This window comes from Erpetoichthys calabaricus, chromosome 1 (genome assembly GCF_900747795.2).
Source record: "Erpetoichthys calabaricus chromosome 1, fErpCal1.3, whole genome shotgun sequence".
Taxonomy (NCBI): Eukaryota; Metazoa; Chordata; class Cladistia; order Polypteriformes; family Polypteridae; genus Erpetoichthys; species Erpetoichthys calabaricus.
This window is the reverse complement of record NC_041394.2, coordinates 336662990-336728134: the sequence shown is the minus strand read 5'-3', so window position 1 is coordinate 336728134 and position 65145 is coordinate 336662990. Positions and strand designations below refer to the sequence as shown.

The 65145-nt window shown below is 41.1% G+C and overlaps 2 protein-coding genes and 2 long non-coding RNA genes across 4 annotated transcripts in view; 3 read left to right on the top strand and 1 right to left on the bottom strand.

Annotated features, from left to right (window-relative positions):
- Positions 1-4476: 4476 nt before the first annotated feature.
- Positions 4477-32084, top strand: LOC114666573 (zinc finger protein 883-like). Its single transcript, XM_028821519.2, has 3 exons — positions 4477-4587; positions 22609-23071; positions 30311-32084. Exons 1-3 carry the CDS (start codon positions 4492-4494, stop codon positions 31801-31803), a joined length of 2052 nt encoding a protein of 683 aa, XP_028677352.2. The 5' UTR covers positions 4477-4491; the 3' UTR covers positions 31804-32084.
- Positions 32085-39935: 7851 nt separating this feature from the next.
- LOC127527892 (uncharacterized) lies at positions 39936-41670 on the top strand. The gene is made up of 3 exons (XR_007935067.1): positions 39936-40338; positions 41008-41096; positions 41177-41670. It is a non-coding gene; the product is annotated as an uncharacterized LOC127527892 (long non-coding RNA).
- A 4630-nt stretch (positions 41671-46300) lies between these two features.
- Positions 46301-47874, bottom strand: LOC114668180 (uncharacterized). The gene is made up of 3 exons (XR_003718836.2): positions 47296-47874; positions 46538-46626; positions 46301-46456 (listed from the first exon to the last, which is right to left on the bottom strand). It is a non-coding gene; the product is annotated as an uncharacterized LOC114668180 (long non-coding RNA).
- Positions 47875-60536: 12662 nt separating this feature from the next.
- LOC127527232 (oocyte zinc finger protein XlCOF6-like) overlaps positions 60537-65145 on the top strand; it is an 8760-nt gene continuing 4151 nt past the window's right edge. The window contains exon 1 of the mRNA XM_051925320.1: positions 60537-61503. Coding sequence (XP_051781280.1) covers positions 61008-61503 — 496 coding nt within the window. The 5' untranslated portion in view covers positions 60537-61007. The remainder of the gene's footprint in view (positions 61504-65145) is intronic.

Genomic DNA, 65145 nt, shown 5'->3' with positions numbered 1-65145 from the left:
GGGACAGCAAGAGCCTATCCTGGCAAGCAACAATGTTCTAATTGAACCCTAATTGCAAAATAAACACACACATCACCAATTCACCTAAACCACATTTTTTGGGATTGTTGGAGGAAATCCACGCTGAACCACATGCAAACTCCATGCAGGGAGCACTGGGGACTCGACTCTCGGAGGTTTTACTACGAGGCAGCGGCTCTACCACTGCGTCAACGTGTACCTGATTTGTTGATTAACATATTTACTGTACATTAATGGCGGCCTTAAAAAAAATAAAGAAAAAAAGTTTTTCTTCTGAGACTTATTTTAGTAACGTGGTGCATACTTTAGAGCAGGGGCGTCCAATTCTGGTCTTAGAAAAACAGAAAATCAACAGTTTTGTAAATGTCTGCTGTTGCAGAATGAGAGCAGCAGCAAGCCATGGAATTAAATAACGGGCTTAATTAACAGCAAGAATCAGCTTCTCATTAAGAAACTGGTTGGAGTGAAACTGGCTGGAGTTTGACGTTACAGTTTAGCTGGTCATCTTTTGGCTTGTTTCACATCTCATTTCTGTTTGGCTGCCATTTAATGAAGAAACAAATCTATTCATAGGTCTGAATCCTTAAAAACAGGGCTATTAAAATGAAAGGAAAAGAAGTTAATTATCAGTGAAACCAGGTAAGTGATTAGGAAAAGAGTTAGAATGAAAACCTGCAGCCACTGCGGCCCTCCAGGATCAGAGTTGGACATTGATGCTTTAGGGGGAGCAGCAGGCTCACCCTAACACTCTTTAAACACGGCCAAACATCAGTAATAACTGTATATTGTAATTAGGTTATGAATATTCAACAGGGCCATTTTCTCAGCCATAGATGATAACAGGTGGGAGGCTGCAGGGAGTGGCTAAAAGGGTGTGCGTGAGAGCACAGTCTTAAGTTCATTTGTAGTTTATAACAGAAGTTGGTGTGGGACCTGGCGTAGGTAAGGTTTTATCATTAATTCATTTAGTTATTTATTTTTATGTACACCATTTGTGCCTTTTTAGCAGGCATATTTTAATATGGAATCAAAACAAGGTTTTATATACAAGGGCACAGGTCACGTCACTTGTAGAAATTCTCAGATAATTCTGCACTTATAGAGTGTATTGATAAATGGGACAAGACAGAGGAGAGGAGTCAGGGGACAAGTTTCTTGGTGCAAATAAACAAAACAAACAAACCAAAAGAATGCAACTTAAAATCAGCAAAACCAAGGAACTAGCTATTGACTTTAGAAACCTCTGTTTCCAGTCACTAATCAGGGAGAGGGTGTAGAAGTGGTCCGCATTAATGGCAGGTAGGACTGGTCTCAGAACACAGGGGAACTATAGAAGAAAGGGCAGAGCAGGCTCTTCTTTCTTAGGAGACTGTGTGATCATGCACCTTTAATGTGGTAAGTGACGTCCTTTACATATTTTACCATTCTGTGAAAGCCAGGACAATTTTCTATGTGGTGGTGTGCTGGGCTGGCAACATCACTTCAAGAGGGGCCCACTGCATCAACAGGCTAATTAAAAGGGCACGCTCAGTTATAGGACACACTGTGGACCCCCTGGAGGTCGTAGCAAAGGACAGAATAAAAACAAAACTGAGTGCCATTATGAAGAATGCTACACATCCTCTCTCTGACACACTGAGGACTTTCAGCCAATGAATCACTCAGCAGAAGTGCGTCAAGAAACACGGGGCCATCTTAAACAACATCATAGAATCCCGGGCAAAGTAGCACACTGAGGCCCCTGTTCTAATAGCAAAACATTGCAACTGGGGGAGCCAAATCAGAAGTTTTCTTTCTTTTTAGTCATTCTGGTGTGTGTGTGTGTGTGCGTGACAGTTGTCACATATGTGGAGATTTCAAGGGTCATATCTAAACATATCAAAGAACAAGGACGTAACAGAGAAAGTTTTTATTTAGGCTGGTTGTGCTCTGCGCTAAACACCTCATATGTCTTTTAACCATCAGAGTATGACATGTAAGCATTAATCAGCACTGTCGTGTACAGTAAAGTCATTTGTCGATAAGTACGAACTTCTGCTTGTATTCTATTATCATTCTGTAACAGACTGCTGTGAGAGACGCTCCCTCTTCTGCTGCAAGAGAATAAATGGCACAAAAAACAGCTTTTCTCCTGCCTGATTACGGACTCAAAAGTTATCAGACTTGTCTTCTTTGAGTATAAGGTATATTCTGTCCCCGAACGCCGTATTAGCGGGGCTTCTCTCCCAAGACCAAATCTGTACGGAGTGTGCGACGCCCCACTGGTTGTAATGAACGTGGACAGATAGTTTACTCACCAACAAGTCAAGGCTGAGAATCCGTATACTTTAATGTAGATTTCTTGCCAGAAGTAATACAAGTATTAGGACGTAAAACCATTGATAACTTGAAGGTAAAAGGACGATAATTTCCTTAACCTAAATACAATATGGTGGGAACTAAAGTAAAAACAAAAGCAGCGCCAATAGCAAAAAGGGAGCTAGGGACATACCAAATGTATTAATTAAATGGGTGGTGGAGGTAGGAATGTACCAAAAAGTTTAATAACAATATTAACACGGGCTGCTGTAGCAATACAAGGTAATTTCTTTAATTAAGAAGTTGATTTCAAAGACATTTTACTGATTTGCTCTTGCACTGATCCCCTTGCAGCCCTTCGAGAAACAAACCAAAGAGCTCTGTGAGAAAAACACCAGCAAACCTCCCTGCAGCTCACTCTCGGGAAACCAGGCCTTCTTAATCTAATGAAATGTGGGTCGGGACAGTCATGGGGTGCTGATGTAAATATTCTAGTCATAAAGTACGTGTCTGCGGTAAAGTGAAGTCTGCAGTTGATTGTCATTTTAAATAAATAATCGCGTGTTCGTGGGGGTAGCGTGGCGACAGCGGTTCCCGTGCGCGATGCTGGCGCAAACGGCTCTGCACTTAGTGCACAGGAGTAGAATCGCCCGCGACCCTAATTGACACCAGGAGCTGCTGATTGCCACAGCTATGTCACGTCCCATTTTAAAAGCGAACCGCGTAAGAAAAAGAATTGAAAGACAAGAAAAGAGCACCGAGGTTAAAGGAAGGAAGGAAGGAAGGAAGGAAGGAAGGAAGGAAGGCAGGCAGGCAGGCAGGCAGGCAGGCTTGGATATTTCCGCAAACTAATGCGTGTTTTGTGCGTGCGTTCGTTCAAATCATACGTGGTCCCCAAGATGGTACCTCAACTCTTTCAATTTGTTCGGCATTCTTTTTACAGGATCTTCTATATTCAAGCTATAGTCACTCTGCTAGATTAACGTATTGTAGATGATACTCCATTGCTGTTCTTTGACAAAATAAATAGCAATACAAACATGCAGTGGACCCTGCCTGAGGTTTATATGTTTTTCAAGTTTGTTTCCTTCCACAGGCTAAAGACTTGCAGGTTAGGTGGACTGATGACGCTACATTGACCAGTGTGTGTCCAGGGATTGTTCTTGTCTTGCGCCCTATGCATGCTGGGATACGCTCCAGCTCCCCCGCGACTCTGCTCAGAGTGAAGCAGGTTTAGAGAATGCATGGATATGCAATGGAGGACTAGTCTTGAAGCAAGTGGGTTGGATGTATTCACAGATGGCCCAAAAGACAAAATCTTAGGAAAAACGACAGCAGCTTTTTATATTATGGACTTTGGCGTAGGGAAAGGGGAAAGACTGCTAAATGATTTAACAAGCTACACAGCGGAATTAATGGCGTTCATTTTAGCGTTAGACCCAAAAGGGTATTTATCTGCTCGGATTCCCATTCGACATTGTTGTCGTTTAAAGCAGATGAATGTTTGACTAGGCAAGATATGCTTCTGGAAATATTGCATTTATATAACCGTGTAATTAAGATGTTTTTTTAAATTTGTTTGTGTTCCAACGCACATTGGGGTACATAGCTGTTAAGTTAGAGAAAAAGTACAGAACGGATGTTGAAGTGGGAAAGGGGTATAAAGAAATTAAAAACAGTATTAATAAAGATGGTGTGGAAATAATGGCAGAATAAACAGGAAAGAGCAACTAACGATAGATACTTATGAAACATAACTGTTACACCTTTTAAATAAAAACAGAAGAAGTTATTAAGTGGGTTAAGGCTAGGACCCTGTGATCGCAATCAAGGCTTGTATCTAATAGATCGCAATCGAGATGCAAAGTGTGGATCAATGGAAACAATCGAATATGTGTCGCTCTGTTGTATCCCGTACCACAATCGAAGACGATCACTAATCGAATGCCTACTAAAAAATAAAGTAGCTGCAATAACATTAAAGAATCTTCTGGGGGAGAATGGTCAGTAGCGCCGACATGTACAAACAACTGACGACTATTGTTAAAAACACTGGATTAGGGAAAATAATACAAAAGACTATGGAATAGGAAATTTAGCCTCCATACAGCAGATGGCGGTAATAAATCAAGAGAACATTAACTGCCGTTTACTGAACGAAGAAAGGCACGCATGCGCAGTGCAAAGCAGGCGGAGACGCGCAGCACGTTGTATCTTGTGGTGAGTTTTTCCAGTGAAGCGGACTCAAGGTTTCAAAAAAGACGACGGGTACGTACTTGTAAATGTATATACAAGAGACTTTTCAAAATATTTTTTACCAGGCAGCTTGCGGAGGCCTCAATCGGCAGAGGCGGAGCGGTTCGAAACTCACTGGACTGCCACGGTCGGCTCAAATCTTTGGATCCCCATTTCTACTTTAAAGAGTCTGCACATTTTACCGCACCCACTAGGAATTAATTTTGCTGTGTGTGTTCTCTAGCTGTCCATCTGATGGCTATGCATTCGGAGCTCGGTACGACGGCGGCTTTCCTAAGCAGGAACGTTCCGTGGAGTTCTGAGTTCCCTTCTCTCGGTAAATTCAGACGCAGAATGCGAGGCCGCTCGCGTGTTAAAGTTGTGCGTATCGATAACCGAGATGCCCATTGCGGACGCGCATGCTCGCGCTCGCTCTGCTTTTTATAACGTCGTTCAGTTCACGCTGCCGATTGTTTGCTTGTTCCTGATTCTCACGGTTTATGCAATTCACCAACTTAACCTACATTAAAAACGAGGCAAAATGTACTTTTTTAATTATTTGAAAAAAAAAAAAAAAAAAAGTCCACTCTGTGGACCTGTACAAGTACAAGCGACTTAAATCACTTTGTTACGAAACACATGCTTTGTTATATTGCAGCTGAGTTTCGCCTGGCCCAGTGCAGGTACACGGGTCAAATGTAAAGATGTTCTCAAACACAAATTTGGATGTGGTATGTGCGGTGTTGTGGGGGGAAAAAAGAGTTTAACCCTTTTCAATTACACATTTTTGTCAATCAATGCATAACTGATAGTCATGCATGCGTGAGTTTAGCTGCTTATCAGTATAGGAAGGATTTACAAGCACCATTCTTCAATGAGAAGAAATACTTAGAGGGGAAATATTCAAGACAGGTGTATGCCCCAGCAAATTCACTAAAATCTCAACCATTATGATGCTCTGAGGTATTGTAAAGCCTAAAAGCATGCCCAGCGCCCATTATTTAACACAGTTCTGTGCCAGGTTTACCAGTGAATTTGCATTGGGCTGTGCAAAATTCTATGGCAATTTACCAAAACTGTGAAAATTAAGGTGGCCCTTTGGAATGCCCATTAATCTTCACCGCTAATCCCATTTATTAGATTTGGGAGTGTGCCGTTTATTATTTCAAATAATGGATTGTTGAATGTATTATAAAATATCTAGTCTTGTTGTTAGCAAAGAATAAGTATCTGTTTTGTATTTGCTGTTTAACATTTACATAGTTTCAATGTTATAAACCTTAAATTATTATTGTTAAATTTTTAATTGATGTACTTGTTCTAGATGCCTGTGCACTGTAATTTGTGAAACAGCACCACTTCCACACTTAAAGATGTGCAGTAGAGGTCGACTTCTCGTTGGTTACACGAGTGGCTGAAACCAGCTGAATAAAACTGTTCAGACTCACTTTATGCCTGTAGTCTTCTATCGTATCTTCTTCTCATGTACTCCTTCATCCTGGAGGCAAACACTAGATGAGTCCGTTTAGAACGTAGAGCTGATGGCCCATAGCAGGCTCATGTACCCCCGTACCCCACGTCCCGTTACAGCTGGGGCTAAGTGACGGCATTCCGTTTCCCTTGTATGATGCATGCTGTGCGATTATTTATTTATTTTTTTTGATGATGATGATAAATAATAATAAGACATCCACCCAGGGATGCCGAAATAATGTCGAAATTGAAAAAGAAATTTCAACTCGGTTAATTATCAGTTTTGCTTTTGGTAATACCAGTCATTCATCTAATAATTCATTAAGGCTCCTCTTAAGTTTCTCTGTTATGGGAGGTGATGGTCTCTGGCCTTTAGACTTGTATCAAGGTAAGTGAAGCACACTTGTTTTAAGGAACAGAAATATACAATTTATTGATAAACACATGGATTATAGAAATATAACTGCATATATGTGTTAACATACAGGACTGGATGCAGACACACTACAGTATATAACAGAGAGAGGCTGGCTGTTTACTGGTGTTTAGAGTTCTACTTTATCTTGACATAGATAAATAGTTTTACATCACCAGGGGCCTCATGTATAACGCATTGAGTAGAAGTCACACTATAACATGGCGTAAGCACAAAAGCGGGAATGTGCGTACGCACAAAAAAATCCAGATGTGTCATAAACTTCATCTTAAAATCGTTTAATTTACTAGTTTCTCAAATCCCATTGTAACTAAAGTAGCACGTTAAATACTTTGTTTTGTATTTGATCTTCTATATGCTCTATGTCTGTGAAACACTACGTGCTTCCGGGCTTTCTCTTCCTCTGACAGGACAAAGAATCCATTACATTTGTGATATTACAGCACACTGAATACTTAAAATACTGAGATGTATATGTGATATAATTTTCATGATGATAGGAATGAAAGCATTAAACATAGGAACATGGTGGCGCAGTGATTGTTCATCTCTCACGCAAGATGCTTGCTGCGCCATGCGCGACCTTCGATGAAATAATTTATTGCAGCATTACTGTGTCTTTCACATGTGCTAACCTCCAATTCCTGTCTTTACTTTTCTTTCTCCAAATACCCAATCTCCACACAATCAGCTCTGTAATAGACGTTAAGCCATCTGTAAGCTTAGAACGCCGATTCTTCAAAACATTTATGAACATTGAAATATCTTCGCAGTACGTGTTTAATTATTCTATCCATCTATCCTTCCAGTGTCGCGCCAGCCCAGCAAGAATACAGCGGAAGGCAGGAGCTATCCGTGAACTAGCTAGCGCTGCAGCACCGTGTCCTCACATGTTTGATTATTAACAATACAGATTATTTAAATGAAGTTAGTTTTATCTGTATAATATAATCAACATATTCTGCTGCATTTCACCTTAAAAATGATCTCGTCATCATATGTAAATACGCACTGTATAAAGTGGCGCAGGTTGTGCAATATTATAACTGTAGTGCAAGTTTACAGTGGGGTAATTGTACTTATAAGTACAAACAGTTCTACAAGGAACACTTGATGGACTGATTGAGTGCATTTAAAGTTATTGGGATGAAACTGTTTCTGAACCGAGAGGTCCGTACAGGAAAATCTCTGAAGCGTTTTGCTGTGGCTGAGGCAGCGTGTGCTTGAAACTGTACACCGATAATTCTCTTTCCGATCAGCTGCTACTGTGATTCCCCACTCAGATACAGTGATATAAATACTCCGAGTGGTGCAGTGAGAGTAATGTGGAAAAAGATGATCTGCTGTGGCAACCCTTAACGGAAGCAGCTGAAAGAAGAAGATGCAGTGAGAGTAACAACACTAAAGCAGTTATGGTATTTAGAACAGTTTGACCATTCTGTGGACCATTATATTGTTACAGGTTAATTACAACCAGATGCATTAAACTAATAAACAATATGCGGTTAATTTTAGTATATTTATAAAGCCGCGTCAGGAATGTGGGTCTAAGAAAGAAAGGGTGACCACACAGGAACAGTAGCACTGCTTTGACGCTGGGTGCCGCCAGTCTGCAAAACCGAGCAGAGAACTTGTGTACGCCAGGGTATGAGGTACCGTGGAAATGTGCGTGGCTTTACGCCAAGTTTAGGTTTTATACATTGCGATTCGAGCGTGGAAAAGTTCGTGCGCAAAATTTCTGTGCGTATGCACCATTTATACGTGATCCCCAGGTCTTTATAGGTGATGTCTAATGTTGTGTGGAGTTTGTTGCTTTGTTGTTTCTCTAGAAGATTCTTTATATGTTAGATTGCACTCTTTCTCTTTGTTGCAGGATCCTTGTCAGTACTGTGCTGTTGCCTCGTCAGTTTGCTTTCTACTGTCTTTTGCCACTTCATACAGAGAAGCCATTGCTCATTATGGCCATAGAGTTTAGATGATGAAGTTCCCTTCTTGAAGTCATGGCTTCCCAGCCTTGTCAGACTACTGGCTTTACAGACTGGGCCTCGGCTTCAGGTTCAAAGTGAAGAGTTTATCAGCTTTGGTTGTCCAAAGGAAAGCGGCTCATAACATTTTAAGTTTCAGAAGGATTTTTTTTTTTGCCTATTTTCCCCATCCCTGAACTTGTCTTAACTTTCCATTCTCTCCTCTCTTTACGTCTTCTCGCCTCTTTCCATTACTTTGAGAGTTGGGGTGCATGTGGTTTTTAAAGGAAGGTTGAACCTTCTCCTGATTGGAAAAACCAGTGTCTTTTACTAGGCGAGTTCTTCTGTCCATCTTAGTTGTCATCCCTTGAAATATAAGTCTTTGCCCTTGCATGAGTCCATTTTGTGCCTTCTGGCTCAAGAGGTCTGTTAGAGGGGTCTCTGGAGAGATGTCACTGCCACTCTGATTGACACTTTTATTATCAGATGACGTTTAAGCAGATCCTGGTACAAGCTGGAGTTCAGTCACTTAATCTGGAATGCAAGGGGGGGGGGGGGGGGGGTCCTGCCTGCATCCAAGTTCATTACAGGACTGGTGTGCCACTGAAGCCAAGCAGAATGGGCAGTGCCCACTTTGTCCTACAATGCAAAGTACACTTGCACAGTTGAAGATGTCTGATTACAAACATCCAAAACAGATTCAAAATGTCTTGAAGGCAGTGTTCTGTACTTTCGTCTTGCCATTATGCCTTGTATCTTCATGCAGGAGTGGGAATTTGATTAGACAGCTAGGGATGTTATGGAAATCCATTCCCTTAGGGTGCTGCTTGAAGAATGAAAGGCAAACACATACAATTGTCCAAAATGTATTTTCAAAGCCTGGAGACAGTGTGACGTGGTGCTATCTGTGTCCGAGGCCTTTTGTACTGGAGGGGACGCTCATTTACACAACAGGGGGTACATTGTGAAAATCTGTAAGTCCTCCCTGTGTTACGTACAGTGCATTCGGAAAGTATTCACAGCGCATCACTTTTTCCACATTTTGTTATGTTACAGCCTTATTCCAAAATGGATTAAATTCATTTTTTTCCTCAGATTTCTACACACAACACCCCATAATGACAATGTGAAAAAAGTTTACTTGAGATTTTTGCAAATTTATTAAAAATAAATAAAATGAGAAATCCCATGTACATAAGTATTCACAGCCTTTGCTCAATACTTTGTCTCTGCACCTTTGGCAGCAATTACAGCCTCAGGTCATTTTGAATATGATGCCACAAGCTTGGCACACCTATCCTTGGCCAGTTTCGCCCATTCCTCTTTGCAGCACCTCTCAAGCTCCATCAGGTTGGATGGGAAGCGTCGGTGCACAGCCATTTTAAGATCTCTCCAGAGATGTTCAATCGGATTCAAGTCTGTGCTCTGGCTGGGCCACTCAAGGACATTCACAGAGTTGTCCTGAAGCCACTCCTTTGATATCTTGGCTGTGTGCTTAGGGTCGTTGTCCTGCTGAAAGATGAACTGTCGCCCCAGTCTGAGGTCAGGAGTGCTCTGGAGAAGGTTTTCATCCAGGATGTCTCTGTACATTGCTGCAGTCATCTTTCCCTTTATCCTGACTAGTCTCTCAGTCCCTGCCGCTGAAAAACATCCCCACAGCATGATGCTGCCACCACCATGCTTCACTGTAGGGATGGCATTGGCCTGGTGATGAGCGGTGCCTGGTTTCCTCCAAACGGGACGCCTGGCATTCACACCAAAGAGTTCAATCTTCGTCCCATCAGACCAGAGAATTTTCTTTCTCATGGTCTGAGAGTCCTTCAGGTGCCTTTTGGCAAACTCCAGGTGGGCTGCCATGTGCCTTTTACTAAGGAGTGGCTTCCGTCTGGCCACTCTATCATACAGGCCTGATTGGTGGATTGCTGCAGAGATGGTTGTCCTTCTGGAAGGTTCTCCTCTCTCCACAGAGGACCTCTGGAGCTCTGACAGAGTGACCATTGGGTTCTTGGTCACCTCCCTGACTAAGGCCCTTCTCCCCCGATTGCTCAGTTTAGATGGCCGGCCAGTTCTAGGAAGAGTCCTGGTGGTTTTGAACTTCTTCCACTTACGGACGATGGAGGCCACTGTGCTCATTGGGACCTTCAAAGCAGCAGAAATTTTTCTGTAACCTTCCCCAGATTTGTGCCTCGAGACAATCCTGTCTCGGAGGTCTACAGACAATTCCTTTGACTTCATGCTTGGTTTGTGCTCTGACATGAACTGTCAACTGTGGGACCTTATATAGACAGGTGTGTGCCTTTCCAAATCATGTCCAGTCAACTGAATTTACCACAGGTGGACTCCAATTAAGCCTCAGAAACATCTCAAGGATGATCAGGGGAAACAGGATGCACCTGAGCTCAATTTCGAGCTTCATGGCAAAGGCTGTGAATACTTATGTACATGTGCTTTCTCAATTTTTTTATTTTTAATAAATATGCAAAAATCTCAAGTAAAGTTTTTTCATGTTGTCATTATGGGGTGTTGTGTGTGGAATTCTGAGGAAAAAAATGAATTTAATCCATTTTGGAATAAGGCTGTAACATAACAAAATGTGGAAAAAGTGATGCGCTGTGAATACTTTCCGGATGCACTGTACGATGGGATGAATAACACCATTGTATTCAACATTTCATTTTGCAAGGGGCAGTAAGAGTGGTGAAGCGGAGGGTGTTGCTCCTTGACAAGACCAATGTGCAGGGCAGGGTGTGAATACCAAGCCAGGTGAACGTGTGGGTTTTGTCATGCATGTTTTTGAAAATAAAACTAGCACAAAAAAGAATGTAAATAGAAATATGCTTTATTATTATAACAAAACCAGTGTGTTAGTGAGCAAGCTTTAAGCGTAGGAGAGGGCAGACTTGCGGTTTGCTGTAGTTGCTGTGTTGTGTCGGTGAGAACATAGGAACTGGTCCAGCCATTGCAGAAATGTTAATGTTGAAATGCCAGAAGAGCACACGAGGTAGAACTGTACAGGGGCTGTTTCTAACAAAGCAAAACAACAAAAATAGAACATTTAGTACATAAGAAAACATTATTCTGCAATACTACTTTTAATGTTGTCTTACTATGCAACACAGAAAACTTCCAATTGATGGCACTGCAGCTACACACTATCATCATAAGGTATTTGTAAATACAATCTCAATGCAGCATATAACAGGTTTACATCCTGTGACGCCCCTGCTGCATATGTTCCGGGGGAGCAGCCATGTGCTCCTCAGTACCTTCCCCGGGACGCTTGGTGGCAGCCTCCCTGGCTGATGATGGTGCCTCAGTTTCCCGCAGGGTTCCATGGGAGATGGAGTTCTCCACAACCCTGTGGGGATCTGGGGTGGCTGCCAGGGGGTGCTGCATGGATCCCGGAGCCAACCTGGACACCTGTACAGCCCGCCCGGAAGTGCAATTAGCAACAGGTGATCAAACACCTGGAACACTTCTGGGTGGGCTATACAAAGGGCCAGCATCCACCACTCGGGAGCCAGGATCGGGAGGAAGAGGATGAGGTTGCCTGGGAGGAGTGGTGGTGCCAGAAGAAGGAATGGATTGTGTTGTTTTGTTGGTTTTAAATGCTTTGGGACTGTGTTGTGGCTGGGGGGTTCACAGGGAAGATGTGCCCTTCAGCTGTAGAAAAATAAAAGTCCTCTTGCATTTTACACATGCCTCAGTCTGAGTCTGTGCCGGGTTAGGCGCTATATAGCGTCCCTTTAACAATCCATATTCATACACCACATCTCTTAAAGATTTAATGCAATATGATACTAACTAGTACAGGCAGGTTCTTTATTAGAGTATAACAGTCTCTATTTCATGTAATTAGTGCCATAATAAACACTAAGCGATGTAAACCTCCCTAGCGTTAGTGACCTGAGCGTCACTCGGGCTAAGAAAACTGTGCTAAATGGATTAGTCTCGAGTGTCATTTGGACAACTGTATTGACGCGTCTCGCATAAAAACCATGGACTACTCGGGCCGTAAAAGTGCCAACAGCGTTAGTCTCGAGTGTCACTTGAGCAACTGTATAGACGCGCCTCACGTAAGCGTTAGACCAGACGATCACTCGGGCTGTAAAAGTGGCAGCCAGTGTTAGTCCTGAGCGTTCCTCATCTTCTTCTGGCCTCGTAATGGCATCTCGTAAGAAATGTTTTTCAGCAGCCCAGGCGTTACGCACTCTTGACAGAGTTACGAGCAGTGATGTCAAGGAGCTTCTCCTCAGCAGTTATGACGACGTGAATCGGTCTTCAGGCAGTGAAAACGAAAGGGATGCTCGCGTTTGGGTTTCTGGTGACTCTGCTTCACATAAACCAGCGTCGCCTCATTTTCATTTTGAATAAAGGTGAACGTTGACGGGCAAGGTGAAGTTATTTGTTGATGACGACGAGATTGAAAGAATTGATGTTGGGATGAACTGTAATGCTGAACAGTGTCAGGTAAATGGCAGTACGCCTAAGCAGTTATTCTTCTGTTCAAATATATACCACACAAAAGACATATTTTGACAGTATAAACCATATTATTGTTTTTATTATTATTAATATTATTATTTATTATTTGAGATCCAAAGAACTGAAATACAATAAAAACATTCACCACTGTTTCTTTCATTATTATACTTTTACACTTCTCACTTTGTACTTTTAGTGTGTTGCGCGTTTTACAGTAGAAAGATGAGATTTTAATAAAAATGTCATTTATTGAACCAAAATAATGCAATGCTAAATGGGTTAATATGATGATTAGTCCAGAACAGTTTTCTCTCTAACGTTTAACCCTTCACTTGTGAACTTTTTCATAAGAACTTTCATTTGGTCAACAAAGGCACAAACCTTCTTTAGCATCTCCAGTACTTAGTCTTTCCAGCCGAACGCCTCTCAAATGGACAGCCGCACTGCACACTCGGCCAGCGTTCATGTGACTGGGCTTCAGCGCCTTAAAGACACGTGAGCCACTTTTACATGGTGAGTCAAAACTCCAGTAAATCGCTCGTTTCTTTGCTCACTAAGAGGTAAAACTGTACGGGGGGTGTTTCTAACAAAGCAAAACAACAATAGAACATTTAGTAAATATGTAAATGTTATTCTGCAATACTACGCGTAATGTTGTTTCACTATGTAATGCAGAAAACTTCCAATGGATGGCACTATAACTGCATAACTATCAACATGTGTTTGTAAATACAATCGCTACAATCCCTAATTGTTGCTTTTGAGAGATTTTTCTCTCATCTGTGTGGAGGGTCTTTTATTTGCTGCTATCACTTTAACCCTTGGAAGTCATTCTCTTCTACTCTGTCAATAATTCACCACGTCCACAGGAGTAGAAAAACTCTTGTTTTAGGGGCTGTGTAGATACACAGCAGGAAATCTGGGGCCCTGATTCATTCAAATTTCCGTGATGTCATTCTGCCCTGTAGTTCTGATTGTTGATACTAATTACTTCAGTGTCCCCTCCTGTTTTTCTTCATGCCATTATCTTACCCCCTTGTGCCTTTGCTGTTGTGATTTGATATTCCGGGTCCTGTCTGGTCATCTGCCTAATTATTTCCCCTCCAGGTGTAGTATAATTTTTTTTTTTTTTATAAAAAAAATGAAAACACACAAAGGATTATTTTTACAGTGCTTATATACTTGTAAAAAATAAGGCAGATAAATACCAGTATCCAAAAACAAACAAAAAAAAACTGACAGTCTTCTGATTTCGGCTGCTCCCGTTAGGGGTTACCACAGCGGATCATCTTCTTCCATATCTTTCTGTCCTCTTCATCTTGTTGTTACACCCATCACCTGCATGTCCTCTCTCACCACATCCATAAATTGTGAATTTCCCATTGGGATTAATAAAGTATCTATCTATCTATCTATCTATCTATCTATCTATCTATCTATCTATCTATCTATCTATCTATCTATCTATCTATCTATCTATCTATCTAAACCACCTCTCTTTTCCTCTTCCCTGTCAGCTCTATCCTTAGCATCTTTCGCCCAATATACTCAGCATCTCTCCTCTGCACATGTGCAAACCAACACAAGCTTGCCTCTCTGACTTTGTCTCCCAACCGTCCAACTTGAGCTGACTCTCTAATGTCCTCATTTCTAATCCTGTCCATCCTTGTCACACCCAATGCAAATCTTAGCATCTTTAACTCTGCCACCTCCAGCTCTGTCTCCTGCTTTCTGGTCAGTGCCACCGTCTCCAACCCACATAACATAGCTGGTCTCACTACCGTCCTGTAGACCTTCACTTTCATTCTTGCTGATACCCGTCTGTCACAAATCACTCCTGACACTCTTCTCCACCCATTCCACCCTGCCTGCACTCTCTTTTTCACCTCTCTTTCACAATCCCCATTACTCTGTACTGTTGATCCCAAGTATTTAAACTCCTCCACCTTCGCTAACTCAGCTTCTTGCATCCTCACCATTTCACTGACCTCCCTCTCATTTACACACATGTATTCTGTCTTGTTCCTACTGACCTTCATTCCTCTCCTCTCTAGAGCATATCTCCACCTCTCCAGGGTCTCCTCAACCTGCTCCCTCCTGTCGCTACAGATCACAATGTGATCAGCAAACATCATAGTCCACGGGGACTCCTGTCTAATCTCGTCTGTCAACCTGTCCATCACCATTGCAAATAAGAAAGGGCTCAGAGCCGACTCCTGATGTAATCCCACCTCCACATTGAAAACTGACAGTACAAATAACAAAAGAAGAAAAACACAAATCTAACTAGCAACTTAGACCCACTGCTCCTGATTCCACTATCTGCTGATGTCTCTGGTCGGGAGCGGCGCTGATCACTGTGCATTGACGCACCTCCCAGACTGGGATCCAAGTGCAGCGGGTGACGCCTCACTGGGTTGTGAGTTGTGTTTTTTTTTTTTTTGTGGTGGCTGGAGTGCCAGTCCTGCCACCAACCTCCTGAGTTGACCCTGCAAGTAGGAGAACCTCAATGCGGATTAACGTCACACCCAAAAAACAGCCATTTATCCTGAGGGCAGTTCCTTTATGTTGGTAATGGTAGTTTTGGAAACTACTGTTAGTCCTCTTCACATTCGAATTCCTATCTTTTACACGGCCATCCAATTCCAATAATATATTCAAAGGTTACCCCATCTTAATAACATAGTCCCAGAAATGACCAATTCATACTTCTTATACTTTATGTAAGCATAGCCATTGTACTGCTTGTTTTTGCCTGTCCTTTTTATGGTATCCATATTAAAGTCAGGATTGTAATTGCCGATTAGAGTATTCCTTCGTTTTCCGTCTGCGCATAATGAAGCAGGCACTGCTAAGCCAGCATCTGCATAGCGGTTTATATTCGGACCCCTGCGTGATGTATGCGGAAGTCGGCATGGCCGGTGGTTCAAACACGTGGAAAACAACCAACATAAAGGGTACATGCATGACAAGACGATGAAGTGCGCTACCATAACAAAAATAAAATAAAATAAAAAGGGCAAGAAAACAATCAACACATATCAAGCGATCAATGTTAAACCATAAACATCTGTATAGTTGGGGACAAATGGCAGTGTATGAGCAGGCAAACCGATGAACCTGCCAAGTGTGCACCCTCAATAGCTGGCTTACAATTATTATAACGAGGTTTATGGACTGTTTACACATTTATATTCTACTAGCTGTGTAAGCACATTCTGCAAAAAGCTCGTAGAAACTATTAACTCTGGCACTTCAATCAATCGCATCGGTTGTGTATTAGCGGCTAAGAGAGTGTCTCTTTTCTCGGAGGTTTCACTTTGGCAACAGAGTCACTTTCTTTGAGCTTCATGCTGTAGCCTCGCACTTCTGGACCGGTCAGACAAACACACACATACGTAGATGTTTATCTTATATATAATTCACCAGTCTACTCACTCACTCACTTACTCACTCACTCACATCTGTCCGAAGCCGAATGCGCAGTCGCCTTCTGCGCAGCTGCCTGAAAAACCTTACGAGACCGACATCGCGGCAGGTGGCGGATTTACGGCCGCTATAATTCAAAGAGAAAGGCGACTTCGATTAAAGCTCTAGAAGCCTGAAAGGCGATTTCGACTACAGCTCCAGGCCTAATTATGCATTCATTCAATACGCCTATATCAGGTTTGTGGTGCTTATACTTATTACTATTGCACTCGTGCCTGTTTCATCTTACGTTGTCGAAACGGGCTCTTTGTCTAGTGTATATATGTTACGGACAAAACCCGAAGTTCAGCCAGTTCCCGAATTGGCCGGCCGTTTCACATTTTGGCTGCAAGGTGTGGCCAAAGTCCGAATTACTAGAAATGAGCAGCGTTATATGCTACTTTGGACGGCCATTTTGCGAAGTGGCGAGAACTCCCTGGCCACAATCTGATGTGCTGATGTAAGACTGTCCACTCAAGGTGTGAAGATGCTTAAAAACTTTCAGATGCAGATTCAGAAGTGAGTTTTCCATTCTGTACGAGAAACTGCTCAAGGCAGGTCTTGATCAGAAAGCGGACGCCACTTGAGACGGCCTTCCCCTCGGCCAAACACTAACCTTAAGGTCAATAAAATAGGTCCCTAATGTTAAGTCACTATTTTAGGGCTAAAATGATAACAGAAATGTCAAACCTACTTGTATACCTAATCGTAATTATTGTGAAACAACCAAGTGGCATCCACTTTCTGAACAAGAGTCGACAAGGCTACACTACTAAGTGCACAACAAATCGCTGCTCATGCCTTTTTTCTTCCAACTTTGGCCGATTGGCCCATGCCATTTCGCAAAATGGCTGACCAAATCCCGAAATCGAGGAAAAGATCGGACATTGGCCGGTCAAGTTACAGCGATATTGGCCATTTCCCACTTTGGCCGATTTTGGGTTTTGGCTGTAACATCTTAATACATAATTCGCCTGCCTCCTCACTCACTCACATCCATCCGAAGCCGAATGCGCAGTCGCCTTCTGCGCAGCTGCCCGAAAAACCTTATGAGACAGAAATCCAACCCTAACATCGCGGCAGGCAGCGGATTTAGCCTACGTATTTTGGGATTATTATTCTGAAATCCCAAATCCTTCCGCCCAGGCGAAGAATATTATCCCCGATCACAGCCAACCCTCACATTCAAAATAATACGTAAGAACATATTATTATTAAGCATTTTCAGCGGCAGGAACGACTCCACAGCTATCACGATCATTACACTACCGTTGTCCGCAGATGTTGATGTGTGCAAAGCGAGGCACACATTCTAAGCCGCATACAAATCTCTACAGGTGGCGCGGTACGCATTGTCGTGCGCTGCTGCTGAGATCTGAGTAAAATAAAACGCTGCTGGCCTATTCGCACCAAGCACTGTTCACCACACCATCTGGAGTGATTTTAATGCCCCTTGCATCCTCGCCCTTTCAAAACTGTTTATTCTCGCAACTTGGTGCCAATGGCCGCAAAAATTCAAAGAGAAAGGCGACTTCGATTAAAGCTCTAGAGGCCTGAAAGGTGATTTCGACTACAGCTCGAGGCCTAATTACGCATTCTGATTCAATTACGCATTCATTCAGTACACCTATATCAGGTTTGTGGTGCTTATACTTATTACTATTCCATATTTTACTAGAACATTCATCATTCAATATTATACTATAGGCCTGGAAAATTCATCAACTAACAGTACAAGCCTGTACAGTAATGAGTAAAGCGGACTACAATCATTACAAAAAAACTTCTTCGTTTTTTCTTCTACTTTTCGTTGATTTGAATTTCTCATTTTTTCCCTTTTACTGCCATAGGCCTACATAATTATAAAATATGACAATTTTTATGCACATGACACCAAATAAATTAAGCTTAAAGACTACATGTGTTTCCAAATTCAAAGGGCATTCCCTGTCAAACTAGCATTCGCCATGACTATAAACAAGTCACAAGGACAAACATTTGACATGGTAGTAATATTCCTTGCTGAACCTGTTTTCAGCCATGGTCAATTGTATGTGGCTTTTTCAAGAGTCAGAAGGGCGAGTGATGTGAAGGTGCAAGTTAAAGATGGGCCACATCAAGGGAAATTACTACCAAACAGTGAGAGTGTCTTCACAAAGAATGTAGTCTACAGAGAGATTTTACAACTTTAGTTGCATACTGACAGGCCTCCAGTATACAAACAAAAAACATTGTCATAGATAGCATGTATTTTTTAAGTGTAAAGTATTTTTCGCCGTGATAAAGTCATACATATCCCAAACCTCTTAGTTAATTATCATTACTTACATCACTTTCTTATTTATTTCTTACTTATCATTTGTTCTTCATACACTGCTGACACAAACTCGTGCCCGTTTCATCTTACGTTGTCAAAACAGGCTTTTTGTCTAGTACATATATATATTGCATAGTTTGCTGTCAAATAAAGCAAAGAGTACACGACACGTGTTTTGCCCTCATTTGGGCTCATCAGGCGTACACACTCTACTGCTCCCCTCTCGGGGATCGGATGTCAGCATCTGAGACGAAGCCCCTTTACGCTGTGCCACGGCATGTGGTTCGTTTATTTGATAGCCTGTAGGTCCGGAGTAATTCCATTCATTGCATTCATAGTGTGAGTCCCGACCTGAATTGTATATATGCTAGCTCTGTAAGCCTGTGCTGTAAAAAGCCCGGGCCCCTAGAAACCATAGACTCTGGTACTTCAATCAATGACATCGGTTGTGTATTAGCGGCTAAGTGAGGTTCTCATTTTTCGGCGGTTTCATTTTGACGACGTGCTCGCTCTCGCTTGTGTATTAGCGGCTAAGCGAGTTTCTCTTTCCTTGGAGGTTTCACTTTGACGACGGAGTCGCTTTCTTTGAGCTTCATACTGTAGCCTCACACTTCTTACTTCTTCCGACTCATTAACTTGGGGCCACCTTGCTGGCTGTTTGAGCTTCATGCTGTAGCCTCAGACTTCTGGGCCAAACAGACAGACAGAGAGACAGACACCCACACTTCCACGCGTATACGTTTATATATAAGATGTTATTAATTAACACATCCCTAGAATAGCATTTTTCCTGTGCTGGCATTTTCCAATTTTTTTTTTCTTCACATTGATGCCCTTCATGTCTTGATGCCTGCTTACCTACAGAAAGAGACGAAGGGTCTCTGCAAGGAACAGCGTTTGCTAAAAGAACAGAACACATGACCGCATTATCCAGACGATCCAGGGACAGATTACCGAATACATTTAATGTGTGTAGAGGTTTTATAGCAGTGTCTTCCAGATCTCCAAATCCCACACATTCCAGTACTTCATATCAGTTCTGCCTGTGTTGCCCACATTGCCGAAGTCATGAGGACCCACTTTGGTGTCCAGTGCTGCCAGGTTAGGCTCCAGCCTCTTATGAGCCCGAGTTCGATTAGCAGACGTCACAATGCGGTGTTCCTTCATGGTCAGTTTCCAGTGCATACAGTACCACGTTGTCCTGATAAGTGACAGATCAGACTCGATGTCAAGTCTTGCACTTGCAAAGTAAAAATGTTAGTTAGCAGTAAAAACAAAAATGAGGGTTTTGAGGTTATAAGAAGTTGATCTGTAAGGTTAGATTTCAGTAGTCCTAGTGGCCTTATTACTGTCCGCAACTTGAACAGTTTATGAAGGCCAATAGAATGTTGGGCTTGTAAAAGAAAAAGCAGGGCAATGACAAAGATTTTTTTTTTAAAAACCTGGCAGGACCAAATCAGTAATATTTTAGAATAAGCATTTATATTGGGGGGGGGGGGGGGGATTAGAGACTCCTTTCTCTCTTTACTACTGTCAATAGTTTTACTCTGTCTGTTGGCCTTCCTCTCTTTCTCATGGGTTGGGGTTGACTTGAATTTAGTTTTATTAAATTTTGACTTGATTATATGGAACGTTGTATGTTTTTAATAAATTCAATAAAAGATCAAAAAAACAAAAAGATTTGGGGCACCTTGCGACCAACCCTGTACGATTAAAATTGCAGGTTTGCATAACATGCAAGAAACGAGTCATTGGGACTGTTGTCTCAGGTAGACGGACTAAGACGCCAGTTCCTCAGGCATTCTGAAGAGGAAGAGGCGGGTCCAGGTGGACGGAACCCGGAAGTGATGTCAGATGGAACGGTGTCAATCATCCCGTCTGCAGAAGGGCAAGAAGAGAGGTCGTTAGGACAGAGTGCCACCTCCTGTCTCGGCGGAGGATTACCGTCACCTGTTTCCCCGCACGTGACTGGCTTATAGAAAAAAATCCCCCCCTTTCAAATATTCCCATTTTTTTGCTTCACAGCCTTAAATGAAAACGCACACAAAAATATTTCTTCCCAGCTTTACTAACTCAATGAAACCTCTAACATCAAGTGAAAGATATCACAGCTACAGTTTGGAAGAATTATAAAAAATCAAAAACAAGACATACCGAGATTAATAAAGGATCACCCCCAGTGTGTCAATGTCATTTTGTTGACCCACCTTTTGCTTTAATGACATCCTTGAGTCTGTTGGCATTTATCTCTATCAGCGTTGCACATTTAGATTGAGCTATTAATATTTGCCCCCCACTCTTCTTTACAGTTTAACTGTTCAAGTTCGGTCACATTGGATGGCGAGCGTTGGTGGTCTGCTATCTTCAAATCTTTCCACAGATTTTCAGTGTGATTTAGGTCTGGGCTCTGACTCGGCCACACCAGAACGTTCACTTTTTTCTCCTTCAGCCACACTGTGGTCAATTTTGCTGTGTGCTTCAGGTCGTTGTCGTGTTGAAAGACGAACATTCTGCCCATCTTCAACTTTCTGGCAGAGGGTAGCAGGTTTTCCTCAAGAATTTGATGGTATTTTGCCCCATCCATTTTTCCTTCTACCCTAACGAGAGCCCCAGGCCCTGCAGCAGAGGAACACCCCCACAACAGGATGCTGCCCCCTCCATGCTTTACTGTAGGTATGGTGTGTTGTGAATGGTGAGCTGCATTGGTGTACCGTTTCTTATTGAGGCCAAATAGTTTGATTTTGGTCTCCTCTGACCATAAGACCTTTTTACACTTGGCATCCGAATCTTCAAGGTGCATTCTGGCAAAGCTCAAACGAGCCTTAATGTGGCCTTTCTTGAGAAGTGGCTTTTTTCCTTATGACCTTCCTGATCAAGCCACAATTGTGGAGTGCTTGTGAAATTGTTGTCACATGCACTCAATGACCACTCTTTGCCATCAAATCCTGTAACTCCTTCAAAGTGGCCATTGGCCTCTTGGTAGCCTCTCTTACCAGTTTCCTCCTTGCTCTTCCATCCAGTTTGGAGGGACGGCCAGATCATGGGAGGATCCTAGTGGTACCAAACACTTGTCATTTCTTTATGATGGACCTTACTGTGCTCATTGGGATTGATAAAGCCTTTGAGATTTGTTTGTATCCATCTCCTGCCTTATGTCTGTCCACAACTCTATCCCTGAGATCTTTTGGCTTGCCACCCTTAGTCAGTTGTTTGCTGTCAGTTGCACTACCAAGCAAGGGAATGAATGCTCCAGGAACAGCTTCACTAATCACACAGATTACAATTGATCACAGATGGAAGGACGCCAGTAACCGTGGTCTGCAATGGAAATGGTGGGCACTTACACCTGATTGAGTTTAGGAGGGGGTGATCCTTTATTCATCTCAGGATTTCTTGTTTTTGATTTTTGAAAATTCTTCTGAACTGTAGCTGTGATATTTTTCACTTGGATGTTATAAAAAAAAAATATTGATTTGTGTGTTTTCATTTAATAATAATTCATTACATTTATATAGTGCTTTTCTCAGTCCTCAAAGTACTATCAACACAGGGAGGAACCGGGAAGCGGACCCACAATCTTCCACAGTCTCCTTACTGCAAAGCAGCAGCACTACCACTGCGCCACCTGTGAGGACAAGGCAGTAAAGCAAAAAAAAAATGGGAATATTTTTCGAAGGGGGGGATTCTTTTCTATACCCACTGTATAACACCCACACTGTGTAGACTGCAAATCACAGGGGTTATCTATAGAATATGAAACATTTGGGAGGACATTGCTGGGCAAGCTGTGTGCAGTGTGGTCCTTCATATCGTAACAAGTTAAGGAGAGCAGGTAGTAAGACATAAGGGTAGCTCCAAATGTGTCCTGTGCTCTTTGGCATAGTTCTGAATTCTACTCTGCTTTTCTCCAGATAAAAGTCTACAGTCTTCAGCTGTCAGATATGGAGGAGGTGAGCCCAGCTGTCCGTATGAAATGTCAAGGTGAAGAGAGTGGCTCGGAAGAGGTCTGTGATGATAAGAAAGAGAAGTCCACACTCCACAAAAGAAGTGTTGATATCAAAGAAGAGGACTGTGAGTGGGAATCTGCATACCTTCAACAGGAGAGTGTCGGCATGAAGAAGGAGGATTGTGATTTAGACACCAAGCCAATGCCTGAGACCACCGAGGGGCAGAAATATAAAACCGTAGACAGTATGAAGGATGAAGACCTCAAATCGGAGAATGAATCTCAGTGTTTATGTCCCGATGAAAAGGTTCCTGCATCTGATTTCACAACCAAAAGTTCCCCACAGTGTCATTCTGACCAAGTGAAGTCGGAATCAATGGACATGAGAGGGACCATCGATGCATCGGGTTCAAGTCACTCTGGAGAAGGTAGGCGCTAAAATGAAAGCAGTAGCTTGAGGCTCTGGGCGAATGGTAGTGACTTGATGGGCACCTTTCACCAAGTCTGTGAATGCAAGTTTTGTTTTGAACATCTCATTTGATTTAACCACTGGCATTGCCAGCGTTGTCCATCATTAGTCCAAGTTGATAGGCCAGCATGATTTCAGTCAGGCGGTGAGATATTAGGAAAACTTGTTCGAGTACACAAAGAAACACACATTTACAGAACTTACTGTACCGTGCTCTGATGGCCAGCATACACTGTGCACTTGTGTCACGTTACACCGGGGGGAGTCGAGGTGCCCTCTCACACTTACTGATCAGAGGAGGCCTACACCGTACACTTTCTCAGGCTAATGAACGATTGGCAGCCTTTAGAACAATCTCACGTGAGACCACTAGGTGAGACGCACAGTTTGTCAGTGAGAAGAATGATGGGATAATGGTGCCTATCAAAAGTATTCATATCCCAACACCCCCTCCCCTGGACGTTTTCACATTCTATTGTCCTACATCACGGGGGTCCAATTCCAGTCCTGGTGGGCCACAGTGGCTGCAGGTTTTTATTCTCACCCTTTTTCTAATCAGTTTTCACTGCTCATTAACTCCTTTTCCTTTCATTTTAATAGCCCTGTTTAAGGATTCAGTCCTCTGAACTGATTTCTTTCTTCATTAAATGGCAGCCAAACAGAAAAGAGACGTGAAACGAGCCAACAGATGACCAGCTAAATTGGAACGTCAAACTCCAGCCAATTTCACTCCAACCAGTCTCTTAATGAGAAGCCAATTCTTGCTATTATTGAATATCAAGACTTGTTGCTGCTCTCATTCTGCCACAGCAGACTGTTGATTTTCTGTTTTTTCTTTTTCTAAGACCACCATCAAGATGTTTAGCAGACCAACATGTCCGAGACCTTCACCTTTCTTTATTTTCAGGTTTGCTTGTCACGTGGCTACAACTAACGGGTCTGAGTCAAGTCAATTAAAACTGAGGCAAAACAAATTCATCAGAAGCCAAAATGGCTCACTAATTAAGAAGATGGTTAGAATGAAAACCTGCAGCCATTGCGGCCCTCCAGCACTAGAGTTGGATACCTCTGTCCTACATCGTTGAATCACAGTTGATCTGATTTCGAATTTTTGACATGGATAAACAGAAAAAGTCTCCCTAAATGTCAAAGGTATCTCACTGGATTGCAACTATAAAGCACAAATAACTGATATGAAAGAAATAACCAGACACACAACAAAGGTTTGGGGCAGCCGCCCATATAGTTTCCCTGACTGCAAAAGGCTTAAATTTGCATGCAATGAGTACAGGTTCGAGTCCAACACAGAACTGTTTAAGTATTTGAGGATGAGGGGTTTTTATAGGTGGTTCACAGGAAGTGACTTCCTCGGGGACGGGACAGGAAGAGAGAAAAGAGAGAGGCTTAGTGCACCCCGCCACCCCCTGGCCTGACATGGAATCTGCGTTTTCTGGTCCCTTTGGTTGACTCCCAAGCTCACGTGTGTGACACTGATCATGTAGGCAGGCACCCCCTTCAGGTCAGAATTTAGTAGGTTCACCTTTGGCAGCCATGACAGCCCGTGTGTGTGTGCAGGTCTCTTGTTAGCTTTGTACGTCTGCCCAGTGCCATTTTGCACAACTACTTGAGCTCCGTCAGGTTGCATGGAGGTTGTGAGTCAACAGCCACAAATTCTCCATTGGAGAGAGAGATCAGGGGGGTATTTTTCGTACGTGGATTACTCGTTTAGCCGGATGTAATTGTTGTCGATTTGGCCTGATCCTGGATCTTTCGGTTTTTCGAAACTTTTGCTGGATGTGTTGTCATAGCAAAACATCCAAATCCTCAAACCTGCTTGGAGCAGGTTTGTTCTATGTAAAACAAGGATTAACTCACACATTTAATCAGTGTCCGTGCGTGGAATTCATTCAGTCAAGACTTCACCGTTCATGAATGAGCGACCAATTGATATATCGGTACGCAAATTATAAGAAGAGAATTTCATATACAGAGGGTTTTGTGTGATCAGCAAGATCCTTTATTGCTCCTGGAGGAAATTCTTTTCGAAAGATACTGCTTTAGCTGAGGGGGAATATTGTACCTCAAAGATTTATTAGGACCTTATATTAGAAGTCAAACTAGGCAAAGTCGGGCTCTCACAACCATACAGACAGTATGCATTGCTTTGAGGTTTTTTACAAGCGGCACTTTTTTATATACTGTAGGCGATGCGGAAAATCTAACTAAAAGTGCAGTTTGCCAGGCAATTCGTAAAGTCTGTTTGGCTCTGAAATATTTCCTTCGGGTTTTCATAGTGTTTCCTGGACACCTGCGTGTGCAGACAATAAAACAGGTAACACACAGGCAAAAACACCCACAGTTCCATGAAGAATCTCACAATCAGCCTAACATTCTCATTACCAGTTTTTCCAAATGTGACTGGGGCACATGGGACTGATCACAGTGAAGTTTGATCAAACATTATTTGGAAAATGTACCTCTCCTCCTGATGAATAATCAGACACAGTGTCTTCATCAAATATTTGACCTTCGTCAATATGTCGTTGGTCAGACACAAGTTCTAGGGATATGACATTCCCTGCAACTGACCCAACAAAAAAGAGGGCTATATGGAACATACCTATGGCACACATTGAGGACAAATATATGCAACTAGCCATGTGCGCCCAACTACGTTGCGCATGTTAAAAGTTGTCTGTGAAGGGCTCCCTGTTTAAACGCGGCTGCCAGTCGTGAACTGGGCCCTTCGTCACATAGCATTATGATTTTTTATAAGGGAAACAAAATTACAGAACAAAACCTTTGGACATTGATTCGATAGGAATGGCCTACTCGGAATCACTGTCCGAATAGTAATTATGTGGTGGTGGAGGAGCATTTCTGCTTCTCTCCGTTCACAGTCCGTCTCGTTTTCACAACGCTGTCGTTTCCTCTCACGATCTCTTCTCAACCTTTCTCCAATCTCGCAGGTTGCTTTGTGGCAATCCAAAGAGTAAGGCAATATACACGGAGCAATGGTTATAAAAGGGGGACACATAGGTATCCAAGCTCTTTAAAGCATAAATAGGGATCACTTCACTGACGTGAGCAAGCCATGGTACAACTGTGAGATGTGCAGCACTCGCCGGCTACAACATAACAGTAATAATTTCCGGAACGTGCTGTTATGTTGTCATTCATTTTACCCACTGTCTTTCTTTCATTCATATGTTACGTAGGCACGTTCCTTTTATTTTTGACAATCTCATTCTCTAACCAGGCCTCAGGAGCTAACCAGCGTAACACTGTTCACCACCCCTTTCGTTATTCCGGCACATTGTTGACATCCGTGAGTAACAACAACGTACTAAACTGGACTGTGGAATTCGCGGACAAACAAAGATCAAGATCCAAATGAAGATTATATATAAAGATTAGTTAATTTAAAGCACAACAATTTGTTTAGTTTGAATGTCTGTGTTTTCAGGTGTGACTGGAGTACTACAGTCTTCAGTAGTATAAGCCTGGAGGAGATTCTTAATGCAATGCCTATGTTTTAGCTGTCTCTCTACTACCATCTAGTGCTTCTTCTTCTAATTCATTCGCGGACAAACAAAGATCAAGATCCAAATGAAGATTATATATAGAGATAATAATAATAATAATAATTCATTACATTTATATAGCGCTTTTCTCAGTACTCAAAGCGCTATCCACACAGGGAGGAACCGGGAAGCGAACCCACAATCTTCCACAGTCTCCTTACTGCAAAGCAGCAGCACTACCACTGCGCCACCTGTGAGGACCATCCTTTATCTGAAATGAAGTGACCACTGCATCCTGCCACTGGTTCTGAGGAGGAGCTTCCCCCTGGAATGCCCTCAGAAACCGGGCGATAGGCATTTTGCTGGAAAGCCAACTCTTCTGCAGGGGTTAGGTCTGGACCGCATGAACCTCCACCTGTTTTTTGCTTTTCTGCCTTCTTATTAGCTTTAAAATTAATGTTTTTTATATTATATATGATTCTTTATGTCAACAATTCTTTAAATAGTTATATACCAATTTTTGATAGTTTGAAGTATATTCTTGTACTTCACTTTAACCTGTTCCCGTGTTCTCCTTGTGCTCACGTTTGATCTGGAATTATGGCATATTAAATAATCTGACACATAGGAAATGAAACGCTGCATTCAGTAAGTACAATGCACATGCGTTTAATTTGTCGGCCACTTTTTGACAGCTGTCTTTTATGGTTTGGGCTGCTTTTTGCAGTGTTACCCCTTGTGCATATTAAATCTTGAAATCCTTCGAGTATCTAACTAACTAATTAACTAACCAACTAACTAACACACACACACACACAGCTAGTGTGAAAAAAATGTGCCCGTTCTTTCGTCATTTTGTTACAGCCTATCAAAGACTCGCTGATCATGTTTTCTAGACTCAATATATATGGGCTTTTCAGTCAGCGCGGGCGCGCGCATTCATCTCGGATGATTAGGTCCAGCTCGACTAATCTACTACACGGCTGCGTTTGAAAAGCCGACTTATCCCGGATGAGTTTCACCGGCATTAACTCACCCAAGATGAGGCATCTGATCTCGGATGATTTAAGTGACGTATGGAAAATACCCCCCTGGTCTCTGACTCCACCACTCCAGGACATTTGTTTGTTGTTGTTGTTGTAGCTTTGGCTTTATGCTTGGGGTTTGTTGTCTCGCTGGAAAGCCAAATCATCTCCTAAGGTGCACATTTTTATGCAGATGGCATCACGGTGCCCCTTGAAGGTTTCTGCCATCTTCATTTTACCAGCATGAGTCTTCCAGGGCTTGCCGCAGAGAAGCATCCCCATATTTGCAGAGGTCTGATTTCACTTTGGCATTTTGATTTTTTCAATTGGTCAATGGGAGACAAAAACAAATGAAACCCACCGTGATACATTGCTGTGTTAACAATTGTGGACCACCAGGCTGGCACCGCCACTTGAACCCGACACAGACAAGCATGGCACACACTGATTTTTATTTTTTCTTTTCCCTTGTGGGAAACGTCTTCCCTGTCTGTCACAAGCACAGAAGCACAATCCAACAATCCTCTTCCTCCTGTCAAGCTTCATCTTCCTCCAGATTCTGGCTCCTTGAGTAGTGGCTGCTGGCTCCTTTTATACTGCGCACTTCCAGGTGTGGTGGGAGAACTGCCCATAAGGGCTTAGCAGATCCTGCTGCAGCACCCCCTGGCGGCACCCATGGATCCCAACTGGGCTGTACCAAATTCCAACTCCCATGAAGCCCTGCAGCAGTCTGAAGCACTGCTGCAACTTAGGTGGGTTGCCATCTAGCGTTACGGGGGAGGTAACGTTCTGGATACACTTGCTCCCCCAGTCCTCCCAATGTGGAGGCGTCCCAACTGGGCAAGGGCCCCGGCCGCACGCTACACAATATAGGGTGGTCCAGATCTAATTATTTTCATTCCACTATAACTTATTAATTCACAGCACCTGCCCTGTGCATAGAGATTTCACTTAAAATTATTTTTGTTGCCGATAGATGGCAGCACCTGCCCTGCATTCCAAAATGGTGGGGAGATGGTTGTCAGACAAACAGTTGCATAATTAGATCTGGACCACCCTGTACAATGTGAAAACCTCCATTTTTCAGGCGCTGCATACGTGCAGCTAGTATTTTGTAGGAAATTTGAGCACCAAGATGCTGATTGTGAGCACAAGCAACACCAACTTAGGAACTAAATACGGCCATCGCTGCAGACAGTTACTGTCCACAATCCAGCATTTGATTGGATTTTTCCTTTTGGAGTCCAATGATGAACCTGCTAAAAACTGCTGAGCAGGCCCATCTGACTCCCGAATGCCTTTATCTTTAATTCTAATACCAGTCCGTGTTAAGTTACCTGAATGGGGGGTGAGAGTAGCGAGAATGAATTTCATTTGAGAGGGAGAGATCATGTTATTACCTAAAGGCAGTGCCAGATTTACATAGAAGGCAGGTCACATTGAAGGATTTCAATTACTAAAATCTTGTTACTCTTTAGTCACTGAAGTCGTCACCACAACGTGCAACTAAGTAAAAGATTAACTCCCGATGATGCAGAGTTGTGAATTACGAGTAGAACAAGGTCATTGTGGCAGCCAGTTGACCTAAAGAAAGGCACAACATAAAGAGGAGCACCGCATGAAAGTAATGAAATGCATAGACAGCTGTTATGCCGTGTGCCGCCTTTTGAAAGTTTTTAAAAAAAATCAAATGAATTTAATTTGCTTTAAGATTTGGGTTGGCTTAATGCATTTATACACATGTATTAGAAGTGTAGCCGCCAAAGTATAAGGCGAGTTCAAGCACGGGTAAAACGCGTGCCGAAAGAAATCTCTTAGTCCAAAAATTTGTTTTAAAAATATTTAGTGAAAATTAAAAGCAAATAATCCACACAAGAATAAGAACAAAGTTGTTACACACGTAGAGTAAAATGCAAAGAAAGGAAAATGTATCTTTTCTAAACTTAGCTTTTCTTGAGAAACTTTCATTATTTCTGTACTAAATAGTTCTTTACTGCTTCTTCTATACTTAAATACTTAAAGATTAACTACTTCTTCTTCTGTATGCTTTACGGGTACGGTGCAGCACTTAAATTAAGTGCTTTTGTCTTACACGTTACTTAACACACACAAAAGGCTTGAAAGGCACGGTTTAAAACCATGTGCCCTCTACACCTTACACATGGCAAGGTTGATCACTAACTGAGAATAATGGTTAGTCAAAGTGGTTAGAAATAGTTAGAATATACCACTTCTACTCAACTTATGGGGTTTATAGGAACCTCCCGTAGATTATGCATTGTCATTTAGTAAAACATTTATGAATCTTATGTAACTAGGAAATGTCTCTTACAAGAAGTCTGAAATAAATATAGTAATGCAGGGTGGCTTGCAATTGGAACAATTTATTTCCATTCTCTTTATTATTCTTCAGCAACTCCGTTTTTCAGTTTTTTTTAAATTTTGCACCTAAGTTGACAATCGAACGAAAATTTTAAGCAGAGAAAAAGAAACTCTGTCCTCACTAAAATAAAAGTACTGGGGTTGGAGTGCTAGTTAGGATTGTTTTACCACAAATAAAGTATTTTACACTAGATGTCTACTGCCATATATCTTTTACTACTATTGTAAATAAATACTCACCACTGTATAATTGTTTTCTTTCTGCAGTTTCACAAAGCAATAGCAACTTCTCCTTCTCTCCACTGGCACCGTCCTTGCTTCAGTGCACATCACAGCAAACAACAGCAAATGGTCAAAATCTAAATAAATCAACATCTGCATCAAGGAGTTTCATACCGGCCTATCTGATAGGTAATCCTCTGCCTGTGGTGACTCTAATGACGATAAGTGGAATCGCTGTTCAATTTCAGATTAACAATGCAGACTCATCCACGGTCTACCAAGAGCAGAAAGTAAGTAGTCCTAAACACAACAGCAATGCCGAACCGAGCAATAAAACCCAGAAGCTGCATTGTTGTTCTGAATGTGGAAAGCAGTTCTCCTCTAGTAGCAGTCTTAGGAAACACCAAAGAATTCACACTGGAGAAAAGCCCTATAGTTGTTTTGAATGTGGCAGACAATTCACCAACAGCACCTCTCTCCAGAGCCACAGAAGAATTCACACAGGAGAGAAGCCATATTCTTGTCCTGATTGTGGCAAACAACTCTCTAGAAGGAGCTATCTTCACGTGCACAGAAGAATTCACACCGGGGAGAAGCCGTATTGCTGTTCTGAATGTGGCAAACAGTTCACCACTAGAAGGAACCTGCAAAACCACAGAAGATTTCACACAGGAGAAAAGCCACATTGCTGTTCTGAATGTAGCAAACAGTTTTCCACACTCTCGTATCTTCAAGCTCACGCAAGAATTCACACCGGAGAGAAGCCTTATTGTTGTTCTGAATGTGGGAAGCGATTTTCTCGTGGAAGTGGCCTTTACAGCCACAAAAAAATTCACACTGGGGAGAAGTCATTTTGTTGTTTGGATTGTGGCAAACGATACTCTCGTGCGAGTGGTCTGCGGATCCACAAAAGAATTCACACTGGAGAGAAGCCGTATCGCTGTTCTGAATGTGGCAAAGAATTCTCCACAAGGGGCCTTCTTCAATCTCACACAAGAAATCACACAGGAGAGAAGCCATATTCTTGTTCTGACTGTGACAAACAATTCTCCTCAAGTGTGATGCTTCGTGCTCACAGTAGAATTCACACTGGAGAGAATTTGTATTGTTGTTGTGAATGTGGAAAAAAATTTGTGTTCTGGAGCAGTCTTAACAAGCACAAGGCAACTCACAGTGGAGAGAAGCCACATGCCTGTCCTGAATGTGGCAAACGATTTTTGGAAAGAAGCCATCTTCGCAACCACATGAGAATTCATACTGGCGAGAAGCCATATTGTTGTTCTGAATGTGGAAAACGGTTTTCTTTTGGGAGTGCTCTTCGGACCCACACAAGAATTCGCACTGGAGAGAAGCCATATTGTTGTTCTGAGTGTGGCAAACAATTTTCTTGTAGGAGCGGTTTTCAGGCCCACACAAGAACTCACACTGGAGAAAAGGCATATTGTTGTTCTGAGTGTGGCAAGCATTTTGCCACCAACAGGAACCTTGACATGCACAAAAAAACTTCACACCAGAAGCAATCTACACTGCTATCCTGACTGTGGCAAACATTTTATTTTTTTAAATGAATGCTCTTCAGGCCTACAGAACAACTCACGGTGGATAAAAGTCATATTCTTGTTCTGAATGTGGTAAGCAATTCTCTCAAAAGAGCACTCTTCATATCCACACAAGAATTCACACTGCAGAGAAGCTGTATTGTTGTTCTGAATGTGGAAAATGATTCACCATCAGCAGGTATGGGAGAGAGAGTCCATATTGTTATTCTGAATGTGGTAAGCGATTTTTTACACATGAGTCACTTTCGGTCCCACAAAACAGTTCATACTGGAGAGAAAATATATTGCTGTTCTGAGAGATGTGAGAAAAGGTTTGGTCATAGCAGCAGTCCTCAGGGACACATGAGAACATACACTGGAGAGAGGTCTTGTTCTTTTGATTGTGGTAAACCGCTTTCATCAAAGAGCAGTCTTCAGGCTCACACAAGAACTCACACTCATTAGAAGCCATGTTGCTGTTCTGAATGTAGGAAATAATTCTCAAAAAGCTTCTAAGACACAGAATACTTCACAGTGGAGAGAAGCCTCCCATTTTGAATGTGGCAAACAATTCTCCAGTAGTAACATTCTGCACAAGCAAGTAGAAATACATGCTGGAGAGAAGCCATAATGGTCTTCTGCTCCTTAGCAACAATTTTCCCACCAGCAATGATCTCTAGAAACATTCAATAATTACACTGTTGAAAATATTAGCAATACAGTAGGTAATCACAATTAATGAGTGAGGCTCACTCGTGTCTTGACAGTGCACTGCAAACCAAACGTTCCTGGATAAATTTATTTCTGTTTTCACAACCATAGTAAAAAGACCATTGCCTGTATTTATAAAGCATCTCAGAATTATTGATAGAAATTGCACAAACTTTCTGACTAGAGCAGTAATTTGTCTCCTCCAGGGTAGAACATAAGATATAGTTATGAAGAAGCTTTCTACACCCGCACCCAACCAGTAGTAGGAGTCCACAGTTTGGGAATGAATGATGTCACGAGTTCATGACAATCTGAACCACAAAACACCCCACATGAAGGTGTTTTGTACCTTCCTTGGAAATCAGACCCAGATGAGAGGCAAAAAAACGAATGGGTGGGATTTCGGGGACAACAGTTTAAGTAAAGATGCCCAACTTCCTTTGAAATTATGGTGACATTTTGTAGTTTTCTAAATCTAATGCTAAGGCTTCACCACCACAAAGATGGTCAGATCAGGTTGGGGAGCAGTCACTGGTACAGCGTGTTACCGCACCCACCACATGAAGAAACTGTTCAGGCAGACATGCGGTCCAGTCCCACCCTCCGGAAATGACCATCTATCTGCTGCACCCATATGTTACGTGGGTGTCCTAATAATATTAATAATATTTAAATGGTCCTAACTATTGTTCAAATAAAAGCCTCTCATGGAAGTACTTTAGAGTTATGAACAGTTTGCAACAATACCACTCTAATGAGCACCGAAATGGAAAGACTGGGACACACAACCAAATGAGAATTTCATTTTTCCTGGGATGTGCATGCCAGTCTCTGCCTGAATGCCATCTTGTGGCAGGTCCTAGCATCACATTGAGATTGTTAAGCCATTTAGAACCTTTTTCTTAACTCTGAGATGCTTGATGAATACGAGTGCAGGTTAAGAGTCTCAAAGTAAAAATTAATAGTATAATTGAGAAGGGATTTTGGTGTCGTCTTTTTTTTATTATTCCTTATTAATAGTTAAGAGATTGTACAGAAAAAAGAATTACTTCCTAGGACCCTGCAAAGCATAACCTGTATGTACCAGAGGGCCATTTTGACCACATGCCAATGGATAGTCATTACTGGTTGGACAATTGAAGGAATAATACAGGGTCTAGTAACTATGCCAGTAGTGCCAAGCTTGTTTTGGCAGGGGGGGGGGGGGGGGGGTGGGGTGGGGGGGGGAAAGAGACTCAAGGGTCAAATTCAGCTATAATTGTTAGTGAAAAGTCATGTTCTGCCTGTGACCTTTACTCCATGACAGAGAGAGAGAGAGAAAAAGATCCGCAAAAGGTGCTGTGTGATGAGCCAGGGCCGCTCCAATGGTGGCAAAGTTGTGCAGAGAAATGCACCTCTTCATTGCTGTTTTGAATATAGCAAGATATGCAGGCCGTGCTACTTATCTTCTTCTACTAGACTTTCCTGAAAAGGAAAAAAAAAAATATGCAAAACAAAAAAAGATGAAACTCTGGCCGGAGGGCTCCACTGTGTTCTTGCAGGGATGCTTTGTATGCACAAAGTTAATGTTCAGGTATCGGTGAACTTAGGGGTGTCAGTCATGTTAATACTTATCAAGAATGTTAGAGTACAGTAGACCCCCTTTGCGAAGTCGCGCTTCGGAGATTGCGGCCTTAGTCATTCCCGGATTTTTCCCTAGAACCTATCTAATCATTGTTAGCAGGAACCGCAAATATCCTCCGCAATTTTTATGGCTTTTTTCGTGGCAATACTGCACTGTAGTGAGACCAGGAAGCAACTGTAGAGGAAAACGCAGCTTGGGATGGTGAAAGTAGCCAATAGAATTTGAAACTGCAACTCCCAGCAGTCCCTGCAGTGGCTCTGATTGGTCTTATGCTGAGGGTGCAGGGGCTGTTGATGAAAGGATGTCAGTGCGGCTTTTCAAAAAAGGGGCCGGTGACCAAAAGCAAAAAAAAGTTTTTGTAATTTGTGTTTCAAGTTCCTGTCTGTCTGCCTTCTGTTGAGTTACCTGTACTTATTCATTTTTTCCTGGATCGTTTTGTGTGTCTGGATGGTTTGCCTGTATACATGAGGACTGTTAAGTGAATTCATGACCATCCTGCAAAGAAAGAAGCGCTCCTGAACAACATCTTCACCATTTCAAGAACTAGCGGCAGGACTATCTGTACATTCCCATTCAACGTGCGGATCTCTGGCCTATCTATTTTCATCATCACATTTCATCAGTTGCCATTTTTCATGATTTACTGTGTGTGTTTGTGCTTTGTTGTATTTAATGTGTAACGTAAATGTGTAAGGGGAACAGGGGTGGTATCGTTGTTTTCATTACATTCTTTATTTGCCGTTTGATTACCGGATTGCTTTGTTTTTGTCTCCGTTTGTGAATATGTGCCGGTCGGGCCAAGGCTGGGTGCGTCCCTGGAATCTCCCCCATAAAAATAAATAAATCGCCGTCTTCTCGACGGTGTGAATCTTAGCGACACCGGACCGCTACAACATTATTAATTTCTCCTTGCTGCTGATTGACTGTGGTGCGTTCCCAACTGAGTGTTCTTGTGTTTTCCATTTTGTTCCTCTTAACCCTTAAACCAACACAAGCAGCTATAGTTGTTTCCCAGTGCCATTTGTGAGCACACAGGAGCTGATCAGTCAGTGCCGTACATTCGTTGAGCAGCCAGCTCATCACCACTGCCAGCCCCTTGTGAGCAGGGGGGGCTGAACGGAACCCTAGAAGACGTGGACACTCCATAATAAACGCCGATAGACTACCTTCACATTACTCCCTTACTTGCGGCTGTTCTGTTGCGATGCTATGCTTACTTAAAAGCCTGAACGGTGCCTGTCCTTTTTGGCTGATTGCTTTGTTTCTCTCTCCTCCCCCAGTCATCCTCTGCTCTTGTTGGGGGTTCTGCTCCCATTGTGCTCCCCTATGATGTTTGTTTATTCTTTAATCAAGAACTAACTGCATACTGAGCTCGTTTCTCTTCTGAAAGAGACACACGTGTTTGAATAAAGTTCCTGTCTCTACAATCTCGTGTGTTTCTGTGCAATTCTTTGACCCAAGCGTGACACCCTGCAGCCTCGCTGTCTCTGGGATTGACTAGCCTGCCTGCGTCCGCGTTTACCTCTATGTGCTTGAGTGCTGCCAATTCAAGCGCAGTTGGCTCGGTGATTTACTGAATTTCATCCATGGCGTCAGTTGCACCTTGTACATATTGTTCCAGTGTTTTTTTTTAAATAGTTTTTACAGATGGTTAGCAGTGTGTAAAATGATCAGTGGTGCAGTAATTGTAATGCTCTTTGCATGAAAAAAAAATGTGTTCCATTAAAATTTCACTTTTTCTTTGTGAATTTTGGGGGTGTACTGTATATCGTAATTACAAACCGTGGCTTAATAAAACCCTCAAAAGGTCTGTTAAATGCATGGAGTAACGACTTTTATGAAGGTGATTTGATGGAAAAAATATAAATTGTGGAAAGAGATCAAATGTGAAATTCGGAAAATGGGAGTACAACCATAAGGAGGACTGGAGAGGAGCTCACTATGGAAGGGCATACAAACTCTGTTTGACTTTACATTTTATGTGCTTAGCCAAAGCGACTTACAAAAAGGTCAAAGGGTAATAAAAGTAGTATGGGGGGGGGGGGGGGGGGGCTTGGGGGTTTTACATACACGCATGAAGCCCTCAAACAGCTGATCCTTATTTCTTTATTTGATACTCAGAAAAACTTACTCCAACATCAGATTACCTTTACCTGAACAATGAGATGCAATTAAAATGTTTGTTTTCCTGTTAATCTACTTGTGAACAAAGCCATCTCGGTGGAGAGGAGCCAAAGAGAGAACGTCCCAGCACCCGGACGAGTGCTAAGAGAGGCCATACATGAGGGAAACTCGGGTGACTGCTGCCGACTTCCACCCATTAATGCACCACACTTGTTATGCCATCACTTACTGAGGGGCTCACTGAAGCCTGGGATCAAACTGTGGTTTGTGGCTGGCTGTCCTGGCCCTCCTGAGGTCTGTCCTGGTAGCCATTTTTGGTCACACTGACAGTAAAGGTGGTGTAAGGGAACAATGTTACAACTAGAGCATCCTGACCAAGCACATTTATGTTCGAGATGAGATCATGTAACATTTTAACTTTTTATGTGGTTCTCTACAAATAGGAAGTATTATACTATGAACCAGGTATTTACCCAAGACTATAATGAGCAACAATTCTGGGACCTTTAGTGGGTACTAAATAGTGTGGGGATCTTTAAGGAATGTACCATTTATCTGTGTACTGATTGGCATAACTGAAATGCCTTTTAGCTACTCTGTGTAAGTGAGCCTAATGGATAAAAGAAGAGATTCTGTTTTAGAAAGACCAGTCTGCCATGTGGCACTGACCACAAGCACATGGAGGCTCCATGGGCACTAATGGAATAAAGGACGGTCACCTGGAATTTCATTTGTAACCATCACTCGAGACTCTTCTTTATTCACTCAGAATTTTTCCTAACACTTGTGATTGATGATCGAGTGTTACTATAAAGAAAGGTATGATATTCGATGTGCATGTGTTTATTCAATTCACTAACAACGATACTCCTTATTTATTATTATGTGGTAGTAATGATATTGTTTAATTATTCATCACATTCCCTTACTGTGCCAGAATGCATTAGGAGGTCTTGTTATATGCATATGCTGACTATCGTTATATAGTGCCTTTATCTATCTCTTATATAGTGCCTTTTCTATCTCTATCTGTCTATCTTATATACTGCCTTTCATATCTATCTATCTAATATACTGCCTTCTATCTATTATATAGTTCCTTTCTCTATATCTATCTATTAGACAGTGCCTTTCTCTCTTATATAGTGCCTTCTATCATATAGTGCCTTTCATATCTATCTATTATATAATGCCTTTCATTTTTATCTTTCTATTTATCTAATATAGTGCCTTCTATCAACTATGTAGTGCCTTTCATATCTATTATATAGTGCCTTTGATATCTATATGAAGGCACTATATTAGATAGATAGATATGAAATATATATCTTTTCTATCTATTGTGCCTTTATCACTATCTTAAATATAGTGCTTTTCATTTATACATCTATTATATAGTGCATTTCTCTCTCTCTCTCTCTCTCTCTCTCTCTCTATATATATATATATATATATATAAAATCTTATATAGTGCCTTTCATCCTTTCATATCTATCTATATACTGCCTTCTATCTATTAGATAGATATGAAAGGCACTATATAATAGATAGATATAAAGAAAGGAACTATATAATAGATAAAAGGCAGTCTATTAGATAGATATAGATAGATAGATATGAAAGGCACTATGTATATGAAAGGCACTATATATCTATCTAATATACTGCCTTGTATCTATTATATAGTTCCTTTCTCTATATCTATCTATTATATAGTGCCTTTCTCTATCTTATATAGTGCCTTCTATCATATAGTGCCTTTCATATCTATCTATTATATAGTGCCTTTCATTTCTATCTTTCTATATATCTAATATAGTGCCTTCTATCAACTATATATTGCCTTTCATATCTATATGAAGGCACTATATTAGATAGATATGAAATATATATCTTTTTTATCTGTTATATTGTGCCTTTATTACTATCTTAAATATAGTGCTTTTCATTTATATATCTATTATATAGTGCCTTTCATCTATTATATAGTGCATTTCTCTCTCTCTCTCATATATATAAAATATAGTGCCTTTCATATCTATCTTATACTACCTTCTGTCTATTATATAGTGCCTTAATCTATTTTATATAGTGCCTTTCATATCTATCTATTATATAGTGCCTTTTATCTATCTCTATCTGTTATATAGTGCCTTTTATCTATCTATCTATCTATCTTTGATATAGTGCCTTTCATCTAACTACACACACAAGTCCATGTTAGGTCTCTGCAGCTCTGTTTTTATTATTCTTTATTGTTTGGCTGACACCTGAAGTGACTTGCTCATGGCCACACGTTGTGCAGCTGCAGAGAGGAGTGTGAGATGGATAGAGAGATAGATGCGAATGGCACTTTATAATAGGTAGAGCGATAGATGAAAGGCACATGTGGCCCATTTGGGTTAGTACACTTAAACATAGATTTTTATTAAAAGAACATCAAAGCATATTTGACATTAAACTTTTGTTAAATTCTAAATTTAATTTTAATTGCAATTTTAAAATTTAATTTTTAATTTTAATTGTTTTGTACGAAAACAAAGTCAGTGGCTCACTAACACTGTGTGACCTCGAGAGAGTCACTTCACCTACGTGTGCTCCGACTGGAAAACCATAAGAAAATTTAACCAATTGAATCTCAGGTGTTGTAAGTCACCTTAGATAAATACATTAAATTAATAAAATCAAAACAGCTTTCATTTTAAATGGTTGCTTCAAGTTTAGGGACATGTCCTTCTCGCCAAGGGCCGCCAACTCAGTCCTCAGGGACTCCCAGACTTTCCAAGCTTTGCTTACTTTCAGCAACCTGTACCAAGCAATCAACCCACATTGGCCCCATATTATCCTTGGGGGTTCAATTTAAGGGAATCCATATGGGGGCTACACCCCTGTAACAAATGCACAGGTTTTTTTTTATTATTATTTTGTAACTCAAGTGGGTGAATTTTCTCTGGTGTTTTACGCTCCTCTGCATCCGATGCATCGTAAATCTTGACTTCCCTTTCATGACTTTCATCATCCGATATTTCCAAGTATGACTCTCTGCAGTGTTAGGGTGTCTTTCTGTAAATTTCTATAAATCGCCTGCTTATTAAAGATTATGTAACACAGGGGAGAAACGCGAGTTAGCCAGTGTACACAATGTGACAGAAACACACAAGAATACATTTGGTAAGTTATAATATTTACACTTTTAAAAATTGTTAATTTTAAAAACAACCATTCAAAAGCAATTCGATAACGCAGCTGGTTCAGCTAAGTCTGTTCGCTCACCTCCATTTCTCCCACTGAATTCATTACCAAGGAGTTGGATCACGTAGTTTTCTAGGAAATCCTAACTATAAAGCCCAGGGCGAATTATTTAACAAACGTGTTCTAGTAAATCGTAACAGGTGGTCCGTGAAACATCAAGCAGAGACCTCTGTGGAAATGACTGCTCTGCAAGTGGATGCTTCTCAAATGACTGAACACGGACTTAGAGGGACTTTTATTTTGACACACCGCGAGCTTCTCGCTACCAGAAGTGTTTCATTTCAGCCGCTCCTACCGCGCAGCATCTTCAGGCTGTGCGGATATTCCGTAAGGGTGTGTCGCTACCCGATCTGCGTGCCTACCAGATTTGCGAGCGCAGGCGCATAGCTTAACTATTACGACCCTGCACGATCTGCGTTTCTTTTACTTTGCGACAGGAGTCCCCATCCGATTTGTCTCGCGCACGCGCTCTCTGCTTAATTAAAATTCATTTCACGACGCTGTCCGATTTGTTCTGCGCATGTCCAATGTTTTACGACACACGAGAAAAAAAGTTACCACGGGATTTTAATTTCTCGGTCTGCATTAACAAATAGAACTTTCGCCATTCGAGTGAGAAGGAGAAAGAAGAACGCTGTAGAGAGTAGGAGCATATTGAATTTTTCTCCTGGCAGAAGAATAATTTTCACTTCTTGAAAAAATGAAGACTTTTCAATTTTACAACGACTTGAAAGAATATCTTTTACGGGAAGAATTTAGCAACAATTTTACGGTCAGAGAGCGAAGTGAAATACGACGTGTGTCCGTGAATTTTATGATTAAAGGTACTGTATGTAATGTTTATTGAATGCTTTTCAATTTTTGAGAATACAGTATATACTGTAATATAATCTAGATATATTTAGGATTATCTGACGTTTTGTTTAATAATTGGAATATTACAAAATTTACCGTTTTAAATAGGCTGTTGATTTCAATGAACGCGCATGAATGTTTTGAAATATGCAAAACTTTTAATAAATTGTGTTATTAAAAAAACTGCTCAGGTGGACTTTCCTGTTTACTGATTTATACTTGATTAATGGATTAGTAGGTTTTCTCTTTTTGGGAATATGAAAATCTGAACTGCCTAGATGTATCTCAGATCAGGTGTCTAAATTTTACAGTTCTTTTAAAGAGAGAAGTAAATTGGTATCCACTAACGAATGTTAAAATGTGTTTTTTCTTATGCAACTCCCCAACATTAGACCACAATATTTTAGTCTGTGTGTGAATCCTCGCAATCCCAGTAACTGCTGTGTTTTTCTCGTTGTATGAGTTTCAATAGAAACAAAACCAGGCTGTTTCATTTGCAAAATAAAGCACACATTCTTAGGGGTATTATGCTTTGTTACTCGGTAATTAGTGTATGCCTTCACTTATAATGTGATGTGGTCATATTTCAGTTACATGCAAGCAACTTTTGTATTCTGTTCTTTCTTAATTTTGGATAGTCCATCATCCATGCCCTGGCTGCTCTACAGGGTGTATCAGGACAGGAGGCAGAAGACTTATTTCTTGGTGGCCCAGAATACAGTATCAGGTAAAAGTCAAGTCTAGGAATGTTTGAAGTAAGTGTTTAAATATTTCTTGTTTATTATTTTTATATTTTACTTGCCTTAGTGAAGTGGAAGAATTTAACTGAAAGATAGGGCAGCAATTAAAGAAGGAGAGAATGCTGCAATATCTGTTAGAATAGAAGATGGTGGTACTTCCCAGTGCTTCCAGAATCCTTCATTTGAGTCTTGGGTCTGAATTTACTGCGTCATTGCCAAGTATTCTGGGGTAATGGATCTTGTTTTGTTTACATTTTGTTTTTCTTCATATTCCAAGCTCATTTACTTGACCTTAGCTTTAATAAACTGGATGGCTGTCTCCTTCACAATTGATTTTAAAGTACTATACTATTCATTACATAAAAAGCTCTGAACAGTTTAGTCCCTTCCTGTATTTGGTACTGTCTCTCCCCCATCAGTCCTCAGTGTAATCTTTAATCCACAACCACTAATTTGCTTATGAAAGAACTGGTGAAGCAGCTTGCACATGTACACCAAAAATATAGAATGCCGGCTATAAATGAAAAACCTTTCAAATACTTTTAAAACTCAATTTTTAAACTGCACCTCTGCTTTATTCCCATTTCTATCAGTTTATGATTTACTTCTGGTTTATGAATGGAACTGCATACACTGAAAGATTTACACCAGATAATAGCCATTGTTTTTTTTTTTTGCTGTTTTTCTTTTTTTTTTCCAGTGATGCCCTTTGCCTTGCACCCTGGTCAAGTCTTGTGCTCCTGACTGTGGTGCTGAAGAGAGAAGATTTCTGAAGACCCTCTTGAAGTGGAGCTGCAATTGCATTAACACCACAACAGTATGCTGGCTGAGAATGTCCACAGGGGCCTGGGGAGGCTGTGACCTTGTGACCTGAGACGTTGTTTTGTCAATCATCCTGACCAACTGGACCTTTATGTGTTCTTCAACAGGGCCATCTGACCAGCAGATATATTTAAGGAGAAGGACCTTTCAATTTTCCTCTTGTGTACTTTTAAATTGTATATATATTTTTTTGTTTTGATAAAGTTATATATATTTGTTAAGCAGTTTAGCAGTTTGGGCTTTATTAGTATTAAAATATGTTAGAAGTTATCTGTGGAATAATTTTAATAATCAAAATAGCAAAACAATGTAACTTTAAATTTTCTGTGCTCTGGGTAAAATATGTTAAAGCTATGTGGTGATTTTTTTTACTTCTTTGGGTTTTTTTGTACATTTGATATGTTTTTTTTAGGTGCATTGTTCTCACGTTGTTCACTTTTGTTGTTCTCATAACATTTATTCAATAAAATTTGCATGAAAAGTGTTTCCTTTTTCATTATTCAGTTATTAACTCACATTTAAGACGCTATATGGGTGAATAAAAGCCATTTAAATTTGAGTACACGACGAGCAATAGTATCACAGAAGATGGTGCTGGGGTTGTGCTTTATGTGGGTTAGACATGAAATGAAGATTTCTTTTTCTTCAAAAAGACTTTATGCAATCCACTAGTATCACCGCAACAAAATTTTGTAAACCATGATGCCCTATGACATGTGTATTTCATTAATAATAATATGTAAAGTTATTTTTAAAGAGTTTTTCCAGGGATGAAAAGTGCATCAACAGTTCATTTTTACATATATACACACTTATTTTGACTAACTGCATGAAAGCCTGGTACAACAGCTGCACCAAACCTGCCAAAAAAGCCCTGTAGTGGATCATAAAAACATCACAAGACGTTCAATGGAACTGAACTGCCATCACTTGATCATCGATACAAGATTCCCTGTGTAAGAAGAGCTGAACACATCATCAAGGAGAACACTCATCTTGGACAGAACTTGTCTGAGCTTCTCCCATCTGGCAGGCATTTCAGATAAATAAATGCAAAGAATTATTATTATTATCAATCTGTATGCTACAAATAGACAAAAAAAAAAACTTTTTTCCAGCTGCAATAAACTTACTGAACTCGTATATCTCCTCAATCTGAAATCGTTTTCATTGATCATGTACAATTAATGTAGGTAATGTGTAATCTATACTGCTGTGCATTTATGCAATAATAATCCATCCTGGTTACTTTAACATTATATATGGCATCTTGCCAATATTTTGAACATATTTTGTATGATTACTCAGTTTTTAGTTCATTATTTATTTATTGTATTATTATATATCGTAACTATTTGACAGTGGAATTTAAATGCAACGTGAAGTTGACACGAGTAATTTCGTTGCGTTACTCAATGTCAATAAAGTACTTGAATACATCTATTTTTAAAACTCATTTATTTTTTATATGTAGACTATAATAACATACAATGGTTAAATACTTTGTACAATGGGAACTGAAAAAAGAAGTGCTATGTAAACTAAACGAAGCGATCTCAGTGATAAACAACGTGTATAACGAGGAGTATGACAAGCTTAATTCAGCCCTGAAAACAGAACGTACAATGAATATTTAATAACATTATCATTATGGTCAACTACTACGGCATTTCAACGAAAATACTGTACTGCCCGTTGTGTATCGACATGCGCAGTTGAGAGCGATCCGTGCCGAAAAGCGAAATGTTTAGTATATATATTTTTTTTTATTATTAAGCGCATGCGGAGTGTGTTATTGCATACGTATTGAACGAAAACGTCATCGCTCATCGCGTGCCTACCAGATTTGCGCGCGCAGGCGTATTGAAAGCCTAGCATGCCGTAAAGTGTTCACGCGGGCGTTAAACAGATTGGGCAGCACCGTAAAGTGAGCGATGACGTTTTCGTTCAATACGTATGCAATAGACACTCCGCATGCGCTTAATAATAAAAAAAAATATATATACTAAACATTTCGCTTTACGGCACGGATCGCTCTCAACTGCGCATGTCGATACACAACGGGCAGTACAGTATTTTCGTTTAAATGCCGTGGTAGTTGACCATAACGATAATATTATTAAATATTCATTGTACGTTCTGTTTTCAGGGCTGAATTAAGCTTGTCGTAATCCTCGTTATAAACGTTAATTCTTTATCACTGAGATCGCTTCGTTTAGTTTACATAGCACTTCATTTTTCAGTTCCCATTGTACAAATAAGTATTTAACCATTGCATATGTTATTATAGTCTACATATAAAAAATAAGTGACAGTTTTAAAAATAGATGTATTCAAGTACTTTATTGTCATTGAGTAACGCAACGAAATTACTCGTGTCAACTTCACGTTGCATTTAAATTCCAATGTGAAATAGTTCAGATATATAACAATACAATAAATAAAGTATGAACTAAAAACTGAGTAATCATACAAAATATGTTCAAAATATTGGCAAGATGCCATATAAAATGTTAAAAGTAACCAGGATGGATTATTATTGCATAAATGCACAGCAGTATAGATTACCTATACTACATTAATTGTACATGATCAATGAAAACGATTTCAGATTGAGGAGATATACGAGTTCAATAAGTTTATAGCAGTTGGAAAAAAGTTTTTTTTTTGTCTATTTGTAGCATACAGATTGATAATAATAATAATTCTTTGCATTTATTTATCTGAAATGCCTGCCAGATGGGAGAAGCTCAGACAAGTTCTGTCCACGATGAGTGTTCTCCTTGATGATGTTTTTAGCTCTTCTTACACAGGGAATCTTGTATCGATGATCAAGTGATGGCAGTTCAGTTCCATTGAACGTCTTGTGATGTTTTTATGATCCATTACAGGGCTTTTTTGGCAGGTTTGGTGCAGCTGTTGTACCAGGCTTTCATGCAGTTAGTCAAAATAAGTGTGTATATATGTAAAAATGAACTGTTGATGCACTTTTCATCCCTGGAAAAACTCTTTAAAAATAACCTTACATATTATTATTAATGAAATACACATCATAGGGCATCATGGTTTACAAAATTTTGTTGCGGTGATACTAGTAGATTGCATAAACAGTCTTTTTAAAGAAAAAGAAATCTTCATTTCATGTCTAACCCACATAAAGCACAACCCCAGCACCATCTTCTGTGATACTATTGCTCGTCGTGTACTCAAATTTAAATGGCTTTTATTCACCCATATAGCGTCTTAAATGTGAGTTAATAACTGAATAATGAAAAAGGAAAAACACTTTTAATACAAATTTTATTGAATAAATGTTATGAGAACGACAAAAGTGAACAATGTGAGAACAATGCACCTAAAAAAAACATTTGTCAAATGTACAAAAAAAAAAAATTGTAAAAAATCACCACATAGCTTTTAACATATTTTACCCAGAGCACAGAAAATTTAGTTACATTTTTTGCTATTTTGATCATTAAAATTATTCCACAAATAACTTCTCTAACATATTTTAATACTAATAAAGCCCAAACTGCTAAACTGCTTAACAAATATATATAACTTTATGAAAACGAAAATATATATATACAATTAAAAAGTAAACAAGAGGAAAATTGAAAGGTCCTTCTCCTTAAATATATCTGATGGTCAGATGGCCCTGTTGAAGAACACAAAAAGGTCAAGTTGGTCAGGATGATTGACAAAACAACGTCTCAGGGTCACAAGGTCACAGCCTCCCCAGGCCCCTGTGGACATTCTCAGCCAGCATACTGTTGTGGTGTTAATCCAATTGCAGCTCCACTTCAAGAGGGTCTTCAGAAATCTTCTCTCTTCAGCACCACAGTCAGTGGCACAAGACTTGACCAGGGTGCAAGGCAAAGGGCATCACTGGACAAAAAAAAGAAAACGGCAAAAAAAAACAATGGTTATTATCTGGTGTAAATCTTTCAAAGTGTATGCAGTTCCATTCATAAACCAGAAGTAAATCATAAACTGATAGAAGTGGGAATTAAGCAGAGGTGAAGTTTAAAAATGGAGTTTTAAATGTATTCTGAAAGGTTTTTCATTTATAGCCAGCATTCTATATTTTTGGTGTACAGTACATGTGCAAGCTGCTTCACCAGTTCTTTCATAAGCTAATTAGTGGTTGTGGATTAAAGATTACACTGAGGAGTGTTGGGGGAGAGACAGTACCAAATACAGGAAGGGACTAAACTGTTCAGAGCTTTTTATGTAATGAATAGTATAGTACTTTAAAATCAATTGTGAAGGAGACAGCCATCCAGTTTATTAAAGCTAAGGTCAAGTAAATGAGCTTCCAATATGAAGAAAAACAAAATGTAAACAAAACAAGATCCATTACCCCAGAATACTTGGCAATGACGCAGTAGATTCAGACCCAAGACTCAAATGAAGGATTCTGGAAGCACTGGGCAGTAACATCATCTTCTATTCCAACAGATATCACAGCATTCCCTCCTTCTTTAATTGTTGCCCTATCTTTCAGTTAAATTCTTCCACTTCACTAAGGTAAGTAAAATATAAAAATAATAAAACAAGAAATATTTAAACACTTACTTCAAACATTCCTAGACTTGACTTTTACCTGATACTGTATTCTGGGCCACCAAGAAATAAGTCTTCTGCCTCCTGTCCTGATACACCCTGTAGAGCAGCCAGGGCATGGATGATGGACTATCCAAAATTAAGAAAGAACAGAATACAAAAGTTGCTTGCATGTAACTGAAATATGACCACATCACATTATAAGTGAAGGCATACACCAATTACCGAGTAACAAAGCATAATACCCCTAAGAATGTGTGCTTTACTTTGCAAATGAAACAGCCTGGTTTTGTTTCTATTGAAACTCATACAACGAGAAAAACACAACAGTTACTGGGATTGCGAGGATTCACACACAGAATAAAATATTGTGCTCTAATGTTGGGGAGTTGCATAAGAAAAAACACATTTTAACATTCGTTAGTGGATACCAATTTACTTCTCTCTTTAAAAGAATTGTAAAATTTAGACACCTGATCTGAGATACATCTAGGCAGTTCAGATTTTCATATTCCCAAAAAGAGAAAACCTACTAATCCATTAATCAAGTATAAATCAGTAAACAGGAAAGTCCACCTGAGCAGTTTTTTTAATAACACAATTTATTAAAAGTTTTGCATATTTCAAAACATTCATGCGCGTTCATTGAAATCACCAGCCTATTTAAAACGGTAAATTTTGTAATATTCCAATTATTAAACAAAACGTCAGATAATCCTAAATATATCTAGATTATATTACAGTATATACTGTATTCTCAAAAATTGAAAAGCATTCAATAAACATTACATACAGTACCTTTAATCATAAAATTCACGGACACACGTCGTATTTCACTTCGCTCTCTGACCGTTAAATTGTTGCTAAATTCTTCCCGTAAAAGATATTCTTTCAAGTCGTTGTAAAATTGAAAAGTCTTCATTTTTTCCAAGAAGTGAAAAATATTCTTCTGCCAGGAAAAAAATTCAATATGCTCCTATTCTCTACAGCGTTCTTCTTTCTCCTTCTCACTCGAATGGCGGAAGTTCTATTTGTTAATGCAGACCGAGAAATTAAAATCCCGTGGTAACTTTATTTCTCGTGTGTCGTAAAACATTCGACATGCGCAGAACAAATCGGGCAGCGTCGTGAAATGAATTTTAATTAAGCAGAGAGCGCGTGCGCGAGACAAATCGGATGGGGACTCGTGTCGCAAAGTAAAAAAAACGCAGATCGTGCAGGGTCGTAATAGTTAAGCTCTGCGCATGCGTGCGCATGCGCGCGCAAATCGGGTAGGCACCGCAGATCGGGTAGCGACAGGGTGTCGCGCTGCTTGTTCTCCAAGGCTCGATCGGAAAAGTGCAAATCCCAAAGCAAAAAAGGTGAGGAAAACACATTGCAGTCCCGCAGTATGTCACTGGTGTCAGAGACAAAGATCGTAACTACGCAGCAGTTCGAGCCCCATCGCAGCGAGCCGCTCCGTTTACTTCAGGTCCCGAACACTGGGCTGCCTTTAGACATTCTTACGTTCGAGCGTTTCCGTCTGATGAGTGAGCTCGGAGTGGTGGCGGCCCAGAGCGGACGCAGCGTCTGTGGTGATTTGAGATCTGAAGCCGGAGCTGTCCAGCTGCACTTCAAGGCCGATCGATCCTGTTTGTCCTTTGCACGAGTTTAAGCTTCGCCCCGTGGTGGTCTCCGTGTCGATCTGGTCAGTTGTTTTTTTTTAACTGAATCACATGACTGCTATGTAGAAACTGGTATGAATTCATTCTGCGAGGGATGTATGGGGTGTTGTTAAATATGTTACATCTGTGTGGTAAAACTGTGCTTAGCTGGTTAAATATATATATACTTCTTAATGCAGTAGGATTTCTCAAGGCTTTAATCCTTTACAGGCTTTCTGCTACATGCTGGAGACAAATTCGAGTCTACAGTGTAAGTAATACATTTTTTTTTTTTTTTAAAACGAGGGGAAAGGCAGCTGGGTTGCCAGTGATAGATTCTTTTCAAAGTTAACTCACTTTCAGCTACTTTTTAACTCTTTACCTTTTCCCACTTCTAGGTGGGGTCGACGTGCTTAATCAACAAACAGATCTGTCGCTTGGTTCTGCACCTCCTCGCCAGTCAATTCCTTTACCTTCAGATCTTCTTTTCCTTTATCCATCCATCCATCCATCCACCTCAGTTTTGGCCTCCTTCTTCTTTCTCTTCCCCATCATATTTTTCCCCAGATGTTCCATGTCTCTCCTTATCACCTGTCCACACCACTTCAACCTCCATTCCTGTACTTTCTTAGATTTTCCCCCATTGTTGTTGTATCTCTCATTGTCTCATTTCTTATTCTGTCCTTTTCTGTAACTCCACACATCCATCTCTACATTCTGATTTCTACCACATCCAACTTCTTCTCCTGTGCCCCCTTTACTGTCCACCATGTCTCAGCTCCACACATCATGATCATGAGTATTCATGATTTAACATTTTCCCAATTCTCAGCTTGACTTCCATCCACCTCGATGAGGACATTCCCACACTATAAGCTCAGGGTTGACAATGATATTGTGCAAGACCAAAGGAGATAATCCTGGACAGGAATCCTGCTGCAATGCAAACTGACCCTCATGTTTGGGAGAGGGTTCCCCCCAACCCCACCCGAGTTAGAAAATAAGACAACAGAAGAATTCCATAGTTTTGGAGTTTCTTCCAGAGTTTCATTATATTAACATGGTCAACATATTTGGGTGGTCTTCAATTAGGTTCTTTAGCAATACAATCTAGCAACCTTTTTTGTTTGTTGATCTTGTATGGATCAAATAAAGATCTATCTATCTATCTATCTATCTATCTATCTATCTATCTATCTATCTATCTATCTATCTATCTATCTATCTATCTATCTATCTATCTATCTATCTATCTATCTATCTATCTATCTATCTCAGTACCATGACTCTCTCCCTACTGTGGAAATCGCTTACTATAGCCCAGCCCTAGTATAACCGTGCCTGCTTTTTCATATGTTCTCACACGAGGTGGTTCAGCGTTTCAAATTGGTCACTTAGTTGGGTTTCATTTTGTAAATGTTGGTTGGATTGCCAGTCTACTCCCCCACCCGCTAAGTTGTCTCCTGTTTTGTCTTCATAGAGTAATATATATTGCTCTACTTTCCCCTATTGTATTATTAGTATGTAGCCTTAGAATGCCTAATCCCACAGACTTACCACTGTTTATAAGGTATTATTGTATATAACTTATCCCCACTTCCCTTCTATATCTATTACCTTAGGCAATTAGATGTAGTAAAAAGAGAAGCAGAAGTTAAGTTACAGTTTAAATAATGTATTATTGATAATATTCAGAAATAATAACAAAATGCAAAGTATATTTGAATATTGGCAACCATACAACCTGATTAAATGATGATATGTAGTTCAGGTGGCACACAGTCTTCTGGTTACTTAAATGTCTCTAGTTAAGGCATCATTGGTGCTCAGCTTTCAGCCACATGTCTGTTCAAAATGGCTGCTGAGCTGTGCTCTTCATCACAGGATAGCAAGAGAGATGCTTCTTCATCATATGTTGGTTGGTAAGAGAGAGATTGTGAGGTTAAACACATACATTTATAGATGTTCTGTCCAACCCCTAGAGCCAATAGGACATCATGGTACTTAACACTAGAATTACCAGAGTCTACGAAAAAACTCGTAGATCCGGCCCACCTTAAAACCGTTCTCACCTCTCTTTTGTCTTCTAAATGTGCCAATTAAGAGGAGCAGCGAGCAGCCGGCTATTCCATCCCCCACCGTCGCAGAACGTTCACTAAGTTTTCCCAGCTCATGCCTTGTTTGATTACCTGGGAGTGACTGAACTGCTGGAGTTTTAGAATAGAAATAATAGATCGCTATTTGGAATACATGCATTTCATGCGTGTTCCGTTTCTACAGTAATCTGTGTAAACACATTGCTAAACAGAAACTTTTTCATATTTTAGTAATAAATGTTACAAAATGTAGGCATAAACTATAGAATGTGTAAAGCCCGAGTTCCTAAGATCAAATAAACACTTCCACAAAAGCTTCACACACCATATAACAGCTTCCGTGGCGTAGTGCGCTAAGATTTGCCTCTCAGACTGAGTAGCTTTTCTCTGCCTCACAAACATGAGTTCAATTCCCCGCTGGGGATACAGTGTTACTTCTTTTTTTTCTTTTTAACCTCAAACGGACATAAAATTTGTAAATTGGTATGCACTGTCAGTTAATGAGATCGTTATATTTTCATGTGGGATGCTCCTTTTAAAATATTTTTTTAACAATTGAGACTGCAATTAACATGAACAACTGTCCTTATAACTTATTTTTTTCAAGATCCGTAACACACAGACAGACAGAGCACTGCGTAATAGAGAGACAGACAGGCAGAGATATACAAACAAACAGGGAAGGCACATGTACTGAAAGAAAAAAAAAATCAGCATGTGCATTGTTTCTGCAGCACTGAATGAGCTCACGCGCTCTAACATCACCCCTCCCCCGATCTGGCTCTCTAAGTAAACAGCGCGAGTACAGACGCAAACCAAGTGTGATCAAGAGTCCTGGTTCGATCCCCACTCACTCCTATATTTGCCGTTTTCAGTAGTAAGCTGCTCTTTTTGTTAATATTATACAGTACACACATGCACTTGGTTTGTGTCTGTACTTGTGCTGTTACTTAGAGAGTCAGATGGGGGAGGGGTGATGTTAGAGCGCGTGAGCTTATTCAGTGCTGCAGAAACAACGCACATGTTGATCTTTTTTTTCTTTCAGTACATGTGCCTTCCCTGTTTATTTGTATATCTCTGCCTGTCTGTCTCTGTATTACGCAGTGCTCTGTCTGTCTGTGTGTTATGGATCTTGAAAAAATAAGTTATAAGGACGGTTTGCTGACTTGGAGCACCACTGCCTTTGCCACAGAGACGCGAGTTCGATTCCCAGCTTTGAAGAAAGTGTTTTTTTTTTCCTCAAACGGACATTGAATTTATAAATTGGTATGCACTGTAAATCGTTAACTTTAAAATGTCAATCGCGGTTATTTTTGTTGATTAATTCATTCTTTTTTACTTAGAGTCAGAACAGGAGCTTTTTCAGCTTATTCAGCTTCTGATCTGACTCAAACAGCGCCAGTATAACTTCACACCCAACCTGACGCTGTTCGTTTTCAAATAATATTGCATTACTTCGATGATGTCTTCTGATTGGTACTATTTGCGTCATAAAATGATTTCTTCAAAACGTCACATATATTTGTCTCTTTCTTTTTTTAAAATGTGCGTTGTAGCACTCAGCAACTGGCCACCTGCATGTTCTTGCGCACACTGAATAAGACAGCGCTATATGCAATCATCAGATTCAAATGTTAACAGTTATATAGCACAGAATGGAAATCAGCAGTTCTTAGCATTCCACCTACTGTAACTTGCTTTCTGTTTTCTTCGGTTATAGTCTTGAATAAAAGTGCACTTGTTTTGTTATACTTTTACATCAACATATGTTCCTGTGTTTGAGCTACATGGGCATGCTCAAAAAATACACGTATAATGCCAAGAAAAGTGCATGCAGACACTTCAGTTCGCAAGCACTGGTACTACAATGCAGTCACAAGTACACTGTAGAGCTTTAGCGCGTCTTTATGTGAAAACAGCAGTGTCAGATGGGGAGTGTCTGATGATTGCATATAGCGCTGAAGTTACTGCTCTTTACTATGCTTTACTCTGCATGTCCTGGAGTACAAAAGAAACAGCATACAGCAACATGTGGGGACTGGCAATACTGGGGGAAAAAAACACGTGGTCGTATGTATCTTGATACACTGCAGAACTATAGCGTGTCTTTATGTAAAAACAGCAGTGTCAGGTGGGGGGCGGTAGGGATGGATCCTGAACGTGACTGAGACAATGAAAAGTGAATTTAAAAAAAATAAAGCTAACCTTTACAAATATCATAAATTACACCGGCTGTTACAGACTGAAATCAAATGTATCATTTTATTCTAAAATAGTGAAAATAAGAACACTTCTCAAATGGGAGTTGTGCAGGATCGAATTCATGACCTTCTGATTCCCAGTCAGCGACTGATACTGTTGCGCCACGGAAGCAGTGATAGTTAAGTCATGTCAATGTCTCACACTAAGACGGGTTTTTTTTGGCGGTGGCTTTTTTTTGTACCTTTTGTGAAAGTGTTTCTTTGATATTTGGACTTCAGGCTTCATACATTATATAGTTTATGCCTACATTTTGTCATTTGCTACTAGAATATTGTAAACCGTTTCTGTTTTAACAAAGTGTTTACACAGATTACTGTAGAAATGCAACACATATGAAATGCGTGTGTTCCAAATAACAATCTTATTATTTCTACTCTAAAACTTCACTTCACTCCCAGATAATCAATCAAGGCAAGAGCTGGGAAAAGCCTGTTTACGTTCTAAGTGGTTGGGGAGATGGAATAGCCGGCTGCTGGCAGCTTGTCTTTATCAGTACATTTAGATGACAAAAGACGCTGGCGGAGAGGTGAGAACAGTTTTAAGAAGCGATTTAAGGTGGGCCGGATCTACGAGTTTTTTCGTAGGCTCTGGTAATTCTGGTGTTAAAGGCCTCTGAGACAAGCCAATTCCAAACAGCCATACCTCAGACCAATGGGGGAAATAGAACATCTTAACACCTGCCCCCAAACCATATATTAAAGTACACCTTAGCCCATTTGCGGGGGTAGAAATGACTTTAACAAAGAAACACTCGGCAAACTGGTTTAAGACACACATCCCCCAAATCCTGTCGTAAAATTCAAACAGACCCATTCCTAAGAGGAGTTTTGGTATGGGGGGGGGGGGGGGGGTGGATGGGGTAAACACTAAATTACATTGCTTTGTCTAAATTACAAATAAAGATATACAGTACAAAATATTCAAGTTATATGTAAAATCTCACATCACAACATCTCCCACATAGCAACTTGCAAGGGACACTGGAAATGTTTTGTATTTGGGTTTTGCAAGAACCCAATGAACAGACAGATGTATTTCCCGCTTGCCTAACTGAACGTCTCCTTTGTTTTAATTGATATCTTGTTTCTTTCTCCCCTCATTTTTCTCTTCTTTTGGCCCTTTACTTTTCTCCCTGTTACCTTGTTTAAGCTAAGTATTGTGTTTTCTGATTTCTTCTATGGTTTATTTCATTTAGCAGTGTTTCAGAGGAAAAGTTTCATTGCATAATTATTCTTGCTAATTTAGCAATCTTTTTCCTTTTTTGGACTGAAGTGTTTATTTATTGGGAAAAGTTTCTCTTTATTATGTCCTAAATAAGTTACACTGAAGGATAAATCCAATATTTTTCAAGTCAGTGTTTATTAATTTTCCACTTGATATTGTGTTCTACAGTAAAGCATATTCATTACATTTTAAACAACAAGTAGCCTCCTCTTGCATGTTTTATTTGAGCAAATTGCTACCAGGATCCCATTGTGGAAAAAGGCAAACAACTTACTGGACACGTCCATTTATTGAGCCAAAAACGTTACCGAGTATTGATGCGCGTCTTGAGATTGCACTCTGTAGGTGCCAAGGTGGATGGCCTGGCATCCTAGGCCAGGAGTGAAGGTGTTTCCCTGCTCAAACAGGAGGTCATAATGGAGTGCTGAGGATGGACGGGCGTCCCAGCCTGCTGCCTTTCCTAGGTGGGGGGCCCATATTGAATTCACTGGGGTGAAGCCCTGATGTAGGAGACCCCAGTGGGTGAGCAGAGGGAGGACATCCAGAACAATTCCTTCCCCATACAGTAGGTGGCAGCAGCAGCCCTTAGGTGGATTTCCCAGGTGCCCAGCTACTGGGCAACATGGGAGTTGTAGTTACTCCATAACATTTTGGGTGTTTGGGACATTTCAAGAAAGTGACTGGATACTCAAGACATTGATTATCTATATATATAATTCACAAAGTCACCGCCAAAGGGGGAAGACACCCATGAAATCACGCACACCAAAACAAGACACCCATGAAATCACGCAGGAAGAGGCGTGGATTCACTAAGCCGCCGACAAGTAGGAAAGAGCCTCGCCCACCAACTCTATGACCATTGGATACGACGACAACTCGCAGAGCCACGCCCACTAACTGGGACGTGACGCCTCGGAAAAAACGGCGTCATTTATGTTCATCTGTTGTACGCTACACATGGACCTCTGAGCCACCTTGAGTTGGGGGCAGCAAGTCTTTGATAGGCTGCAACAAAATGATGAAAGTACGGGCGCATTTTTTCACACAAGCTGTGTGTGTGTGGGTGGGTGTTAGTTAATTTGTTACTCGAAGGATTTCAAGATTTAATATGCACAGGCGGTAACACTGCAAATGCAGCCCAAACGAACCAAAAATCTTCCACAGTCTCCTTACTGTAAAGCAGCAACACTACCACTGCGCTACAAGACAGAGAATGCAGTTAAAGAATGCACCAGGCTCGATTTTACTTTCGCTTCTGTTTGGACAACTGTGTCGTTCAGAAAGTGTTCACCCATCAATACATAATTATGCGGCATATGATACGCCGTGAGTTGGCAAGAGCCACGACCACCAAGTCAGACGCAAAAACTCACCAATCACCATGTTAGTCGAGTTCCTCCCTACTACGATCCACATGCACCTCAGAGCCACAGATTCCTTTCGGTTACGACGTACAACTGCGTTCTCCATCGCAAACTGTTTTACACGCTGCATAAAGCGATTCGCATCCGCGCCACCAGCACTCCTTTTTTCACGGACCGCGTCTACCCTCGCTCTCTACAAACTGCAACAACTCACCACACAAGGACGCCCTATCTTTCGAGGCATTCACACTGCCGGAAGACAACCATGGGATACGCAGAAAATAGCCATGCCAGTCAACGCAGATCAGACACCCAGGCAAACAACACTGAATAATCAATAGCTACAACCACTTTGCCCGCCCCCACTCCTCACCCGAGTCAGTTTCGTCTGTTTTCAGCAGTGTTTGCCAAACTCGGTCCTGGTGAACCCCTGTGGCTGCAGGATTTTGTTCCAACCAGATTCCTAATCATTAATGCCGGTGAAACTCATCCGGGATAAGTCGGTTTTTCAAACGCAGCCGTGTAACAGATTAGTCTAGCAGGATGTAATAATCCGAGATGAATGCGCACCTCCGCGCCGAGTGAAAACACAATGTATATTGCTGCAACAAAATGATGAAAGAACGGGCGCATTTTTTTCACACAAGCTGAGTGGGTGGGTGTTAGTTAGTTAATTAGTTACTCAAAGCAATTCAAGATTTAATATGCACAAGCGGTAACACTGCAAAAACAGCCCAAACCAGGAAAGACAGCTGGCAAAAAGTCACCAACAAACTAAACGCGTGTGCATTGTACTTACTGAAAGCAGCGTTACGGATTTTGCAAATGTTCATTTTTTTCCCTCTGCTTAAAAAACATTGAAAAAGCGGCGTATACTACGCCGCGGGTTGGTTTGCAGCGTGTAAAACAGTTTGTTTGTCGCAGATAATTTGCTATCCACACAGGGAGGAACCAGGAAGCGAACCCACAATCTTCCACTGTCTCCTTACTGCAAAGCAGCCGTACTACTACAGCGCCACAAGGCAGTTAAAGAAGTTATATTTATATTTTTTAGACATCACACACTACAAGCTGCTGACGAACCCTTCTCTTCGTTGTCAGTCTGTAGCTGCGAAAAAATAAAAGCAATACGAGTTTTAACAGACGTCATTGAAGTGGACCATAAGTTTCTGTAACGTTAATGAAAATGACCAGGAGGTGTCACGAGAGAGGTGAGTGTCAAATGCTTCGAAGCTTCGATACGATTTCCGACACAATTGCTTCAAACGTGTTGATGCTTCGCGACGCTTCACCCCGCCCATCACTACTCACAGGTTACTGAACGAGAAATCAGCAGACTAGCATGACGGATGGGGCGTAATGGGCGTCCTTCCCCTCTCCTCCGGATTTTTCAAATGTTAATTTTTCCCTGTGCTTAAAAATCATTAAAAACCCAGCCTGATTATGTGGCGTATGGTACGCCGCGGGTTGGCTAGTGTAATATAAATCATTTCCATTTTTATTTGCTTTGTATTGTTTGCTGTTGTCCAGTATTGCTCCCCCACTGTATCCGTAAAACATGAGATTCAAATGTTTTCTTTAGCCTTCACTACAAATAGTGGGAGTAAGTACCAGATTATAAATCTCTATATTTTGGGGTGCGGTATTCCTTTAAGGATGCTGGGAAGTATTAAACCGTCTATGGCAGCGGAGTGGCCACACATTTACCAGACTCGCTCTTTTCACATTTTCTCTTTGGAGGTCTGAGACTGGAGTGCCCCTCACTGACAACGGGCCTCTTGATTTGTGTAACATGTCATTACGCTTGCTGTCATTTTTATTATTTATTTACAAAGACCACCTTTCGGGGGGTGAATACGGCCCCCTTGTGGACTGAATGCTGCCTACGGCCGGCCAGTGTGCGGGTGCAGGTAGTGAGGCTCATGGAGAGCCATGTTATGTAGCGCCCATGGTGTCTGCCGTACAATGGGCACGTCTGGAAAACTGCAGTGGGGGGTCTCCATGTTGTCAGGGGGCCGGAGAGGACTGTAATGTGTCTTATGAGACAGCGACTGGTTTGGTGTGAGGGCCTCATTAGGTATACAGAGCGGTGTGTGAGCCGATTAACGTGTTAGTCTGTTTAGTGAAGTAATCTGAACACGAAGCGGGACCACCCATGTGGTACACTTGAACTAGAATGGAGTCCAGATGCTGTCTCTCTTTTTATATATCTTATAATCAGTTGTGCTGTTTATTATAATTATACGTATATACTGCTCAAAAAAATTAAAGGACCACTTTTTAATCTGAGTAGAGCATCAAGTCAATGAAACTTCTGGGCTATTGATCTGGTCAGTTTAGTAGCAGAGGGGCTTGTTAATCAGTTACAGCTGGTTTGGTGTTAATGAGGGGCAACAATGAGACGACCCCCAAAACAGGAATGAATGGTTTAACAGGTGGAGGGAGGCCAGTGACATTTTTCCCTCCTCATCTGTTTTGTCACTCGTTTTGCATTTGGCTACGGTCAGTGTCACTACTGGTAGCACGAGGCGATACCTGGACCCTACAGAGTTTGGTGGCACAGGTAGTCCAACTTCTCCAGGATGGCAGGCACATCAATATGTGCCTCTGCCAGAAGGTTTGCTGTGTCTCACAAGGGCATGGAGGAGATTCCAGGAGACAGACAGGCAGTTCCTCTAGGAGAGCTGGACAGGGCCCCTTGTAGAAGGTCCTTAACCCATCAGCAGGACTGACCGGTCTCTGCTCCTTTGGGCAAGGAGGAACAGGATGAGCACTGACAGAGCCTACAAAATGACCTCCAGCACGCAGACCACTTGTGTGAATGTCTCTGAGCAAACAATCAGAAACAGACTTCATGAGGGTGGCCTGAGGGCCCGACATCCTCTAGTGGGCCCTGTGCTCACTGCCTGGCACCGTGGAGCTCAACTGGCATTTGTCATAGAATACCAGAATTGGCAGGTCCACCACTGGTGCCCTGTGCTTCTCACAGATGAGAGCGGGTTCACCCTGAGCACATGTGACAGACGTGAAAGGGTCTGGAGAAGCCGTGGAGAACATTATGCTGCCTGTAACATCATTCAGCATGACTGGTTTGGTGGTGGGTCAAGCGAGCAGGGGGCTTAAACAAAAAGTGAATGAAAAGTGCGGTCTGGGGAGGCATATCCATGAAGGGACACACAGACCTCTACAGTCTAGACAACGGCACCTTGACTGCCATTAGGTATCGGGATGAAATCCTTGGACCCATTGTCAGACCCTATGCTGGTGCAGTGGCTCCTGGGTTCCTCCTGGTGCACGACAATGCCCAGCCTCATGTGGTGAGAGTATGCAGGCAGTTCCTAGAGGATGAAGGAATTGATTCCATTGAATGGCCCCCACGGTCACTCGCCTGACCTCAATCCAATAGAACACCTCTGGGTGGGACATTATGTTTCGGTCCATCTGACACCACCTGGTTGCACCTCATACTGTCCAGGAGCTCAGTGATGCCCTGGTCCAGATCTGGGAGGAGATCCCCCAGGACACCATCAATCGTCTCATTAGGAGCATGCCCACACCCCCCCGACATTGTCAAGCATGCATACAAGCACGTGAGGGCCACACAAACAACTGAGTACACTTTGGAGTTGCTGCAATGAAATTTCACCAAAATGGACTCACCTGCCTGCCACATCATTTTTTTGAATTCAGCCCTCTGTAGGTTGATGATTTTCATTTTCATCAAACAATGTGTCATCCTTTCATTCCTAACACATCACTATATCAGTCCATATCAGTAGAGCTAGCCAGCAGGATTTTTTTTCCTTTCATTTCTTTGAGCAGTTTTTGTAATACGCCCTCAATTGTGTTTATTTCTTATCGTCCTTTAAGTGACCCACGCTGTGTTCTTTCTATTGAAGCTCGCTGGTCCATCTGACTATTTGAGACCCAGCAACGGCTGAACTGACTGCTAGTCTGGGCCTCCATTTTACATTTGGGATTGGATTCCTAGTCATCTGTCCAGACTTTGGACTTTGGTTTGGATTGGTTTACTTGTAAATGTCATTATTCCTGTCATCCATGTAAGAATCTTTCTTTGTTTTCATGGACCAGAGGTTTTTTTTTCATGGTTGTCACTGCTCCCTTGGTGGATATTTTTTTTAACTTTAAAGCCTTGGGCCCACCATTGGGCCTGTGTAGGCCGTCAGCCTGGGATTTGAGTGAGGGGTTCAGGCAGCTCCTTGGAATGGCATGCTGGCCGCTTTTGTTTAAGGCCTGCGTGGGACGGCAGGTCTGACTTCTCTTTTTTGAGCTTTGTGAGCAGGCAGCCCACCACAACACCACCATACTCTGAGCTTCGTGATACTACAGGACACTTTCACCTCTTTTGGTTCATGGTATTAAAATTGTTAATTTTTAGCATTATTTTTTTTTTTTATTGATTGGAACCAGTTCAGACTTCCTGATAGATAGATAGATAGATAGATAGATAGATAGATAGATAGATAGATAGATAGATAGATAGATACTTTATCTATCTATCTATCTATCTATCTATCTATCTATCTATCTATCTATCTATCTATCTATCTATCTATCTATCTATCTATCTATCTATCTATCTATTAATCCCAATGGGAAATTCACATTCTTCAGCAGCAGCATACTGATACAATAAATAATATTAAAAAATGATAATAATGCAGGTGAAAAACAGACAATAACTATGTATAATGTTAAATGTTAACGTTTACCCCCCCGGATGGAATTAAACAGTCGCATAGTTTGGGGGAGGAACGATCTCCTCAATCTGTCAGTGGAGCAGGACAGTGACAGCAGTCTGTCGCTGAAGCTGCTCTTCTGTCTGGAGATGATACCATTAAGTGGATGCAGTGGATTCTCCATAATTGATAGGAGCCTGCTGAGCGCCCTTCGCTCTGCCACAGGTGTTAAACTGTCCAGCTCCATGCCAACAATAGAGCCTGCCTTCCTCACCAGTTTGTCCAGATGTGAGGCGTCTTTCCTCTTAATGCTGCCTCCCCAGCACACCACTGCATAGAAGAGGGCGCTCGCCACAACTGTCTGATAGAACATCTGCAGCATCTTATTGCAGATGTTGAAGGACGCCAGCCTTCTAAGGTAGTATAACCGGCTCTGTCCTTTCTTGCACAGCACATCAGTATTGGCAGTCCAGTCTAATTTATCATCCAGCTGCACTCCCAGATATTTATAGGTCTGCACCATCTGCACACAGTCACCTTTGATGATCACTGGGTCTATGAGGGGTCTGGGCCTCCTAAAATCCACCACCAGCTCTTTGGTTTTGCTGGTGTTCAGGTGTAGGTGGTTTGAGTCACACCATTTAACAAAGTCATTGATTAGGTCCCTATACTCCTCCTCCAGCCCATTCCTGATGCAGCCCACGATAGCAGTGTCATCAGCGAACTTTTGCACATGGCAGGACTCCGAGCTGGTCACAGCAATCCTTGCTGCTAGTCAGGTTTTCGGACCCTAGAGTGACGTGTGGCATCATCACGCAAACATTAATATTGTGGTGTACTACAATAGGCACCCAAGCTTTTGGATTAAAGTAAAACAAGATAATGATTAAGTTACAGAAATGAGGAATTGCTCTTTTATTGGTCTCTTCACCGTTTGGTTTTAGGTTAGGATCCTTTGGTTTGACCACAGCTCTGACTGGTGACTTTCCAATTCAGGTAAGCCCATAAGGCTCTTTATCTTCCAGTTCTTGTTATGTCTTATCTTAGCTTAATTTGTAGCTGAATGTACAGTTCTGCGCTCTTTTAAATGTTTTGGTGCCGAGGAGGTTCAAAGATTAAAGGGTAGCAGGTAATCAGTGAAGATGTTGACCCAAATGTGTTCAGTTCTGAATTCTGTTCTGTTCTGTCTACAGATTGTGACATTTCTGGTTGTATAACATGGAGGACATGTGCCCAGCTGTCCGGAAAACTCTAGATGTAGGTTATAAATGTGAGGAACGAGGGTCTGAAAAGATAGGTGATGAAGAAGAGAAGAATCCCACACTGAACAGAAGCCCCCTTTACATGCAAACCATGAAGGGAAAGAGTGTGGACATTAAACAGGAGGATTGTGAGTGGGACTCAGCATACCGGGAGAGTCTTGGCATTAAGGAGGAGGAATTGGAAAGAAGGGTCACAGACATTAAAGAGGTCTCTGAACTGGGTGAACTGGGCTCTCGTAGCACTGAAATACAGAAAAAGGAAAGCATGCATGATATAAAGCAAGAAGAGCTGAAAACCGACTGTGACTTTCCGTGTCTTTGCCCAGTGGCTCCTGGATTAGGCCTCACACTGAGTAGTCATTGCCACCCTGAGCATCATGTGAAGTCAGAGTCTTGTAGATCTGATGTGAGGAGGTCTGCAGCACCATTGGAGGCCCATCCTTCTGCTGAAGGTAGGTTCTAAAATTAAAGAGTGAGTGTGACTTGACCCCTCAATGCTGCCTTTCTTTGTCGCTGTTTCAGCTTGTTTTGCTGTGTTCATTTTAGGCTGAAGAGTTTAAAACCAATGGTGCCACATGAGGCACTGATCGTGCAGAATTTGTTATTTACATTGAGATTACAACTGCTTATCAGAATGCTGCATTAGAGCTCTGAGTGCACAAAGATGTTGCAAAAGTAGAAAAGTGAATGAGTTTATTACTAAGTTTCTCCAGTATATAAAAGAACACAGTCAGGATGAGGTGCTTACATTTAAGAATGTCCAACATTACAAGATGTCGCCAATTCTAAAACTCTTCCAGTCTCCAGGTTTGATGGCAAAAGGTGCCTGACTTCAACTTCAACACATCTGAATTGAGATCAGGGTCAGGCATACTAATAATAATACGTACTCAATATGAACACTTACTGTATGCTAATAAGGTCAACATTCAAGTGTATTTTTTGGAACCGTAACACTGCAACTGAATTTTTTAAACTGTGCTGTAATTTGAATATAAAAAATGACTCATTCTCCAGATATTGTAGTACTAGGGTGTTGTACCGTGTTAGCCATTATGAATTTAGAGAAAGGCCAAGCAAAATGACACCTTTTATTGGCTAACTAAAAAGATTACAATATGCAAGCTTTCGAGGCAACTCAGGCCCCTTCTTCAGGCAAGATGTAATACAGAAACTGAAGTTCCCTGTGTTTATATACACACTCTAGGACAAGAAACAACATTGGTAAATATTTAAATGAGAAATTTTAAATGTAAAAAATTAATAGGTTCATTCAGGCTAGGGTTAATTTAGCAAGAGAGAAAAGAACAATGTATTGTCAAGATCTCTGGATAAGATAACAGTCCAACAAAGTCTTTTGAAGTTTGTAATGAGTTTTTGAAAACAATGTGGATCTGTAGACAGGTTGTCTGTTATTCTGAGAGATGTAAACAATCCTCATATCTGGCCATAAAACTCTTGTCTTTATTCAACCCATGTTGTAAAGTATAAAATTTTAGCATGAGTTTAACTTCCCATTCTTTCCTCTCTTGCTGTGTTTTGAAGTTGCCCATAAGCACTGTGACTTTAAAGTCCTTCTCACAGTGTCCATGGCTGTTGAAGTGGGCCGCCACAGGAACATCTGTGTTGCCATGTTTAATGTGGAACCTGTGTAAGTTCATTCTCTGGCGGAGTGTTTGTCCAGTTTCTCCCACATAGAGTGCAGTGTCAGGACATTTCATGCAGAAAATTAGGTAGACTACATTAGATGATCTGCAGGAAAATGATCCCTTGATGTGATGTTCAAGTCGGCAGTGTGGTATAACAATACGGTCTGTATCATAGATGTGGGCACATGTTTTGCATCTTTTCTGTAGGCATGGAGATGTGCCATTTTCTGTTGGTTCACTTAGGGAGCCTCTGACAATTAATTGTTGAAGGTTTGGTGGTTGTCTGTATGCCAGGAGGGGAAGTTCAGGAAATACATTTTTCAGCGTTTCATCATTGTGTAGCATTGGCTGAAGTTCTTTTATAATTTTTCGAAGTGTTTCAAGATGTGGGTTGTAGGTGACAACAAGGGGGATGCGGTTCTTGTTGTCTTTGTTTTTATATTCCAGAAGGTTGTCTCTGGGTATGGCAGTAGCTCTTCTTATTTGAGTGTCTGTTGTTTTCGGGGTGTAACCTTGTCTGATGAAATCTTGTCTGAGCTCCTGCAGTTGTTGATCCCGGTCTGTCGGGTCTGAGCAAATACGATTGTACCGTATTGCTAGGCTGAAAATAATGGAGCGCCTTATATGCTTGGGGTGGAAGCTATCACTTTTCAGGTAGGTCCGTCTGTCTGTCGGTTTGTGAAAAATAGAAGTTACAAGGGTGTTGTCTTTCAGTTGAACGGTGGTGTCAAGGAAGCTGACTTCTGTTTTTGAGTAATTCAGCTTCAGCTTTATGTTGGGGTGAAAACAATTATATTCATTATGAAAATGGAGGAGGTCCTTCTCACTGGCAGTCCAGATTATGAAGATGTCATCTATGTAACGGAGATACAACATTGGTTTTACGATGCACATTGACATGAAATCTTCCTCCAATTTTGCCATAAAAAGATTTGCATAGTGAGGTGCAAACCGACATCCCATTGCAGTCCCCATTTGTTGCAAGTAGCAATCCTGTCCAAAAGAGAATAGATTATGTGTCAGAGTGAATTTTATCATTTCTATTACTGACTTTGTGGGTAAATCATGTTGTTTGAGGTACATTTCACATGCCAATATGCCATCATCATGGGGGATGTTAGTGTAAAGTGCCTCAACATCCATTGTGGCCAGTAAGGTTCCCTCAGGTAAGGGGCCTAAAGCAGACAGTTTTTTTTAAGAAGTCAGTGGTGTCCTGGATGTAGCTGGTTGTGTTACGGGTGAGGGGTTTAAGGATGTGCTCCACCCAACCTGAAACATTTTCTGTAAACAAAGACAACAAGGATTGCACCCCCCTTGTTGTCACCTACAACCCACATCTTGAAACACTTCAAAAAATTATAAAAGAACTTCAGCCAATACTAAACAATGACCAAACACTGAAAAATGTATTTCCTGAACCTCCCCTCCTGGCATACAGACAACCACCAAACCTTCAACAATTAATTGTCTGAGGCTCCCTAAGTGAACCAACAGAAACTGGCACATCTCCATGCCTACAGAAAAGATGCAAAACATGTGCCCACATCTATGATACAGACCGTATAGTTATACCACACTGCCGACTTGAACATCACATCAAGGGATCATTTTCCTGCAGATCATCTAATGTAGTCTACCTAATTTTCTGCATGAAATGTCCTGACACTGCACTCTATGTGGGAGAAACTGGATAAACACTCTGCCAGAGAATGAATTTCCACAGGTTCCACATTAAACATGGCAACACAGATGTTCCTGTGGCGGCCCACTTCAACAGCCATGGACACTGTGAGAAGGACTTTAAAGTCACAGTGCTTATGGGCAACTTCAAAACACAGCAAGAGAGGAAAGAATGGGAAGTTAAACTCATGCTAAAATTTAATACTTTACAACATGGATTGAATAAAGACAAGAGTTTTATGGCCAGATATGAGGATTGTTTACATCTCTCAGAATGACAGACAACCTGTCTACAGACCCACATTGTTTTGAAAAAACTCATTACAAACTTCAAAAGACTTTGTTGGACAGTTATCTTATCCAGAGATCTTGACAATGCATTGTTCTTTTCTCTCTTGTTAAATTAACCCTAGCCTGAATTAATCTATTAATTTTTTACATTTAAAATCTCTCATTTAAAGATTTACCAATGTTGTTTCTTGTCCTAGAGTGTGTATATAAACATAGGGAACTCCAGTGTCTGTATTACATCTTGCCTGAAGACGGGGCCTGAGTTGCCTCGAAAGCTTGCCTATTGTAATCTTTTTAGTTAGCCAATAAAAGGTGTCATTTTGCTTGGCTTTTCTCCAGATATTGTGAAAGAGAAATGTCTGCCCTTCAATGTGACATATGGAACTTGTATACGGAGTGAAGTGTGATGAATGTGTGGCCCCTTTAATCAAAGTAGCAGTAAAGGGCCAAAGCTGAACCTGAATTTAATGTTAA

What these genes read in the sequence shown, in the direction of transcription:
- LOC114666573 (XM_028821519.2), top strand. Translation starts at nt 4,492, where the DNA reads ATGCGCAGTGCAAAGCAGGCGGAGACGCGCAGCACGTTGTATCTTGTG. An exon ending in GGTTTCAAAAAAGACGACGG is followed by an intron (nt 4,588 to 22,608) that starts GTACGTACTTGT and finishes GCTTTTCTCCAG; the next exon opens with ATAAAAGTCTACAGTCTTCA. An exon ending in TTCAAGTCACTCTGGAGAAG is followed by an intron (nt 23,072 to 30,310) that starts GTAGGCGCTAAA and finishes TTCTTTCTGCAG; the next exon opens with TTTCACAAAGCAATAGCAAC.